Source organism: Podarcis bocagei (assembly GCF_964188305.1).
Source record: "Podarcis bocagei genome assembly, chromosome: 6".
Classification (NCBI taxonomy): Eukaryota; Metazoa; Chordata; class Lepidosauria; order Squamata; family Lacertidae; genus Podarcis; species Podarcis bocagei.
The window spans coordinates 28,913,799-28,985,887 of record NC_138130.1 but is presented as its reverse complement, the minus strand read 5'-3'; the positions used below and the strand labels follow the sequence as shown (position 1 = coordinate 28,985,887).

At 42.4% G+C, this 72,089-nt stretch overlaps 1 protein-coding gene across 9 annotated transcripts; it reads left to right on the top strand.

Moving 5' to 3' along the window:
* The first annotated feature begins 40,116 nt into the window (after positions 1-40,116).
* Positions 40,117-70,466, top strand: SLC5A7 (solute carrier family 5 member 7). Of its 9 annotated transcripts, XM_081198449.1 has the most exons (11): positions 40,117-40,234; positions 45,776-45,858; positions 47,590-47,825; positions 51,843-52,070; positions 57,300-57,413; positions 59,018-59,173; positions 62,271-62,419; positions 64,004-64,147; positions 66,269-66,422; positions 67,864-68,081; positions 69,001-69,832. In XM_081198449.1, the coding sequence occupies exons 4-11, from the start codon at positions 51,893-51,895 to the stop codon at positions 69,613-69,615; spliced, it is 1,728 nt and encodes a 575-aa protein (XP_081054575.1). In that variant the 5' UTR covers positions 40,117-40,234; positions 45,776-45,858; positions 47,590-47,825; positions 51,843-51,892; the 3' UTR covers positions 69,616-69,832. The 9 variants fall into 9 exon arrangements, 8 of the variants coding, with proteins under 8 accessions (XP_081054575.1, XP_081054572.1, XP_081054573.1 ...); XM_081198446.1 differs by lacking the exon at positions 47,590-47,825; XM_081198447.1 differs by lacking the exons at positions 45,776-45,858; positions 47,590-47,825 and adding an exon at positions 50,591-50,684 and having other exon boundaries at positions 40,127-40,234.
* Positions 70,467-72,089: the final 1,623 nt, after the last annotated feature.

Sequence of the window (72,089 nt, the reverse complement as noted above, 5' to 3'; positions counted from 1 at the left end):
AAAACCAGGCATCGAATTCGCTAGCCTGCTTCAAATCTGTTTTTCAAAATATTTCAAAAACTAAGATTGCAGTCATAACATCCTAAATGGTGTCATAGTAAAGTGATATGTAAAAAAAACCCCACCTCATCGTTTACTATTGCTCTGAATCCATAATGTCAGCATTTCAAAGAGGCCCTGTTTCAAACAGCTTTAAAAAATAATCACAGCACAAAATAATCACAACACACAAAAAGAGAAACCAAACATGCACACTGGGGAAAATGTATTGTAAAATTTTACTGACTTATTTTGCAGGCTGCATTAATAGTCTTCTCAGCTTTTAAATAGTTGCCCGTCAGGTATTGGAAGCAGGAGCAGTAAATTTTATAGGTTGTTCTTCACCTACACTCCTTTCCTCCATCCATTTAAATACTATTTAAAAGATTCCCAAGAAGGACTTTCTGAGGTCATCTGAACAAGCAGCCCATCCTGATACTGAGCACAATTGTTGCAGGAAGTTGCAGAAGGAAAGCTTTCAAATCAAGATGAGTCAGGAACATAATCAGGGCTATAATGAAGAGAGTAGCCCAAACCTTAAGGACTTCATCTTCTGCTGCATGCATGTCTAGGAGAAATGAAGTTGTTCTAGCCCATTGATTCCTTTCATTGAAAGACTACAAAAAGAGAAGTGCCTAAGGCAGCTACCCACAAAAGCTAAGTTCATAGCATTGTAGAGATGGAAGTAACCTTGGATATTGTTCAGTCCAGTCACCGATCCATGCAGGATATAGCAGTACAGTGGACGCTCGGGTTGCAAACGTGATCCGTGTGGGAGGCATGTTCGCAACCTGCAGCGCTGCGTCTGCGCACACGCGGGTCGTGATTCGGTGCTTCTGCGCATGCGCAAAGTGCGATTTAGTGCTTCTGCACATGCACAAGCGCCGAAACCCGGAAGTAACCTGAAAACGCGCAACCTGAAGTGTCTGTAACCCGGGGTATGACTGTACTATCTTTCTAGAAAAAGAGGTGCCAGAACTCACCATGAACACCTCCCTTGTTCTCTTAGAATGGCAATGGCACCCACCTGAGAGGTGCCGGAACTGAGTTCTGGTGAGTTCCAGCTGAATAAAAACCCTGGATATAAGTACAGCAGAAGTGGCTCACTGGGAGGGGTGGAACAGCTACACTAGCTTCCTGGTAAGGAAGGGTCGCTGTTGCTTACTAGGAGGGTTAAGGTGGCAAGCAGGTCAGCACAGTGCAAACACACCACCAGGAACACCAGAGTTGTTCCAGTAGTGTCTGCACTGTGCCAACCTCCCCATCACCTCCCCCTCTCCTTCCCAGTTAACAACCTACCTGTCAGGAAGCTAGAGCAGTGGTTCTGCTCCACCCTTCAAGGCACTTCTGAACTACAGCATCTCTGACTGATGTCCACCCAGCTGACTGATGTCCAGGACAGGCTACCGCTTCCCAAGGCAGTCTGTTTCACTGTCAATAATCTGTTTTCCTGCATTTTCCACCTAGTGATTCTAGCCTGGTGATTTTCAGATGCAATCTAGAACAGCCATCCCCAGCTTTTCCTGACTGGTCAGCAGTGCAGAGTCTGCAGAGACTTTCTCCTAGATAGAAGGAGAGGCTCTAGGGAAAGTTTTGTTGGTCTGCAACTCCCATCATTCCTAACCATCTGCAGTACTGGTTGGGCAGCTGGGAGTTGGAGTCCAACAAAATCTGGAGAACCAAAGCTTTCCACCCCTGCTCTTGGAGAAGGAAGCCACAGCAGAGACATTGTCCATTGTCCAGCTCCTGCACTATTCAGTAAGGCTGCTTATTTAAGTGGAATGGGCTAAAAAAAAAAAAAAGACTTCAAAAAAGTGGGAAGAGACAAAAGGACATTCTTAATGTTAGTGATGGAAGTGTTCTGTGACTCCAATCTTGCACAGCTAGGATGCTCAAATCCCATTGAAATTTAAGGAAATATATGCAGGATTGAAGCTTACGTTACTTGATAAATGCTATATTATAGGAGTTATATAGTAAATACTATACTATACTATACTATACTATACTATACTATACTATACTATACTATACTATACTATACTATACATAGTAGACCATTTTTCCAGGACACGCCATAGGTTGGAATGTGTTCACAGCTGCCCATTGCTCCATTTGAGCTCAAGCCAGAAGTCTGATACTTTCTTGCTTGCCACTAGCCGTTCTTCCTTTCTCAACTTTTAGATGAGCAGAACCTCTATGGTGCTTCTGAGACTGCTCAGTAAATTATTGCCCTTGACATTTACTGCATGCATTAACAATAATTTACCCACCATTAATCAGGAGCATCAGATCCATACTTCTCAATCATTCTAAACCTTTGCTTTACTAGTTGGCTGGAATATTTTATACCGCCATTAGTCTCAAAATCTCAACAAACAGCCAGTAAATTTAGAAAGAGCCTGGGATCTTGAAATGCACAGTGCCCTATTTGTTTCTAATTTATAGTCTGTGTTTATGTTTGTGCCAGATCTTGGGCTTTGCCCATGCTCAGGCTCTGAAATATGGTGTCATAAAGTCTGCTCTTGTGTTGGGCCATTAGATTAGCAGGAGGGGGGTAGAATCTAGTTCTTTTTACTGAAATCATTAGATGCAGGGTAAGCTGAATATCTAAAAGCTCATATATAAAAGCTGTCCGGGATGAATTACTGTATCACATGACTTTCCTGCTCAAGCAGCTTATTGCACAACAAAGTGAACTTGTTTGTCCATTGTTGTATGCAATCTGTACATCTTTTCTTGGGATTGCACACCTGCATCTCACGCTTCTGAACAAAGTCGCTGCATTCAGACATCACAGTAAACAATGGTTTACCATTATGGGGATGAGTCTAGCCTCTCACCTGGCTTGCATGTTCCCTCCACCCCTCTCCTCTGATATGGCAAATTCAGAAACTTTCATTGTGATTTTTCATTAGCTACAGTTTCTCATGTTTTCTGAACCCAGACAGTTATGGTTTGTCTGAAACTTGCCTGCTTCAAACCATTAGTTATGATGAAGTTGGCTTATTTAACTTTAGTTAGGATTAGCAACAGTTTATGGCTTAGGTGGCATGCTAAACTATGGTTAACCTGAAATGAAAGCAGAAGTTTCTGATTTCCTCCTTGCAGTGTAGGAGGATAGAGAAGGGGAAGCATGAGAGCCTGAAAGGAAGCTGGGTTTGTACATGTCATGCTAAACCATGGTTTACTGTGATATATGTACGCAGTCAACATCATCAGCTATTTCACCTATCTGCATCAGTGAGTGCTGAGATGCCAAGGCCTGTTCCACTGGCTCACTTGGGATCATTTCCTTTCTCCTTTCTCCTTGCTTTAAAGAACCTTTGTACTTCCAACCATCAAAAACACATAGTCAACAAAGTCCTTTTCACAGCAGACCCAATGAAATTAATGAACCCAAGTTAGTCATCTCCATTTATTTCAGTGGGTCTACTTTGTGTGGGAATAGTGTTAAATACCACCCAAGAGGTATTCAACTGAGTCCAACTCATAGCAGAACTATTGAAAATAATAATGATGACTAAGTTATTAAATTCAAAGTGTCTGCTCTGAGTAAAAACTGAGTTGCTTGCTACCCATTTTCTTTATCACTACTTGGTCTTATTCAGCTCAGACCCTAAAGAAAAGGTGCACAAATTATCCCTTTGCATTAGTTGCTATCATACCAAAAAATAATAATAATAATCACCCAACATTTTTTTCCTGCCCATTAAAAGGTAATGGTGCATACTAAGCTATAGTTCACATAATGTCTTCCATAAATTTGGCAGTCCGGTTGTTCCCACAGTAATAAACACATGCCATTGTCCTTTGCTTGCAGGGGAACGAATAAAATAATGAGGGATGGTGGAAAAAAGCTAGCATCAACCTAGCCAGCTACTTAACAAAGCACAGATCCCTAATTGCAGGAACATCACAATAATCACCCTAAGGGTGCCAAAAGGGGGTGGTCTTGGCCACAGGCCCTACCGCTGCTGTAGAAAATGAAAGGAAATTAAAATTGCACCTGACACAGATGCCTTACCACCTTTAAAGCAGCGGAGTCTGAAATGGTCAACAACTGGCAATTCTGCTATTCTCATGTCTGTTTACTCTTGTACGTTGAGACTGTCTGGTAAATAGAAGGTGGCAATTGCTGGCAAATGATGACATATTTGGCACTGGTTATGATGACACGGCTGTGGTGATCACACAGGGTCCCTGGATGTTTGACGGTCTATTGATCCCTGTGCCACCACTGTGCTTGCTTCTCCGCTGCCACGGTACACACTGAGTCCAGACAGTTGTTAAAATTGAACCAAATAAAGAAGTTTATTTTATAAGCGTTAACAAGTATGGTTTCTTAGATAATATTCTTGTCAGTTTCTTAACTTTAGTTTCTTTACCGGCCTATATCTTCCTAATCTTCCTAATACCTTCTGACTGATTATATCAACTGTTTGACTGATTCCACTTAACAGATTCTCTCACTCTCCCACATCAGACTAGCCCAACATCAGACTTATCCTCTCCGTCTCTTCTCTAATTCCAGACTGACTTCTTAACAACTCTAACACCTCCCCTTGGGTTCCTATTGGTTAGTCATTTTATGATTAGTTAACCCTTTCCTTATGAACCCAGTATGATGTCACATACCTAGGAGGGCAAACGCCACAACCGCTAATATAATTCAGGTGGAATCTACGCACATATAAAAAAAGGTTCTGAAAATGCTTTTTTAAAGTGTTTTTTAAAATTAATTTTCCATAAGACTCACCATCACCATCTGGTGTATATTGCACTTAAAACACACTTAAAACGTTTTATCAGCAGCTGCATATCTGAGTCCTCTGTCTGATAATGAAGTAAAATGAGTTACACTTGTTGAAGGCATGTCTGGATTCCAATATGTCAAATGGCTTCTGTGGCTTGGAGTGTTTATGTCTAGCTTATGCCTCTTCTTGGACCAGGAGAGCCTGGCCTCAGTTGCCCATGCTATGGTGACCTCTTGCCTGGACTACTGTAATGAGCTACATTGCAAGGCTTCTCTTGAAGATGAACTGTGGGCAGCTAAGTTGATACATGGGTCACCCTGATGAGACCCTGTAAGTTACCACACCCAAGTCCAGGTATAGTAGGATACAAAGCCCTAAACAGCTTGGGAACCAACACCTAAAGAATACCAATAATAAGCACCTCAGGCCCTACCATTGGCAGAAGAGGACTTTTTGGTGGTGCCACTGCTGGGAACTGTCCAGTCAGCACTGACTCCTGACTGGACCTTCTTGGTTTAGGGCCCTCCCTGCCGAAGTCCATCCACCTTCTTCATTATTAACTTTCAGAAATAGCTTTTAAACATTCATTTTCACTCAAGCATTTAATGATCAAAAGAAGCTGATCCTGACCACCTTGAAATTATTAACTTTGAGGGAATGTGACATGACAGCTTTAAATGTTTCTTCATGTGGTTTTAAATGTTGTCAGTGGTTAATAATATTTTTAATTTGTTTGTCCTTTATTTGCAATAGTACCGCTTGACCACTTTGGTGTTTGCCACGCTGGGCTCCTTTGGGACGGACAGAAATCTAATAAATAAATATAAAGCACTTGAAATACTACAGTTGTTGTTTGCGTGGCAATTCTCCCCCCCCCCCCATTGTGAAATGACGACACTGGACACGATATTTTAGGTTAATGGGCATAAAAAGGCCACAAATTTATTGATTACAGAATTGAAAGGTATTGGCTTTAGGCATTGGCTCCTATCGACTACCCGGCATGGTGACCGGGGGGGGTTGTCCACAAACCGTGGGGGGTCCTGTTGAAGTACCCAACTAGGATCCCACGGGTGTCACCGCTCGGGGGCGTGCCGGAGGCCCTAACCTCCCTAGGCTTCGGACAAGGCAACGCCCCCCGGAGTCCTCTACCGGACTACCCCTTTCTTTGAGGGAAGGTGATGGCGCTTCCTTCCCCCCCTTCTCATTTGCATAACAATTCCCCCTGCCAATGCCTAACTGCCAAAACCGCCTAAGTTGTGACGTTTGCTACGAGGTAGGCGAAAAAACCAAAAGGCATGAAGTGAGCCAACTTGGAAAAATTCCTACCAGGCCCCTTGCGGCGACCAACCGGAGTGTATAGCAAGGTCAATACTAGCTAAACCTGAGGGTGGGTGGGATGGGAAAACCTCTCTGCTGTCCGGGTGAAAAGAGGGCGGTCCCCGGGCGTGCCTGGCCTTAAATAGGCCAGGCCCCTCCTCCCCGGCCAGCTGATTGGCTGGCCAGCTCGGAGACATGCCCGGGGATTCCCTGCTCTCGCGCGGGGGCCCAGGACCGCCCCCGCGCGTGTGTGGGTGGAGCTAGCCCGCAACACCATCTCCTCCGAGGCGGAAATGGCTTTGTTGCACAAATATTGAAGGGTCGAGATCCCTCCCTTCGATTGCACTTGGCCACTCTTAAGCTGTTGACAGGGCTAACGTCACCACCGAAAACCAATCGAAATAAGGAGGTCTCTACATTGCTCGCAAAATTGCTTTAGCTGTGGTGGCAGCACAAAACTCTAATTGTGCAGCAGCCACAGAGAGGGCATCTCTGAGTGAATGGTAGAGACATGAGGGTGTGGGCCTGCTTGGCTGATCTGTGAGATTGTGATGGGATATGCATGCCTCAGTGATCTCACTATCGCCATCAAATAGTTATCAGATATAAGTGTTGTCCAAATCTGTCGCATAGCTCGAATGATAAATCGTTAGTGATAACGTAAAGCTTCTCTGTAAGATTTCGGCATTTTTCAAATGCGCAAGCAGACACAGGAAGCTGCCACTAGATAATGTGTCCCTGCAACAAGCCAATATGTGGGTCACCTTTGCAAAAAGGCGACGAGCAATTTAGCAGCATTAAAATGAGCACATCATAGATCTGTGTCTAAAATGATGCACCCAAAATAACTCCTAACAGTAGGAATGTAAATGTCTCTCTAAAAATAAGGTAAAACGTGACCATCTTCTTTTTCAATAACTTCCATCGACAGCCAAAGCATTCTGCTATTTTGCGGCAGCTAATACACATCTACACTTCAAAGAAACGAATAAACCTTATGAAAAAATTATGGCATAGGGCTCATTTAAAAGCCATTCATTTGCTTTCTCTGTCTTTTTAATTGAATTTCCGGGTAAAATTGTGCAAAATGACTTATAAAACCAATAAGCCACTGCAACAATGCAGGTTATTTGGGGAAAATATTGTGTATTCAGATAATCATGTTAGAGTCCTATTAGCTCTTTATGTGGCATTGGCAACACATTGGACAAGGCAGCATTAAGTAAGTTGTATACTGAAATTTAAATTCTGTGATTCTACTTTCTAAGTAGAGTTTTTAAATGGCAGCACTTGGTTTCCGTGGGTGCAGTTGTTTGGGTGTTAGACTAGGACTGGGGAGACCCATGTTCAGCCCTGGAGCTCACTGTGTGATCTTGGGCCAGTTACTAAGCCTAGCCTGCCCCATAGAGTTAATGTGGCGATGAGAGAGGGCATGTATGCTGCCTCCAACTTCATTGGAAGATGTAGGGCTCAGTGGCATAGTGTGGAGGACACAGGGGCAGTGGCCCTGGGTGCTAAATTGTTAGAGGGTGCAAAATTTTGACACCCAGTGCTGCCTCAATACAGCTGCATGCTTCCATCGTTGGGCTCCATTGAAAACGGTTTCTCCGTGTGAACCAGGAAATGACCTCTCCAGGCAATGGAGCGACTCTTCTTTTCTTATCTCTGCAGCTGGGATCTCCTGGGTGAAGCGTATGCTGTTGGGCAGTTGAATGCGCTTGCATACTCTGTGTTCCACCTTCGCATGCCCGCCTCGGTGCAACCCCGGGTGCAGGTAACCCACGCTATGCTACTGATTGGGCCAAAGAAGTAATGAATCATTTTGTAGATGGGGAAGGATAGATCCCAGTGTTAACAAAGTGCTCTTAGAGTCCTGCCCCAAAGCAGCCAGCATGATGCAAATGTAGAGTATTGAGTATATTAAGTCCAGAGTCTAGAATTGCTTAAGTGCACAACTGCTCTGTTTGGGGCTGGGCCAAAATCTTTCTCTGCATCCATCTAGAACAGGGATGGGGAACATGTGACCCACCAGATATTGCTAGACTACAGCAGGCATAGGCAAACTCGGCCCTCCAGGTGTTTTGGGACGACAACTCCCATCATCCCTAGCTAACAGGACCAGTGGTCAGGGATGATGGGAATTGTAGTCTCAAAACATCTGGAGGACCGAGTTTGCCTATGCCTGGACTACAGCTTCCAGCACTCCTGATCGCTAGTAGAGTTCAACAACATCTGGAAGGCTGCAGGTTCCCCATCCCTGCTCCAGGGGGAGTAAGGTGTTGCTCTTCCTGTGGAATTTGTTTTAGCTTACATATATTTTGTTGCTGGGTAGCAGAGGTCAGGGTGGGGGGCAGCCAAGTCTGGATTGTATAGGATGATCAGTGGGAGGGATGGTAGATAACAAGTCCTGCCTCATGGGATGAAGAAGTGAGACCATATGACCTTCTGAACCTCCCATTATTCTACACACTTGATTTATAGTCAGATAGGTCACCCTAGTTTTTCCACTATTTTGCACGAATTGCTTTACAGGTAAAAGGTAAAGGTAAAGGGACCCCTGACCGTTACAGCTTCCGGGTCATGTGGCCAGCATGATTAAGCCGCTTCTGGTGAACCAGAGCAGCGCACGGAAACGCCATTTACCTTCCCACCAGAGTGAAACCTATTTATCTACTTGCACTTTGATGTGCTTTCGAACTGCTAGGTTGGCAGGAGCTGGGTTCAAGCAACAGGAGCTCACCCCGTTGTGGGGATTCGAACTGCCAACCTTCTGATCGGAAAGCCTTAGGCTCTGTGGTTTAGACCACAGCGCCACCGCCGTCCCGTCCTTTAGTTTACAGGTACATACATTTAAACTGAAAACTGGCAATGTGGCATTCTTAGCAGTGAATTTTAAACTCATTTCAAGGTGCCAATGAAGGGTCAGCATCCTCTAATGAAGTAACAATGAGTTAGCTAAGTCGGTAGAAAATGAGGGTCTTACTCTCAGGGTTGTGGGTTTGTGCCCCATGTTGGGCAAAAAGATTCCTGCATTGCAGGGGGGTTGGACTAGATTGCTCTCATGGTCCGTTCCAACTCTGCAGTTCTATATTTCAAAGGGATAGTGTCTCTCCATATAAGACTAGAAGTGTTAACTTTGCAGATAATATTGGATGAATTCTGGTTGTCTCCCAGATCCTAAATGTAGCGTGTCTTGTTCAAACTGCCTATGTGGCTGTTGAATGGCTGTAGGCTAACAGGACTGCAGAAACATAATTTTGAAACTGTGACCTGCCACCATTCATTTACATCACTACAATTTCTGCTGAATTTGTTAAATTTTCTTTATGGATGGAAGAGAGAGCGCTAGTATGATAAGTACATAAATCTCTACGCCCAAATGAAGTTACATTTTTTTCTGATTGGATTCTGAAAGAACTGTGATACTTGGGAATTAAATGACGAGGGAGGTATTATTTATTTCTCAAGCTGTGGAATTTTTCTGCAATCTAGCCATATAAATATGCATCATAAATGTTTCATAAGCAGACTTAAAAGTAATGGCTGCATTTTCACTAAAAGCACAGCACAGTATAACTTTGGATAAGAACTCTTATGAAATGTCTACTTATGAAGCCCATGTTTTATGAATTAATCATATCTATTCCTTTGAAATATCACAGATACAGTAACTGCAATATAGGAGCAACACTGAATATTTTTGCTGAGATCTGCTAAGGTGTCTATAAGTTTCTGCAAAGGCAGTGAACCTTTACCCCTTTCCTTACAGCAGCTGCTTTCTGAAACTTAGGGTTTTGCTAGTGATGTTTATTTTTGTAGGGGGAGCAATGTATAAAACAGCCAGCTGGAGGGAGGGAAAAGGTTCCTTCTCAAACAAAAAAAAATCACCATGCACAGAAGTCTATTTCTTTGGGTACAATTCAACAATCATGACTGTTTTGAACTCAGATTAAAACACACACAGACGACAAATTTGGTTAAATATCCCTTTAAAATCACATTTTAAATTCTTAAATTGTGAAATTCCAAAACGGTTATCCACGTTTACCCATCCTGCTTTATAGAAATCAATAGACTTGTTGTTAGTCATGAGGACATGAGGGACTTAAGTTCCACTGATTTTAATGAGTGTATTTTAAGCTTGAGTAGGTCTGGATCTGCCCAAAAGTAGAGTGAGAAGTTCCAGAAGTTCACATGGACCAATCTAAGTAAAATACAAACGATACAAGCGATTAGAGCTAGCCTAAAACTAGTGAACCGACAAATGGCAAAACTTGTATCGCATAAATCACAAAGAGACAAGTGCAACGTTTTCACGAGGATCATGCCTGTGTCACGTGTGCAAATGCAATTTGTAATACAAGAGCTGTGGTGGTGAGTACTTCTTTGGATTTGAACAGTTACTCTTCACAATCTCTAACAAGAGATCACAGTAAAATATGGTGCCTCCTTCAGATTAATAAAAACTGGCCCTCACCTCAGACTTCCAAACTTCTTGCATCATGTTCCGCCACAGACAGACAGAACGGGGGGATCTTCACATTTTCCACTAAACACATACTGATCTAAGGCTAGGCCCCAACTTACTAAAGCAAGACATATAAGAAGAAGAAGAAGAAGAGTTTGGATTTGATATCCTGCTTTATCACTACCCTAAGTACCGTATTTTTCGCCCTATAGGACGCACTTTTCCCCCTTCAAAAATGAAGAGCGCTCCTGGGCTTCGAGCAGCTCTCCGCAAGCCTGGGGAGACCGGCGCGGCTCCCTAGGCTTGCGGATAGCAGGCTGTTCTGGGGCTGGGGTCGGGGGAAGCTCGGGCTTCCCCCACGCTAGCCCCGTGCCTGGGGGGGGGGAATAATTTTTTTTCTTTATTCCCCCCCCCCCAAAAAAAATCCTAGGTGCTTCCTATGGGGCGGTGCGTCCTATGGGGCGAAAAATACAGTAGTCTCAAAGCGGCTAACATTCTCCTTTCCCTTCCTCCCCCACAACAAACACTCTGTGAGGTGAGTGGGGCTGAGAGACTTCAAAGAAGTGTGACTGGCCCAAGGTCACCCAGCAGCTGCATGTGGAGGAGCCAGGACGTGAACCCAGTTCCCCAGATTACGAGTCCACCGCTCTTAACCACTACACCATGCTGGCTCCCAGTGCTTTTAATGTAGTATTGTTTGTTCTAAAGCAGTGTTCCCCAACCTTGGGCCTCCAGCTGTTTTTGGACTACAACTCCCATAATCCCTAGCTAGCAAGACCAGTGGTCAGGGATGATGGGAACTGTAGTCCAAAAACAGCTGGAGGCCCAAGGTTGGGGAACACTGTTCTAAAGGACTATTACCCCGCTGTATACTGATGCCATGCACTACCCAGATGCCCCATATTATTTGCATGCTCAATCTTGCAACCATGTTTGAGGGAATAATACAAGGTCGTCAGCAAGAAGGTTTAAACCTGGAGACTCCAATAATAAGAGAACAAGAAGAATATACATTTAAAGAAGAGTGGAAAATGTTCAATGAATATATGGAGGGAAATTGTGTACATTTGAAAACATTGGCAGCATTAAGATAAATTCAACAGTGTAAATAAGTTTTGATGGATGTAAAGATGGAATACTGAATGGCTTAGTTCATGTAAAATATGCAGGGATCTATGGCATGCAAATTGAACCATGGAAGGAGAAGAAGGGAAGTCATTGATATTTTATGGTTGCTCAAATGAATATTATAAAATGTAAAATAGAAAAACGTAATAAAAATTATATATTATACATTATATATTATACATTATATATTATACATGGAGCCTGGGAGCACCAGGCTGCTTCCAGACGGACACAAACCATTAATATCCTTTCCCAGTTGCTTAGTTATTTTGGCACTTTTTTGTTTTGTTTTGTTATGCTGGTTGTTGCCTGTTTGGGGGGGGGGCGGCGTTCCTGCTTTGTCTCTGTTTTATTTGCTTTGCGGGGGTGTATCTTTTGTCTATTTTTTAGTTGTAGCCTGAATATCTGCAGTTTTTCTCCTGTACAATGGGTATTTTGTGGTGACACTGACAGTTCCTTAAATTTTCAGATATGCCATTGAGCCAGCAGAGGGCAAGTTGTGTGTGGGCCGGAGTGGGGAGGCCGGGTGTCAGCCAGTTGTGCCATTCATATACAGTGGTACCTCGGGTTAAGTACTTAATTCGTTCCAGAGGTCTGTTCTTATCCTGAAACTGTTCTTAACCTGAAGCACCACTTTAGCTAATGGGGCCTCCTGCTGCCGCTGCGCTGCCAGAGCACGATTTCTGCTCTCATCCTGAAGCAAAGTTCTTAACCCGAGGTACTATTTCTGGGTTAGTGGAGTCTGTAATCTGAAGCATATGTAACCTGAAGCGTATGTAACCCGAGGTACCACTGTAATGAGTTGGTAGGCCAGGGAAGGGGAATATATGTTAAACTAGATGCTGGAAATTATGCTGGTCAATTTTAAATTTGGGGGAAATGCAGCTCTAAGCAGTTTTGCTGATCATGTGAAGAGAGGCATGCAAAGGGCTTGGGTGCCTGGCACAGATTTTGAAACCTGCTTGAGATTATCAGAAATAATTCAGCAATACCTAAAGTTTAACTTAAAATTATGTGTGCCTTTTAATTTAATCGTGTTAGAATGAGAAACCAGCACCCAGAGAGGCTGTTGAATAACCGAGCTTTTCATTAACTTGGACTTAAATAGGCTAAGCATATCCATTAGCTGTTTAAAGAGTTGGGCAGCAATGAACGGCTAATTGGTCCGGATGACAAAGAGTAAAAGCCATAGAATGTCAGGAAATTAAGGCATGAATATTGCAACATGAAATATCATTCAAAGAGGTTATGGCCACAATCCAAATCAGAGTTAGAGGTGTACTTGAGCCCATTTGTTTTCAAAGGGCTGTGGCACACCTGGTTCTGTGGTGGATTCTTGCCACTCAATTTCTGGAAAGAGTCTTAGAAATACTACTAAGAAGTTAGAGAGGGAGAGAGGGAGGGAGGGAGAGAGAGAGAGAGAGAGAGAGAGAGAGAGAGAGAGAGAGAGAGAAGCACGCTGAAAAAGGACACCTTCATTTTTAAAACAAAGCCAGTTGTCATTATGACATACTATCAAATATGAAACAAATTCAACAAAATAATAGAATTTAAAAGATAATAGCCATAAGGACAAGCACTCTGTTTCCAGCCCAGCATTCTGTTTCCAACAGTGGACAGCCAGATCCCTTTCGGAATCTCACAAACAGGGAGATCTGGTGAATCTGTCAAGTTGGGTTTCTCATCCTTCCAATTTCAAGTACATTTCTCCACAGTGGTTTGCATTTTTTTTAAAGTGAAAATTCACCACCATTTGACCTTGAGCTTTTCCTAATACACATGCTTGTGTGTGCAATTTTTGCCTAATATACACATTTTTACAAAGCAAGTTTCCCTTTTCATATCTCATTTTCTCTAATATATGCATTTTGTATACGTTAATCGGCTAGAAAAAAAATCAGAGAACTGCGAATTTTGACTTAGCTCAGTTGGTTAGAGCATAGTGCTGAAAATGCCAATGTTGTAGGTTCAATTTCCATATGGGATAGCTTAGGCTAGATGATTCTTAGGGTCTCTTCCAACTCTATGATTCTATGATAATACTTAGTGTAGACAGCGCTAGGCTAGATGGACTAATGTTCTGACTTATATCTAAGGCAGCTTCCTGTGTTCCTGTCAGTCAATAGCACACTCTCATATAAAACTGTAGGATAAGAGAAATTAAATCTAACAACACGGCTTAGCAGTTGACCGTGGTTAATGGCCATAGATGGGCTGATCCTCTGTACTTGCAAACTGCTTGGAAGCCATTTTGGAATATTAGTGGTATATAAATTAAATAACAACAAGAAGAAGAAGCAACATCTAATAGAACTGGTTCCATCATAATCCCAGGAGAGCTTCAAGACTGTCTGCTTTTTGCCAAACCCACCTCCTACCCTGCCACCCTTTCTGTGTTGCATAGAAAACTACTTCAGGAACTGATGCTCAAAGGTAGTTTCTGATCTAAGCTGGGAACCAGCAGTTCCAAGAGGAAGAAAGGGGATCCTAAGGGCCTGTGCAAGCTCCATGCATGAGCTTAAGAAGTTTCTTGGGTCCCAGCCAAGATTTCCACTATAACCTACTTGCCAAGCAAGGCAGGAAAAGTTAACAAGGTGCCGTTATATTAAATACATGCTGTAAATATTAAAAGCCACATAAAGCAGCTCTAGGTGACCTTCTCAGGTATGGCAATCCTGACTTACATGTCTGTTCCTTGCCCAAAGAGTTGTGATATAATTATGTTTTTTATAACGGTTACAAACACTTCATCTACAGCCCTTTAGGCCGCTATGAGAGAAGCATTTTGTTTGGGGCCCCGATATAGCAAGACATGTGTTCTTATGGAATAGCAGCTGCTCAAGTGATCCTGTCAACCTGACAAAGGAACGATTGTTCAGCCATTTCGCGCCAGCCAGCTGCAGCTAAGATAGTTCATTCAGGAAGCGTGTTGTAGTTATCAAGTGATGGTCATTAGGATGAAGGCCACAAACGGAGAACAACTGAAATTTGTGATCTCTGTTGTGTTGTCAACTGATTGGTGCGATGACCCAGAATGTGATGACTGGTGAGAACGCTTAGCTTCTTGGGAGGGCGCGGGAGACGCTTTTCAGTCCAGCTTCTGTGAGGGAAAGAAAGTTGTCAGTTTGGTTGGGAACAACACCCCACAGATGGGATGGCCAAAGGCTGAGAAAAGGTAAAAATGTAAGAAGAGCCTTATCTAGTCCAGCATCCTCTTTCCCACAGACACCAGCCAAATGCCTATGGTGGAGCCACATACTTATGGAAAACCCAGAGGCACCTATGGGATTCTCTTTCTCGCTATTGTTCCCCTGCAACTGGTATTCAGGAGTCCCAAGGGCCTATCAGTGGCTTCGCAAAAAATTCCTAGAGAGACTAGCAAAAATTCCTTTCCCAAAGGGGAAATAGCGTTATTAGAGGAAAGTGTGTGTATATTAAATGCACAAGACATATACATTATTGAAGGTAGCATTAAAATTTGCATTACATTAGGGAAAGTTGCCTGGAAAAAAAGAACAAAATCATCACATAGTTTCTGAAAAAAATTCTCTGCAGTTCCCAAGAGGGTCAACAAAAGATTACCATTTTGTTTGTTTGTTTTATAAGTCTTTATATATACCATCCACTCACATAAACTGCAATATATGTAAATGCAATAAAACATAAATTCCTGTAAAACAATGCAAAGGAATCCCAAGAATGACTTGCTAATCTAGAAAAGGAAATTAAAAACACATGCATTTATGTGTGTATTTCTTTGAAATATATTTACGCCGATTGTCCATCAAAACAATCCACAAGGCAAAAAGTAAAAAGGTGCTAGGTGTGGCATTAAAAAAATCTGATAAAAACTGTTTCTATACTGTTACCTCTCTGGTTGCTCACAACATTTTTCAATCAAACTCTGGCCTTGAAAAGATAATTAGATTTGGTATCGTCTAAAGTTCCTGGTACAGAACAAAGCAAAGTAGTGCAGAAAAGGGGGGGAAGGAAAATGATCAATAACATACTATTATTTTTGACTCAGAAGTAATTCAAACAGTCCCAGCTTTGAACACATAATGATATTTTCCAGGTTGTTCTGTATTCATTAGTATATTTCATAATCCCATTAAATGTAAGTCTGAGCAGCTATCTTCACTCTCATCATATTAGTTTCATACGTCTGCCACTAGTATACCAGTGACTTTGATATCGTTATGTTACAATGAGTATTTTATGAATTTTGCATGAAGAAATGAAATGAAATAGTAGACTGGCTGATTTAATAAGCTTTTTGAAGCTGCGTTGTGCAGATTTACTACCATCACACACACACACCCCACCAAAAAAAGCTTACCCTAAGAGGTTCCTATTTATAGTCTTACACTCATCTTTTGGAAAAGAGTTTCAGTTCTTCTGTAATATTTCCTGCCTGATTCTGTGAAGATTTGTATGTACACTTAATGTCCCTAGGTTTGGGGGCGGAGGGAGGGGATGGAAGGAGAAAAAGAGGGAGAATCTTCAGATATGATGGCACAAAGAGCTACAGCAGGATATTCTTGCCATTACTGAAAAAGAATACCTTGTGAGCTATAAATGTGTGCAAAAACCCTCAAAGTCTCTGAAATAGACTTGAGCGTTACTTTGAAAAGTGTAAGAGGGGGAGGGACATTATGGGTCATACAGCCCCATTCCTCAATCTGACTTAATGGAGAACGCAGTACAGTGGTACCTCGAGTTAAGAACTTAATTCGTTCTGGAGGTCCGTTCTTAACCCGAAACTGTTCTTAACCTAAAGTACCACTTTCGCTAATGGGGCCTCCCGCTACCACTGCACAGCCGGAGCACAATTTCTGTTCTCATCCTGAAGCAAAGTTCTTAACCCGAGGTACTATTTTTGGGTTAGCGGAGTCTGTAACCTGAAGCGTATGTAACCCGAGGTACCACTGTATTCCAAAATGTTAATACTAAGAAAGAATTAGATCACATTTTTCAAGAGGCCGCAACATTTCATATACGTACACACACACACACTGTCTTAAGTAACACATTGCTTTCATTACCGGCAAAAATGGCACTAAGGGAAATGTCTGTATGTGAGGGACTTGTTCCTTAGATATATTACCTTGAAGAAAAAGTTGAACACCATAAAGAGAGCTAATCATACAATGAGCCACACTGCATGAAGCCCATTACCCGACCCACTGATTTTCACAAGATATTGACTTATTTATAGCTCGGTGCCAAATATCATCTGCCAGCGACTTTCACCCTTCCCACATTGTATGGGAAAGGAAGGATACACTGATGGCCCATTTAGAGACCTTCCATTTATGTGTACACTTCAGAAATGCCCCCCTGCAGTAGTCTCAGCATTTGCTTGCCAGACAAGGCCCATTTGCCACTTCATTTATTCATATGCAATGGAAGTTCTTGAATAAGTATCATCCCGGTGAATTTCAAGAAGCACTTCACAAAGTCCGTTAGACCCAGACCTGTGACAATTAAAATCAAGTAAAGTTCGAAGTGATGTTCCACTGGGAAAACCCCCAGAAAGGACATTATGAGTTAAAATGCTGAGGATGTTTGGATTTAAATGCAGCCAAATAACATAGCACATTGAATGTGGAGAAATTATCAAGTATCTCAGCAAATAGCATTAAAAAAAAAAATCCTGCCATTATGTTGTTATAATTATCCGATATTAGGCCAGATGGCAAGTAATTTCTGAAGTCACACCAGGTGTTCCAAGATGCAAAGCTAATCACAAAGCTGATGGCTGTGGTGGAACTAATTAAAAATGTGTAGCAATAGCAGCGTAATTCTGTGCGGGAGAGACTGACCAAATAATAACAAGACGGCTGAGAGAATATGACAGACACACTGACTGCGCAGATTGAGAAATAGGAAGCAAAAACAGATACAATTGAATTAATTTAACTCATCAAAAAAACCAAGAGCACCTCACTCAGTTTCTCCAGATCTTAATCTGAAGTGGACTTGTTTGTAAGGTGAGCTATTGAGAACAATTTGGAGGAAGATAATTAATAAATAGGTTGGGGTATAATGTGCCAATAAATGGGCTCTTGATTCAGATTCAGACTAGACATTGAAACTGGCCGAGTTCTGGCTGGAACAGTTGCTTTGCTGAGCTCCTGTGGAGTAAAATGGAAGAACAATGAATCTGTAAGATAATTTTACCTACAGTCCTGTAGGGAAAAATGGTCCCAAGTACCAGCAGCTGCTGTATAGCACCAGAATGGGTAAGACATGGTATACTGCATTTATTAAAATTTATTAAAATTAAAACAGCTGTTAATTACTCCACATGAGAGTATTTAGACATATAGCTTGTCCAGTCCTCATTATTATGCTCTGAAATTTCCCATCAACTGATATCAACAGCAGTTGCTGTTTCATGAGACCAGTTAATAGTGTTAATTGTAGAACCTATTACACAAACCTTTCAGCACTCTTTGAGCATGCAGTAAGTATAATGATAGGTGTGATCTGGTAGACAGTGTGCACATAGACTTTCAAAAAGCTTTGGACAAAGACCATCACCAAAGACTCCTTGGGAAATGCAGCAGTCCATAAGCAGTCTGTGAGGTGGGGTGGTACCACATTGCTACTTACTGAGATGGGGCAGGAGTCAGGTATTAAGGTTGGGGCTGTGACTAGCATCATATATACTACCAAGATGATATCTCAGTGGTTTCAAAGGATCAATCTGACCCTGCCATCTTGTTTCACTCAATGGCTTAACAATTATACCTACGTTTGATACAGTTTGCCCACACTAAGTCAATACAGAGTCAATACAGAAGACTCCCTGGAAAAGACCCTGATGTTGGGAAAGATGGAGGGCACAAGGAGAAGGGGACGACAGAGGATGACATGGTTGGATAGTGTTCTCGAAGCTACCAGCATGAGTTTGACCAAACTGCGGGAGGCAGTGGAAGACAGGCGTGCCTGGCGTGCTCTGGTCCATGGGGTCACGAAGAGTCGGACACGACTAAACAACTAAAGAACAACAACAATCAATACAGAGAAATAGATAGGTAGCCGTGTTGGTCTGCCATAGTCAAAATAAAAAAATTCCTTCCAGTAGCACCTTAAAGACCAACTAAGTTAGTTCTTGGTATGAGCTTTCGTGTGCATGCACACTTCTTCAGATACACACTGAATATCAGATACACTGTGTATCTGAAGAAGTGTTCATGCACACGAAAGCTCATACCAAGAACTAACTTAGTTGGTCTTTAAGGTGCTACTGGAAGGAATTTTTTTATTTTGACTACAGAGAAATAGTTACAGATCTGTTGAACCAAACTGAAGAAACTAGTTGCTTCTAGAAAACACTTAGTGGCATTATTGACTACCAAATTTAAAGAGTGTGCATTGCAGAGCACAGAAAAGGCACGTGGGTTTACGTCCAGGACTCTGTTATACGCCACTTTCTTTACCTTTCATGCTACTCCCATTATCACAACCTTGACCACATAGATTCTCAACTGGTAATCCCATTTGCTCAAGCTGTCCAAGAAGAGCTTGTGTCATAAAGGCACCTGTAAGTCTCCTTTACTGGAACAAATCCCAAGGAATGTTGTCTTATAATAACCTAAGGCTCAGACCATCTCATTATCTGTTGGTTTCATTACATCAGCATAACGTACAATCACTGTCATTTGTTCAATACGACTAACATCAGGAGTGCAGTCCAGAATAACTGAGTAGTATTTAGCTGAGTTTGCTAAAATTTTCTGCTTTATAACATATATATATATATATATATATATATATATATATATATATATATATATACCACCAATCAACTCTATGGTCTATCTGTTTCATATATGCCTAAAAAGCCATTCTAATGTATGAATTACTTCACTGCTCTGTGCCCTAATAGGCTGCCTAGTTGGCCTAATGATATCACCAGCCATTTTTATAATCAGAGGGGAAATTGTTTATTTTCACTATAATCATGTACTTCTGAACCAGATGTTGTTTGCTTATTGTCTCCTGAATAAATAATCAATTTGTGTTTATTCCAGTAAGCTAAGCTTTCCTTTCCTTTCCTTTCCTTTCCTTTCCTTTCCTTTCCTTTCCTTTCCTACCTTTAAAACATATGAATAAACGTGGGACTGACAGTCATTTAAAACAAGCGTGCCACGTGTAATCATAGCAATGCCTGAAACTTAAATGTAACAAGACCAAGGGCTCGCTGTAATCGTTTCAGAAATTGTCGCAAGTTATTAACTGAAGCCAACCTAAAGTAATCTTTTCTTTGTTTACAGATGTTACAAAATTCAAAATGATTTAGCTAAAAAGAGATACTATTAATTAGTTGGAGTAGCAGAATGCCCTTTCCATAACACTGTGTAAATGTGTTAAAAAATAAACATTTGCAGAATGCTTAATTTATGCAATTCATGTGTCCAGCAGCAAGGAAGTGATTGGGACTACAACATTAATACATTCTAAGGGATGCCTCTCTCTGCTTTAGCACTACATTTCTAAAATTTCTGGGTTTTGCTATTTCATGTATGACTAGCACATTATGATGGGTGAGAGAACGTGCACAGCTTGTCAATTGCACAGAAGTTGCAGCTGTTTACTTTTCCCTGTTGGAAAGAATGGGAGCCTTGCATGTGTATAAGAGAAAAAAGAAGAATTCACTAAGGAACACCACCTGGCGGACCCCTGCTGACCCCAACCATTAAAAATGAATTTTGAGCTTATTTGCATAGCCTCACCCCTCAATGTACACAGCACCATTCTGGCTTCAGTTCTCTGTCACTCAGAGTGACAGAATATTGGAAGAGTGGGATGGAGTGTTAAGAGTGAGTGTCTCCACCCCTATCATTCAGCCCAGACGGTGAGGTCCACCTCCGAGGGTCTTCTGCTGGTTCCCTCCTCACTCGCTAGATCATCACCTTGTTGTGGCGAGTGGGCTTGCATGTTCCTATGACCCTTGTGAGCAAAGCCGTCAGGAGTCTCGTACTCCCAGCAGGGTCACCCAAGGCGGTAAGGTCAAAGGGGAGGAGCTAGACAAAGATCGATTCAAAAAGTCCTCAACGGCAGAACAGGCGGAATATAACAAGCAGTATGTTACAACGGCTGTGAAGGCGGACGAAGGCTGCAGCAGATGAGCAACTACCAGTCTTCACGATTACTCATGCCATCAGTATAGAGCCTTACTGCGAAGACTGTGTGTTGGTCAGTGTGTACTGGTCTACACACATAAAACAAATTCACGCACAGGCATCTTCCAAAAACATGCTAAGAGGAAGGCACGCTTGGTAAACCCTCACCATGATCAACTCCCGCCCGGAAACCTGTGTCCCCGCTGTGGAAGAATGTGTGGATCCAGAATTGAACTCCACAGTTATTTACGGACTCATTTTTAAAACCGTGTTGACGGAAGACCATCTTACTCAGCTATGAGTGATCACGAAAGAAGAAGAAGAAGAAGAGGAGGAGGAGGAGGAGGAGGAGGAGGAGGAGGAGGAGAAGAAGGAGGAGGAGGAGGAGGAGGAGGCTGGTTCCCTCACTGCAAGAAGTGAAGTTACATGGAACCAGGCAGAGGGCCTTCTTGCCAGTGGCACCCTCCTTGTGGAACACTCTCCCATCAGATGTCAAAGAAAAAAGAACTACACAACTTAGGAGCTCTTCCAACTCTGCGAGTCACGTGAGACATGCTGGAGCACGGCCCCAAAAGACGCACCACCCTATTTTCCTCTGTGGCGTGTTTAGGGTATGATACTGCCCACTGCCAAAATCACCCATGGGATGAGGGAGGTCAGAATCCATCCCACTGACAGGTTCCTGTTCACCCCCACCCCCGCTGTAAAGAATCAAGGGGGGGGAAAGGGATGATTATAGGAAACTTCTAATGAAGAAAACTATTATATATAAGCACAGCCAACATATGAATCTAGGACAAATCATATAATACTGATCGGCAGGGTTCTTCATTTTATGTAGCAGTGACTATTTTTACACCAACATAATACTGTTGCAGAAATGACCCGTCAGCAAATAGCACATATAACAAAGTTGTTGCCAGGAAATTTAGTGCCCTATTATATCTATGAGCCTGAAACATTACTGTGGAATATAAAAGACAAGAACATATAGGACCCAAAGTGTCATTATTCTTCAGAAAATTACTCACAATAAAGCAGGGATATAGTATATTGGTGAATAGGAGACAATGGGGACAATATTTGATACAGCAGCTCCTTAGATGATAACACCTGATAGCAGAGGCCTAAGAAGTCTGCGGTGCGTGGAAGGAGTTTGTAGAACTGAATACATGTGAAAGCACTTGAAAGGCAACACAGCATTCTCAGTGGGTATACTTAAAGCTGTTTGCAAAATAGTGTCTTGAAATTCCCCACTAAATTTGTGAGCAGAGAATCTAGGGACAATTTCACCATATTTCTCCTGGGAAATGAAATATTCCCCGGGGAGGGGGGTGCACAACTTTTTCCTGTTCTTCCTGCGGTTTTTAGGTTTTTCTCCTGGTGCAAGCAGCAGCAGCAGCTGTGTTACTGTCCTGGCCATAATTTTGCATTCTCTGCAATGTCCCAAATCTAGTATCATTCTGGGTCAATGAACCAGATTGGGGGAGGGGGACATGGTGCAGAATATTTCAGAAATGTTCTCAGGAAATGTCTTCTGATAAATGTTGGCTCAGCTCGAGTTACACCTGAGCTATGTCCACAAATGATCTGGTGACCCATTGAAGGCCATCAGAGGCTGCCTTTCACTGAAAATTTAAGGTCAGTCCCCCACAACAATAATTTTTGTGGAAGTTTTGAGAAGTTTAATACCATTGCCATTTTGGGTGGAAATGAGAGATACAACTAGATAGAGGAAGGAGAAGAAACACCGTATGTCTGGTCATCATTTCCTGAGCAAGTGGTATGGGGCACTTGACGGCCACGTGGCCAAAGATTTGGCCACAACTGTATGTTTCAGTGAGGAAAGGCACTGCATCAAGGAGAAGAGGAGGAGGAGGAGGAGTTTGGATTTGATATCCCACTTTATCACTACCCTAAGGAGTCTCAAAGCGGCTAACATTCTCCTTTTCCCTTCCTCCCCCACAACAAACACTCTGTGAGGTGAGTGGGGCTGAGAGACTTCAGAGAAGTGTGACTAGCCCAAGGTCACCCAGCAGCTGCATGTGGAGAAGCGGGGAAGTGAACCTGGTTCACCAGATTACCAGTCTACCACACTACACCACACTGGCTCTACAGTGCCCCATGGACCTGCCAAGCAATGCTCTCCAGTACAGAAGAGAGAGCCCTACTCCCTAGAAAGCAATACCAGGTTGCCATCTTTATTTTAAATGATCCCTGTGCCTCTGGATTTGACACCCCCCCCCCGAATATTAGTTCTCGCTCATGCTCATGCCCACATCAAGCACACCTCCACCTGCAGATTTGTGCGTCTCAAACTGCTGTTAAAGGCGCATGAAGAGAACAAGGCCATTCCCACCAGTCTAAGGCAGTGGTGATGTCCGGGTTGCGCAGTCGGCCCTGTTCCTTTCCGCTGCCTTTCCCCTTTCCCCATAATAGCTGAGAAATAAAAGCATAATAAATGAATCGCTACCTATCAGGAAGATAAAAAGGTGGCTTAACTATATGTAACTAATTTTGAATTGATCTGCCGGAGTTGTTTGAAGAGGTAAGCGTTCCCGCGTGTCTGCAGGAGCCAAAAAGGGGTGATTTATCAAGCGCTAAGAATAACAAGCATGTTTACAAGCCTGCTATTATGTTTTAACTGCCAATTTCTCTTCCCCGAACTAAAGCAGTTTACTTTTACTATTATCTGAGCTAATTGGAACTTTCTTTCGGGGTAGGGAATGCAAAGCAGGTTGTCCCGGAAATAAAATCCACTTAACTCTCTGGAAACATTGGCCTTAAGACATCTTCACCTGAAATGGAATATGAGTCACTGGCCTCCCTCCCCCTGAACAAAAGTCTCTGCTTTTTAAAAGCCCTCCATCCACTTGCCTTTAATTGTCTCCAAGGGTATCTGTTCCCTGTGCCAACAAAGCCACTTCCGAGCTAGGGAGGAGGTGGGGTTGCAGGCTTCACGCCCCTCCCCACCCCCGCGGGGCTGGTTCCAGCCCTGCAATAACCCAGAGAATCCTTGGATGCATCATCCCTGACCCAGCCAATCGGCTGGGCTGGGGAGTGTGGCCTAGCTGCATTTAGGTCTGGTGCGGCCGAGGGTCTCCCTCTTTGCCGCGCAGCTTCCAGCCAGGTTTCTGTCACAACTCCTCGGTATTGGTGGTTAGGCATTGGTAGGGGTATTGTTCTATTGTTATGCAGATGATGGGGGGGAAGGAAGCGCCATCACCTTCCCCCAAAACAAAGGGTAGTCTGGTAAAGGGTAGTCCTTACCTGTCTTCAAGCAAGCGGGCTGAAACTGGTTAGTGTTAGGACCAATGCCTAAGCCAATACCGCTCAATTCCTGTAATCAATAAAGTTGTGGCCTAATTTGACCCATTAACTCGAATTCTTGTGTCTCATGTCTTTATTTCCAAGGGGGGAGGGGGGAACTCGCCACGCAAACAGGTCTCTCTCCCACAAGATTCAGTTTTAAAACTCTTTCCCTAATTGGAGCAGCTCTTCCCCACCTCCACCATCTTTTCCTTGCTAACAACTGCAGGTTGTTGTTTTTCTTGCGGCATCTACTCTTTACTTGTGCTAGCCCAGGAGTCTTCCATATTTTCAGACCTGAGACCCAAGTTTAATTCAAACATGCCTGGGGGGGCACATTTTTATTTTATTTTTTAAAAAAGTTACCATATATTTGTCATGGAAATTCTACTCAGTATAGATCCAGAACTCCGGGCGTATAGTTAGCAGAGTAAAAACTTAAACACGTTGCAGGATTCCCCAAAAATAAACCAGAGGCAATTAATATTTCATCCAGCAGAGCTTTACTGCGACTGAAGGCAAATGGGCATAAGGGTCACAATCCAATACATTCAGGATTGGCACTGTCCATAAGAAATCCAGTTGCAGTAGACTTAACTCAAACTTAAAATAACTTATAATAAGTCTAAACCTTAACACTATATACAGAGCACCACACCAAAAGGAAGAGAGATAGAAAGAGAACACAAAATCCAGGTACCTTCTGGTCACTTCTTATAGTCAGCATGACTTTGAACAGAAGAGATAACAGAACCAGTTTAAATCAGCTGTACTCGGCTTCTCTGAAGGAGTAACCCAAACACCATGAACCTTCTGCTTGTTTCTTTCACACAGAGAAGCTTCCAGAACCCTCTTAAATGAATTAGAATAGGGAAAGATCTTCACACATCAGATCAATACTTTCTGTACCAAGAAATGCAGACTGACAATATTGATAGACTAAATTATGATAACATGAGAGCCAAGGTTACAAGTGTTTGCACACAAAAATCCACACTTGGGGCCATTCCACCACACCACCCTGCCTTATTTTTCAGCATCCTATCATGGAGGGGAGGCAGAGTGTTAAGTTGTGGGTGAACATATCAGACGACACAGCGATTCTTCAAACTGCTCTTGTTTATTCAGAGGCCAGAACAGAACTGAACTGAAGGGTTCAGCCAGCCTGCTTATATAGAGCTCCACTAGAACGCAACAGTAACCATTTTCTGTAACTATCCAATCCGTGAACATCACTTTCGATCCCTTATTTGCATAACTATCTACAGTATCCCCCTGCTGGCCCAGGGTAAGAACTTCAGTACATAACACAGAGCTTTGTTGCTGCTGCCATCATTAGATAGTTGAAAGCCAGAAACATTTGCCAGTCTGCTGCAGATCACCCAGAGATTTCCTAGTAGATCCTAATAATGGAAGGGGAACCCTGCTGGATCAGGTGAAAGGCCCATCTGGTCCGGCATCCTGTTCTCACAGTGGCCAACCAGATGTCCTTTGGGAAGCCCTCAGGCAGGACATGAACGCAACAGCACTACTTGCTCCTGCTGTGTGCACAAAGAACTGGTATTTAGAGGAATGCTGCCTCTGATTCTAGAGACAGTACACAGCCATCATGGCTAGGAGCCATTGATAGTGTTATCCTCCACATTTGTTCCCCCTAATTGTCTTCTAAAGCCATCTAAGTTGGTGGCCATGGCTGTCTCTTGTGGGACTGAACATAATTTCGGTATGCATAGTATGAAGAACTTTATTTTTTCTGCCCTGCCAACATTCAGCTTCATTCGAGGTTCTAATATTATAAGATCTACCTTCTGCCCTATCCTACACACACACACAGCATTTTGCAACAACCTAGAACCTGGAAGTGTGATATTATTCCACTGGTGTTCGGTCCACCACAGAAGGCAGTACATTCACAGAAGTTTAATGTGTTTTAGTGATAATGTTCTTTTGAAAAATCTATAGAGAAGCTATTTCTCCTCCATAGAAAGACCTATATACATCAAATTTAGGGGATAATTACATTCATTAGATTAATGGAAGAAAGCTGAAGTGCTCCTCCTACTCAGTATTCCTATAAATTATAAATAACATTCAATTTGCTGTAACTCCATGGAGGAGACAGTGCCCTTAATCTTCAAATGGATTTCAAGCTTGAGTTTTCATTAATCAGAGGGTAGGGAGGGGGGCAAAGAGAGAGAGAGAATGGTTCTTTCCAATGTATTTCATATTTTAGCAAGAAATAGCAAAGGTGACAGCAAGTCTTAGGTGGGGAATAAAAATAAAATCTTGCTGAGGAGAAGCCCACAGAAAGAGATTGAAGATTACTCTAGAGAACTTTCAGTAATGTAATAATATTCTGTGTCAAGAACAGCCTTAAGCCAACGGTTCACATCTCATTATTTTAGAGGAGAGGCAGTCCGTGGTAGGTGACATTCCAAGATTCAAATCTGAGGGCACGATGGTGTTCTCATTCAGCTTTCTGATGTGGAGCTAAAGTCTCATGATGACCTGCCATATTTTGATTTAGCAAGCCATGGTGCATGGCTAGAGTCACAAAGGCACTGGCTTTTTCAGGCTAATTCCAACACCACATTGGGCTTCTCGCTGATCTCGCAGCAGATAAACGGAGATAAAACAACCGGTAGAATTAAAGCAGCTAAAACTGATGGGATTATCTAGGAGGTAAAGAACTCTAAGCAGAGAAGAGGGGCAGAGAAGGAGCACCTGGGAGTACATTTTCTGCAGCATGGCATTCTTAAATAGACCATGCCCTGAACTCCTGAAGCAATTGGTGTGCATAGCAGTTGGTTATACAGCCAAAGGCCAGAGTGGAAGGAAGCTGGAGATTAGAACTGATGGGGAAACAATATCAACAGAAATTGGAACCAGGGACGTGATGGAATTCATGAAGGCTACTGGGCATGGTTCAGAAGTTCTACTGAGTTCAGTGGGTCTTACGTCAATGGGAATTAAGTCCAGGGTTCTTGAACTATTATGCAGGTCACATAAATATGTGGATCTTTAGGGTGGCCAGAATCAAAAGAGGACAGGGCTCCTGCACTTTTAATAATTACGTGGAAATGAAACATACAGGGCAATGCTATACAGTAAGTCAGAAATGTACGTGAGGGTTACACTCTAGGGATCACCCCTAAAGCCCAAATTGTGTATGGTCAGAACACATTGGGTTCAACAATGGGTGGGACTGCCCAAGTTATTTTCCCCTGATGTCTTTCCCCTTTTAATTTTTGAAAATATTGGAAAGCCCATAAAGCTGAATGCACACAAGTTAAATGTGTGCAAATTGCGGATTTACTGTACAGGTCTACTCAGAAGTAAGGCTCCATCTGCACTATAGATTTAAAGCAACATCACACCACTTTAAACCATCATAGCTTCTACCAAAGAATCCTTAGTTTGTGAAGGGTGTTAAGAGTAGTTCTGAAAAGACCCTTTTCCCCTGACATATGTCCGGACAGAAATTGAAATATTCAACTTTGGGTTTTTCTAAAACAAAACACTCAACCATTTCTGTGGTTTCCATTTCCTACCTCACAGAGCTATAATAATTCCTGACTCTCAAAAAGTTCTTCCTGCTGTTTAGTTGGAACCTCACTGCTTGTAACTTGAATCCACTGGTTTCAGGTCCCAGCCTCCGAAGCAGAAGAAAAGAAGCTTGACCATCCTTCATGTGAAGATGGTTATCCTATCTCCTCTCAGACTCCTCTTTTCCTAGCCAAACTCCCTCAACCATTCCTCGTAAGACTTGCTTTCCAGACCCTTTATCATCTTGGTCTCTCTCAGTAAAGAGCTGGTGTTGGTTGTTTGGCTGGAGGGAGGGAAGACTTGATCTTCTCTGGCTCAGGTTAAAACTTGGTCATACAAGAATGCGGGATGGAGGGAAAGACTGTAATCCTTGTTTCTTAAGCAAGCATTGTGGATCACCAAGGTCATATCCCAAGCCAAGGAATTATGGCACTTGACATATCTACCGTATTTTTCGGCCCATAGGGCGCACCTAGTTTTTTTGGGGGGGGAATAAAGAAAAAAAATTATTTCCCCCCCAGGCACGGGGCTGGGACGGGGGAAGCCCAAGCTTCCCCTGACCCCAGCCCCCAGAACAGGCAGCTCTCCACAAGCCGTGGGAGAGCTGCACGAAGCCCGAAGCCTGCGACTTCGCGCAGCTCTCCCACGGTTTGCGGATAGCTTCCTGTAGCCTGGAGAGCGAGAGGGGTCGGTGCGCACGGACCCCTCTCGCTCTCCAGGCTTCAGCGAAAGCCTGCATTCGCCCCATAGGACACACACACATTTCCCCTTCATTTTTGGAGGGGGAAAAGTGCGTCCTATAGGGCGAAAAATACGGTAATTATTAAGCAGACTACAAATATTTATTTTTGTACCTCTGATTTCCTTTTTGCTGCCCTTTCCTGTCCTGCGGTGTATTCCTTTAAAATGTTGTTTACAGAGCTACCTGCTTTATTGAAGATTAAAAATGCAAAATGTAGCCTGAAGTGCTTGGGTTCCCAATCCCTTTCTGAGCTACAAGTTGGGACTATCCAGCATCTAGTCACCTTTTGCAACACTTTGGTATTTATAAACTATTCATACGGATATCCCACAGTTACATCTCCGCCCTATCGTGTTCTCTGAATATACTGCTCTGCCTTGAGCCTGAAATGCAGCAACTATGTCTTCTCTTCTCTTCTCTTTTGTCCTTTGTTTTAAAATGTTTAAAACTCCCAGAAAGACACTTCCGGACCTGCAGCTCCGTACTGCAGATCATAAAACCAACACAAATAATTTAGCTTGAATTTGTAAGTCTGTACCTGCTAGCGATCCATATTTCATGGCAATGTACATTTTTTATGAAATAAAGAACAGCATTCCATTCCAGAACAGAACGAAATGAAGAGAGGCTATAAATGAAGAGAGTACGTTTCTGAGCACAATTCAAAGCCCTAAATGGCCTCGGCCCAGTATATCTGAAGAAGCCACATTGTTCATCCAGACACTGAGGCCCAGCTCTGAGGGCCTTCTGGTGGTTCCCTCCCTGTGAGAAGTGAGGTTAGAGGGAACGAGGCAGAGGGCCTTCTCGGTGGTGGCACCTGCCCTGTGGAACGCCCTCCCATCAGATGTCAAGGAAATAAACAACTACCTGGCTTTTAGAAGACATCAGAAGGCAGCCCTGTTTAGGGAAGTTTTTAATGTTTGATGTTTTAGTTTGTTTTTAATATTCTGTTGGGAGCCGCCCAGAGTGGCTGGGGAATGGGCGGGGTATAAATAATAAATTATTCCTATTATTTTCTCTCTTTTTTAAGTGCAGCTCCTGACTTTTCCTATTCAAAGTTCTTTGACTTCTGTTATGAATGAACCTTTCCCATACAGACCAGGTGAAAGGTACCAGCATCCTACTTGTGTCCACTCTGTAGAAGCTCAGGTATGGCTTGTTCTGGCTTGATCTTTGGCTTGTCCTGCCAAAGGTGTTAAAAGCTTCCCATCTGGATTCTGCCTCCATAGGAAGGCTGTAGCTCCTTGGTGGAGCTTCTGTTTTGCGTGCAGAACTTCTCCAGTTCAATTCCTGGTATCTCCAAGTAGAGCTGCTGAGAGATACATGATGTTGGGTAGATCTAACACATATTCCAGTCTGAGGCCCACATCTGCTTCTGAGCAACCTACCAGAGACCGCATTCCAGCAACAGGCAGGACAAGAGACAAAAAAACAACAGACATGGTCAGAGGCAAGAGCTGGCAGAGAGCAATGAATGTGAATTTTACCCTTGTACAGTAGGAGAGTTTCTCTATCCTCCATCTAGGCAACCATAAGGCATTGTCCGATCTCAAGGATATAGTCCAGCCAGACAAAAACACTCAAAGAAAGTGCAAAGTGCATGACCCCTCCCATAGCTGTCAACTTACAGATTTGAAAATAAGGGACCAGCAGCCAAAATAAGGGATCAACAATTACTTTGATAAAATACATATTTTGTTGCGTGCAAATGGCTTTAGATACCTATTAGGTCCATAAATTACCATATAGCATATATTCAACACAAAAAAGCAACAATTTGTTGTTGACAAAGCACAGCTGAACATAGAAAGGGCCCCATTACCTTCAGTAGCTTATTTAAGGGACATCATCAATAAGGGACAGCAGCGGGACATGGAGCTGGGATAAGGGACTGTCCCGCCAAATAAGGGACTCTTGACAGCTATGACCCCTTCCCATGATTCCTCCCCTTCAAACTACTGGCAGCTTTGTACTGTAGTGTTTTTAAGGTACTGCTTGCATAATATGGCACTGAACTATATATTTGTGGGGGAAATTAAGAAATAAAGAGTATATGTTTTACGAAGAGAGAGTGCAAAGAAGCAGGATCAGTGAGGGATGTGACCTGCTTGGGGGAGAGTCAGGAGAGTCAGACAGAGAGATCTACAGAGGAACCCTTTGGTCTGAGATTCCTCCTCTATCAATGCAGTCTAGAGGCTTTCTTCTGCAAGCCAGCTCTGTATGCATTTATCTATATGCAGTGTATATTTCCAGAATGGCAATTAGAAAACCCCTTCTTCTGTGTGTGTGTGTGTGTGTGTGTGTGTGCGCGCGCACACACACCATATATATCATATGGTTACCGAATGACAATTGGAGGACTTGTTCCTCATTTGTAAGCCTCTTTCATCCAGATAATTGTATACATCGCCTAGGCAAGGATTTGCTATCTCCCTGCAGAAAGGCACACAAGCGAATCCCTTTCGCCTTCTTCTTCTCCTTTTTTTCCTGGATCACAGCCACTGCTTCTGATTCCTTTCGAGAACAGGCATACGATTCAAAAAGGAAGGACCCCAGTCTGTGAATATAAGTGGTGTTTTGTTTACTCCTCTCCACGTCCTCTCTCTCCCCCCCCCCAATTTTCATACTCATTTCAAAAGAGGATATTATCACTGTTAGAGAGTCTGCGCAAATGAGATTTGGAAGGGAATTAAATTGGCCACACGCAACAACAAAAGAAAAAGAAAAATGGAAAGTAGGCGCTTGCCTCTTACTTAAACTACCTTTTGCATTGGGACAGGGGGACTTTGGCAAGGCAATATAAGGTGGCGAGAAATTGAGCTGCAGATGTCATTGGCAGACCCCTCCAGGGGAGAAGGGGGAAACCTTCTCCTTTCATAAGAGTTGCACAAATGTGCAGTCAGCCATCTCCTAAAAGGAATAAGGGCAGAATTATCCAAGAAGTTGGCAGACTGCCATGTTGTTAGAAGGATTAATATACTGTATGCAAAGATACTGTATTCATGTTTTGATTCCAAAACAACTTCCTTTTTAAAAAAAATAAAAAAAAATATTATTATTTTTAATGGCAGCCGAAGACGGACCTCATTAGAAGGAAAAGGTTGGCGTTTCACCCTTCGGAAGAAAGACAAATTGTGGAAGCCGTCCCTAGAAGAAAGACAAATTGCGGGAGCTGTCCAAAGTGTCAGCTAATGGGGCCCCTTCTGTGAGGAGGAGATGGTTAGTGTAAACTTTTTAATTGGCTACACCAAGGCAAGATCAAACCCTCTAAATGTTTTTGCTCCTCGTGATCGATGAGCTCGTGGAACCGCCACCAGAAGGCTTATTCTCCAGGCGGGACAGGGGGCAGGGGAAACAAATAGCTTGATTTGCCTCCATGTTGATTTGACATTTGAGCGGCAAGAGTCGTTTTCTGCAGTCGCCTCACACAGCCCAGACTTCAGACACATCCCCCTTGATTTGCTGAGCTACCCGATCATTGTCAGGATTCTTTCTCCTACAGTGCCCTCTGCTGAAAGGAAAGTGGCATGGAAAGGCCATTAAAATGAAATAACCCCAGCCATTCTCCCTCAGAGCCTAATAAAGATATTGGATTTGAAATTGGGGCTTTAACTGTATTGATTAGGATTCATATTAGATCACTTCGGTCAAGTTCAGGCAGGCAATCCTGCTGCCAACTGGCCTTTCATGTCAAAATTCAGCCAAGGACTTTGACTATCACAGCCATGATGTGTTTTAATATTGCATTTTTTTATATTCTTGTTACCTGCCCTGGGATCTTAGAATGAAGGGTGGGTAAGAAATCAACTTTTTGTCATTATTATTAATTTAATGATCAGACTTAACTCCACCACACCTAGTTAGAAAAAAAGACACGTATTCACTACCATTATATTTTATTCTGTTTCAATACTTTTAACATATACAGTCAAAACACAATTTTGTCTTTTCTCTTGTTTTTGTCGACTTCCCGCCCCTTTCTCCATGGAGTTGTTGTTTCTCTCCTTCTGCTACATCCAATCTTCTATCAAATCATAACTACAATATTATTATCTAATTAATTCTGTTGCCCATAGCTCAAATCCTACTCATGAGTTCATCATACTATAATATTTCTTTAAGTAGTCCAGAAAAGGCACCCATTCTTCCATAATACACTCTTCGTTAGATTCTCTTAATTTTGCTGTTGATTTCGCCAATTCTGCATAGTCCATCATCTTGACTTATCCATTCTTCCTTCGTTGGAACATCTCCTTCCTCCCATTTCTGCACATATAGAATCCTAGCTGCTGTTGTTACATACATAAACAGCTTTAAAATTTGGGGTGGGGATTCCTACCCCTATAATCCCCTAACAAAATCATTTCGAGCTTTTTATATACAGTGGTACCAACTTAATTCGTTCCGGAGGTCTGTTCTTAACCTGAAACTGTTCTTAACCTGAAGCACCACTTTACATAGCTGTCAATGTTTCCCCTTTTTTAAGGGAAATTCCCTTATTCTGAATAGGATCCCTCGCAAGTAAAGGGAAAAGTTAACAGCTATGCGCTTTAGCTAATAGGGCCTCCTGCTGCCGCTGTGCCATCGCTGCACGATTTCTGTTCTCATCCTGAAGCAAAGTTCTTAACCTGAGGTAATATTTCTGGGTTAGCGGAGTCTGTAACCTGAAGCGTATGTAACCTGAAGCGTATGTAACCCAAGGTACCACTGTATATACAATCACTTTAAACATCTTTTTTTATCTCATTGTGTATCATTTCCCAAAATGCCCTTGCTTTTTTGCAAGTCCACCACATGTGAAAAAAGGAAAAGGAATTAGAGAACCTATTTGCACTTCCGACAATACTACAAATCATAAATAGCAAACTGATGAGAAAAATACCCCCAAAAGGTTGCTGGCAGAGCCATCTTTAGCATATGCGCCACAGGGGTGCGAAGATCCGCCCAGCGCCCCAAATTGCCCCACACTCCTTGGCCATCATCCTGAGCTCCTGCGGTGGGGAAGAGGCTGCCTCGCGGCTGGCCAGACATTGAGAGGAGCTGCAGGAGGACTGCAGAGAGGTGGAGGAGGACGAAGGGGGAAGGTGAGGGCAGCAAATCTCTAGGGCGCCACCACATCAGATACAAGATCTTTGCCGACTTCACAGAGAGTCGGTGCCCAGTGGAGGCAGAGACACTCCTGCCCCTTGCTGCTAATGCTACTGCTGCTGCCGCCGCCACTTTCCCTCACCTTCCCTGTCATCCTCCTCTGCCTCTCTGCAGTCTCCTGCAGCTCCTCTCAGTGCTTGGCTGGCAGCGAGGCAGCTGGCACCCCCAAGAATTTGGTGCCTGGGTGCCCCACACCCCTTACACCACCAGGTAAAGATGGCCCTGGTTGCTGGGTCAATGGCCATTGTCTGGTGGACCACGCAGTGTTTTCCTGGTTTCTTGTTGTTGTTTAGTCATATAGTCATGTCTGACTCTTCATGACCCCATGGACCAGACCACGCCAGGCACTCCTGTCTTCCACTGCCTCCCGCAGTTTGGTCAAACTCATGCTGGTAGCTTCGAGAACACTGTCCAACCATCTCATCCTCTGTCATCCCCTTCTCCTTGTGCCCTCCATCTTTCCCAACATTAGGGTCTTCTCCAGGGAGTCTTCTCTTCTCATGAGGTGGCCAATGTATTGGAGTCTCAGCTTCAGGATCTGTCCTTCCAGTGAGCACTCAGGGCTGATTTCCTTCAGAATGGATACGTTTGATCTTCTTGCAGTCCATGGGACTCTCAAGAGTCTCCTCCAGTACCATAATTCAAAAGCATCAATTCTTTGGCGATCAGCCTTCTTTATGGTCCAGCTCTCACTTCCATACATCACTACTGGGAAAACCATAGCTTTTCCTGGTTTCTAGGTTCTTGCAAAGGGTTAGTTGAACTAGCTGTACCTGGAACAACTCCAACAAGACTCCATGTTCTGCAGCAAGAATGCAGACACAAGATCTGCTAGCACCGATGAGTCGTGCCTTAACCATGAAAGTGTAGAGAATATGCACTTATTCTAACATTTGAAAGCACATCAGTGCATGGAAATCCTTGGCACAGGGGAGATTAAACAGATTGTGCCAGAAGACTGCAGTTAAGAAGACTTCTCTTCAGTGTGCCCATCCACCTATGGGTATAGTTTGGTAGCCCCATCACAAGCCACTTGAGGAAATGGAGTCTTCATAAATCAAATTATTTTTTTAGCAAAGAAGAATGCACAGAAGAACACAAGTAGAATGTAGGAAAGGGCTGTCAGTCGTGGAGCTAATTGGAATTGATGTCTAAATGGTGTGCTGTTAGTCAGTTTAAAAACTCTATTGGAGTAGCTCTTGTTTCAGGCTTCGGCATCAGTTGTGTCTCAATTAATTTGAGTCACAGGAAGTAACAATGGAGGCCGGCAGCCAAGCCAATTATTTACAGCAGGCAGACAAAGATCTTCTGTGCAAAGGCATGCAGGGAAACAGAAATTTACAGTAGGTGAGTCATGAGCCTTTTCCTGTGAAATGTAGATTTACTGTGCAGAACCTTTAAAAGGGCCATGCATGGCGGTGCATGCTGATCTAAGGCCAAAAATACATACTGGATGAGGTCATTTCAAGGCTGTTAGCTTACTATGGAGTATTGCACATGAAAGATATTCCATTTGCCTGCTAATGCAACACACATGTTAGTTAATGTCTCTCATCTTTATAGTTTTCAGGATTATGTAAGACACACAGCAAATATTCTTGGTGGGGGCTCAGTTCTACCACCAAATAGCTTGGTATGGATGCTGCTCATGACCAGGAAAGTTAGTGGTGGGTGAAACCAACCACAGATCTCTTGCCATTCAAATCTGTCTCTGGAAACTGTTGAAAGAAAGAAAGAAAGAAAGAAAGAAAGAAAGAAAGAAAGAAAGAAAGAAAGAAAGAAAGAGCGAGCGAGCCAACTGGTTATAGATGATATAGATATAGATATAGATATAGATATAGATATAGATATAGATATAGATATAGATATAGATGATATAGATATAGATATAGATATAGATGACATAGATATATAGATATCCCTCCTAGACCAGTGGCTTCCAAGTGTCAGGCTGCTGCCACCAACTCCTGGCTGCTTGCCCAGGAACGTACAAAGACAAGGGAATGTTTCTTACCATCCTATTTTTATTCAGTATTTACAGAGAGAGGCTATAGAACCCAGCCCCTTGGATAATGACATTGCCCCAAGTAAATCTCCACACACACCCCGTCTCACCTACTTCCTCATTCGTCATCCCTACGGGTGCTGCTACGTGCCCTTCTCCCATACCTTAAAACAGCCTTCTCCCATACCTTAAAGACCCATTCCAATGCAAGGCTACCTACAAGCACAGATAGCTGAATACTCAACTCGGTGTAATACAGTCATACCTCGGGTTACAGATGCTTCGGGTTGCGCGATTTCAGGTTGCACACCACGCCGAACCCGGAAGTACCAGAACGAGTTACTTCTGGGTTTCGGTGCTTTGTGCATGCGCAGAAGCGCTAAATCGCGCTTTGGGCATGCGCAGAAGAGCTGGATCATGACCCACGCGTGTGCAGACGCAGCGCTGCGGGTTGTGAATGCTGTGGGCTGCGAATGTGCTTCCTGCATGGATCACGTTCACAACCCGAGCGTCCACTGTAAATGCATTTTTCAAAATCACCTCCCTATCTTTTGGAGTATCTGCAGACTCAACCTATCACCAGCCATTTCCAAATCCTGAGGTCCTGAAGGGACGCCGTTGGGTCCCATGCCTCGGGCACTTTCTTCCCTCAGATTTCACCAGTAGTGCTTACGGCGCCGGGACTGTTGTGCGTGCCATGTTTGGCATGGGAAGAAGGTGGAATGGGAGTGGAACTGGACAGAATGGGGGCAGGGCCAGGGTGGAATGGGGCAGGTGGGCTTCCACGTGCTCTACCAATGCGCTATGGCCCAGAACAGAACCCGTGCATAAATGGGGGTGGAGTTGGTTGCCTGTACAATAGAACAATTTACATCAATTGCCCCACCCATTTCTGCCTGTAGCTTCACCCACTAATGGCGTGCAGTTCTCAAAAGGGTGCCCAGAAATGAATGTAGTCGCCAGGGTGCAAAAGGTTTCTCATCCCTGCTCAGGTCAATGCCACGTAAGCGGAGCACATGTGGCAAGAGAAAGGTAAGACTGACCCGCCAGCGTCAGAAGAACCAATGAGAGGAACCCAGTGACCACAATATGCTCCTCTCCAGCAACCCTCACCCTCATACTTCCACACTGAGCCGTGGTTTGGCTTAGAATTGCACAAGAGCTGTGTTGTGTTTAATAGGGCTTTTTGCTGTGTGTCTTACATACCATAACAGCCTCTGAGTGAAGCAGCTCTTGCTTGTTATATTCCATTCAAAGAAGGAAGTAGGATGCCACACAGTCACGAATCTTAACGATCTTTATTTTCTGCCTTCTCTTTAGATTCAAAATATGCTACTTTTGTCCAGCAGGGGGCACTATGCTACCTATTTTACTGCTGCTTGTATCGCACATAGCAACTTTTGTCATGACGTTTGGGGAAAGAACTACAGTATGTGTTTTTTAAGTTTCCTGATAGACAATATTGATAATCAGTATGACTCTTTTTTTTTTAACTACATACATGAAGCTATGTGCCAAATTTGTTCCCAGCTCAGAGGTAAGAGGCCATTTTGAAATTTAATAGCAACCTAGTGACCCAGTAAGGCATTTTAACAATTCCAAAGTCTGTTGTGTTCATTATTCCAAATGTCTATACCACGCCTGGTTGTTTTAAGAATGTGCCAGTGTGATTTAAATTGTATGTTGTATTTTTATGCAGTGAACTGACCTGAGATCTACAGATGGAGGGCTGTAAATATAATGAATAATAATAATAATAATAATAATAATAATAATAATAATAATAATAATAGCTTCACAACCTGGTCCGAAGTTTGGCCCTGCTGTTAGCCAAAGTGAAGCCACTACCTCTGGCAGAAATAGGGATGAGGCAGAAAATTGATTCCGTTCGCATTTAAATACAAACTTGCCTAACTTTCACTGTTCGAAACAAGATGAGGACTGAAGCAAAGCTGCACGTTGCACATCTCCAGGCAAGTACCATTTACAAAAATGCATACGCTGAAGTAAGGTGACACTAGTAAAAAAAAAAAAGGACATGCAGAAATGCATTGTATTGTGGGCATCTGCTTTGCATATTAAACAAAATTGCATTCAAATATGTATATTAGGAGAATTTTGCAGTAAAATGCTGGTGGGTTTTCATGAGGACTTCTTTTAAAAATGCAAACTGTGCCAGAATGTGTAGAAGACCTAAACTTAAGAGTAGAAAAATGAGAAACTGAGATGAACCAAAATGGACAGACTCCCCGCCAATTACTGTACCTCTGTTGTCCCTAATCTGGCCTGCTGCAGACAATGCTGTCCTGTCACCAAAGGTGAAGCAAGATTCAACTGCCAATTCACTTGACTTCTGCATGATGCCTTCCTTCACCTCAAGCATCAAAATATTATTGGCCTGCCCTAAAATCTCACATTAAGTATTCTGCAAGGCGAATGGATTTTATATGGAACTATACAAGTTCTATAGGTATAGATATTGGTTAAGGCATTTTGTTTTGGTCAGTACTCCCAAACCTCAGTGTAACTCCACCCCCTCCCACAAACAAACAAACACCCCTAATTCCACACATTCCAGTGCCCTTTCTTTCTTTCCTTTTGCTCCTCACTAACCAAACACCCAGACGTCTCCTCTCCCACTTATTTCCTTACCCCCCTGAGCTCTGTGCCTGATCAGGAGTCATCAGCTCTCATGGAACTGGCATCCAGTAAAGTGTGCAGATGTTCCCGTCGGGATGATTTGCATGAGAACAAAACTTCAAATGTCGCATGGAAAAACCACACAAAAGTCACAATTCAAAGCCTCACTGCCTCATCCGAGAAATGCATGAGGCAACGTCGTCCAGGAGTGCGGCTGTTTTTATCCCATTGGCATTTGTGTTTGGTAATGCTTTGTTTAATGATTTTATTCAATGTTCCTAACAAAATAAAATAAAAGCACATCATAAATCGGAGGGTGTTTTTTTGTTTTGTTTTTAAAGCTTTGGAATACTTTTTTTTAAGCCTCATGGTTCTGGTCTGAATTTCAAACAGAAAACATCGCTGAAGATCTTAACATAGGGTTACCAGACATCCCCAGTTCCCAGGGACAGTCCCCGGATTTGCAAATCTGACCCCAGATTTGCAAATCTGTCCCTGGGAAACGTGGCAGTAGCAGCCTCAGCAGCCCAGAGCCAGCCTGGTAGCGCAGTTTGCTCTGGCTGGCTTCAGGAGCTGCTTTCTGCCCCCGCCACTGCTGAAGGGGAACCAGGGACGTCCGGTGGTACAGATCTCCTGCCCCCTTCCCCCTTTGTTTTGACAGAGGCTCGGGAGTCACGGGCAGGCAGGCGCCGCCCAGGAGGGGCAGAAGGCGCATGGTTTCTCTGCCAGGCAAGGTGCAAAGCCCTTCTTTTGCACCCTGTGAAACATAAATGTGCAGAGGTTTTTTTAAAAAAAAAACTGGGCAACAGCCGCCCACCTGTGACTCCCAAGCCTCCCCTGATCAGTCAAAACAAAGGAGGAAGGGGGCAGGAGATCGGGGGAGCACCGTTGCCCAGTTTTTTTAAAAAACTGCGCATTTATGTTTCACAGGGTTCGAAAGAAGGGCTTTGCGCCTTTATACAATATGCATATGTACTTGGGCCCAGGGTCTTTTGCCTCACCATCTCCACTACTGATTCCCTGTTGCTAAGGTAAAGGTAAAGGGACCCCTGACCATTAGGTCCAGTCGTGGCCGACTCTGGGGTTGCGGCGCTCATCTCGCTTTATTGGCCGAGGGAGCCGGTGTACAGCTTCCAGGTCATGTGGCCAGCATGACTAAGCCGCTTCTGGCGAACCAGAGCAGCACATGGAAACGCCCTTTACCTTCCCGCCAGAGCGGTACCTATTTATCTACTTGCATTTTGACGTGCTTTCGAACTGCTAGGTTGGCAGGAGCAGGGACCGAGCAACGGGAGCTCACCCTGTCGCGGGGATTCGAACCACCGACCTTCTGATCGGCAAGTCCTAGGTTCTGTGGTTTAACCCACAGCGCCACCCATGTCCCACCCACGTCCCTGTTGCTACTCAGCTTCCAAAAAAAAGGGGGGGTCCCTGGATTTATTGAAAAAAATCTGGTAACCATATCTTAACAGTGATCTCAGTTCTCCAAGTGGCAGGACTTACCGCCGCCAAAATGGCACCCCCACACACCTGCATGGGGAAACGTCAAGGGTTGCCGAAATAAAACAACAATTAGAGAGAGAGAACACCTATGGGAGCAAAAACCAAAAAAGGAATAAAAATGTCTTACCATGCTCAGTAAGGCATGGAAAGCTGTGGTTCATTACAGGGAAAATAGAACGGAGTATCTTGAATGATGAACTGAGGAACTCCTCGCTGAACCATGAGGCAAGGTGAGGTGACTGCCTCAGGTGGCAGGATCCACAGAGGCAGAAGACTAGGCCTTCAAGGAATGCATCGCCTGCTTCAGTGGTGGTAGCGACAGTTGAAGTGCTTTCCTTGGAGGCCAGATTTAAAAATTAACCGCCACAGTGGCCTGTTGGCGAATAGGAAGCACTGCTGGTCTTCTTCCACACTTGCTCTCGATGTAGATTTTTATACTCCCCCCCCCCTTTGTTCCTGATACAGATCTTCACTCAATCCTTCTTCTCTGGCTTGGTGAGGCACCATTTTGTTGTTTACCTCAAGTGTCAAAAATGCCTGTTATCATAGTCATTTCTCTTGTAACTTCACATGGACTTGAAGGTTGTCCTCAGATAATAAACTGGGCTCAGAACTTGTAGGAAAGTTGTGACACTGTGTACAAAACTGCAATCTGAGTAACATCCTCAGAGTTAGCCGAAACAGCTAACTAATAACATTTATTGAGGCATAAGCTTTCCTGGACTAGAGTTTAGTTAATCAAATGCATGAAGTATTATCCGTGCTTGACAGGAGTTTTTCTCTCAGGATCCCAGAGTTCCATTCCTATCAAAACTGAGCAAACAGGAACAATAACAATTGATAGCTTATATGCAGAAGTTGGCAGACATCCTGAAGGAATTACTTTAAAGGTATTTCAAGAAAGCTAGGCATTGAAATATTTCAGCATACAATTTTTTTAAAAAAATAAATATTCCAGCTCAATGAATAAAATGTTTGCACAACTCTACTCTGCTTCATTTGGCTTGCTTGGCAGTAAACTGATGGGAATCACATCAATGCAAACATGAAAGAGAATATACCACTTCTTACTTTGCTGCAAATAAAGAAAATTGACAGTTTTAATATCAAGCAGGCAAATTATAATGTCTGCACCCATGGGGGGAAACTACTTTCCCCTCTGTCAGAAAAAAGCAGAGTCCAAGAGTACATGATTATAACTGTGCAAGAAAGTGGGGAAATTTTAGGGTATGATAACAGAATTGTAATTGGTCATTAGGTTTTTATGAATAGGTGGCAATCAAATGACATGCCCTAAAGTAATCATCCTGTAAAAGATAACAAAACTAACTTAGCTGCCCAAATTGAGGTTAGAAGAACACATGGATTTCCACAGACCTGGATTGGTATCTACTTATATGTGCTTTATGTATACACATCCTCTCTCTGTGTCTCTGTCTGCCTCTCTCATTCTGTGAGAGGTGCTCCCTTAACCAATTGGGATGAGGATGACTTTGAAGCTATCAAAAAAGAACTGTCAAGATAGCACTCATTACAGTATTGTTTGTGCTTCTATAATTCATACAGGTTCATAGCTTTGATTGGAATTTTGATGGAACAGGTGCCCTGATTATTGTCATCTGGACAAACAAATTTCAGGTGGCTAGCTGAGTTCTGGGCAAGCTTCCATCCATGTTTACCATTTTGTTTTTGTTGCTGTTTGCTCAATTGCCTTCATAGCATAGTTTTTCTGTCTTTTCATAGACCCAGTGAAATTATCCTGTTTTGCTCTCCATATTTCCTCAGGTCATTTAACATGCTTGGCTATATTTCCTTTTGTGTTGCTGCATGAAAGATTGATGTGAGGAAGGGCTGGGGGGAGCATGTAACAGACGAGTCGTTGCCAGATAAAAGATTTTGGCAGGGAAAAAGTCAACTGACATATCTTAGCCCTCTTTAAAACATTCTTGTGATTCTGGATCAAATTTGTTGTTTTTTTCTTTTTAGAGTGAGGGCTTGTTTCTTATTTTTGCATCCCAACATTTGATTTATTGATAATACATGGATGTACAATGGTTTAGTTGAGTCCGGTTGCAGCATTATGAAATCTTCTAAAACTACAGCAAAATAATTAAAAAGCAAAATATTCAGGGGGCTGAATTGAAAGAGCATAGGAATATATGAAAACATGAAGCTGCTTTATATTACACCAGGCAATTGCTCCACTATGTCTCTTAAGCCTTCCCAAATTAGTCTATTTTATTGTCGTGTTCTTAATTCTGGATAGGGTTTAGGCTTTAACACTGATTTATTATCTCTATAGGGTTTTATGTTCTGTTTCTGTACACCATGTATTCTCTGAATGTAAGGATGTTTATAAATTCTGAACCAAATAGACAAAATATTGTCTACACTGACTGGCAGTGACTTCCCAGGATTTCAGACACAGAGTTGTATCAATTGCTGCACCAGCAGGGTTCCACTAGTACAATGGGACTTCTGTTTCCTCTCCGCCCTTCATACACCTTCCAAGTCTGCACTGGTCCCCAGCCCTCTAGAGATGACTTTGTGCAAAGGTTCTGGAGGTGACAGAAGGCTGTTGAACCAGTGGAATTACAGCATCTTTCTTAGCCTGAAGATGCCAAGGTTGGAACCTGGGACTCTCCACATGCAAAGCAGAGGCTTTACCACTGAGCTATGGCTTTTCTTCATGTTCTCTAATTTTTCGAGACAGCAAAGGGAGATGGGGAAACAAGGATTTCAATGTGGGGCTCATCTTTTTCTCCACTTTCCTACCCTTTGTCACCAAGAATGACAGGCCCAGGGAGACAAAAGGAAAGCAATGGGGTGTGTTCTGTTACAGAAACAACAAAGTTAGTTTTCCTTCAGATTATTTTTAAAAAAAAACACACAAACCAAGGGCACAAACCCTTTTTTGACAAATGCTACCCTCTCACAACCCCTTTGAGAGTACTGGATAATGTCTTTCTGACCCCCAAAATTGGCAGTCTCACTCTCAGGCTTGTGTGTATAGGTTGCTGTTTTAATAATGCTTTACACAGACTTTCCAACCTGGTGTCCTCCAGATGTTTTAGGCTATGAGACCCATCACCCCTGATTATTGGCCATGATGGCTGAGGCTGATGGGAGTTGTAGTCCAAAAGGTCCTCACAGTATCAAGTTGAGGAAGGTTGCTTTAATAGAATCATTCTATAAAGAGGGTCTCTTAGTAAAGTGAGACTGATTTATAGCATGGGATGGCTAACCTGTAGCCCCCCAGATGTACTACAATGTGTATCACCCCTAACCACTGAACATGTTGTTTGGGAGTGATGGGAGTTGGAGTCCAGCAACACAGGTTTTGAAGCAAGATTCATTTTAACATTTTCTCTTGAAGACTCCCCCCCCCCCAAAAAGAGCAGATCTCACAAATCCAGTTTAAAAGCTTCAAAAGTAAATGCATGGGACACTTTGCTCTCTGTCCATGGTGCTGATTAGCTGTGTGCTTTGTATATCTCCAGCATATAAGAAGCAGAAAAGACGAATAGTGTTGTTTGCACCTACTGGAAAACAAATTAGGTATATTACATAAACATATTACATCCAATTGCACAGGCACTTCTGGGGAACCTCAGCTGCATATCTTTTATCTGAATTAAGCCATAATATGAATATGGTATTTTTAAAAATTACAAAAGGAATTGAAATGGTTGAGTAGCTTTGGGAAGATTAGTCCTTGGGTGTTTGTAGTAGTCACATTTCAGATATATTGTAGCTGCAATCCTATACCTATTTACCATTTAATTTAGTGGGACTACTTCTAAGTAGGCATGTAGAGGATTGTGCTGTAAATAGGCAGAATCCAGACTAAGTTAATTGCACCCAAGTCCTGCCAAAATCAATGCAAAATGTTAGTTATGGTTTAACTCATCTCACTGGTGTTAATGGGAACTAAGTGTGAACAAATTGGACTGGACCCAGCCCAATGTATCCAGTCTTCACTTGCATCTTGGTCATTGCACTTCTTTTCTCCTCTTTTGTGATTTCATTGTTGTGTGCCTATCGTATCCCTTTTTGTAACATAAACTTGTGGTATCCTGAAAGGCCAGATATTGTAATCTGATGTACAAGCTTTTGTTTTTAACAGAAAAGGCAAGAATAAAGCAAAAAAGGGAAATTCACAAAATCAGTACAGTTTTCCTCAAAGGTCTAGGGTAGGTCTAGACCCATGGGCTAGATCCCAAAGCAATGTTATCTACACCCTGTCAACACTACTAAATACTAATCAAGGTGTGGTTGAAAAAACTGCTGATGGAAAAGGACATTGTTTTCAAAGTTGTTCAAGACAGGCATAGTCCACGCATGCTCCAGACATCCAATATTTGCAAATAGCTTTTCCATCAACAGTGTTGATCTCAAACCATCTGACAGTAGCCCATCATCAAAATGTATAAATAAAATATCCATATCAACATAATATCAAGAAAACAAAAACAAGTCATGTGACTGCAATTTGTTTTAATATTGAATTTTAAGTTGTTGTACCCCACCATGACACCTGATGGTGAAAGGTGGGTTAAAAATGGAATTCATTCGTTCATAACAACAAGTTCAATAAATACATGAAAAATAATTGAACAATATAAAGATTCTAAATACAAAAAAGGTAGAGTGTTAATACATGTAAATGTAGAGGGGCAAGACTAACATTCACAGAATGAGGAGTGACTACCGTATTATAGATCTAGAGCACATGTGACCTAGATGCAGAAAACAAAATGGTAGTGCAATTGGCTACCTAAACGACCCTGGCCAATTACACTGAGTGCTTTCAGGAAAGGGCAAAAGAAAAAAAATTCATGGGGTATGAAACTAAAATAGATTATTGGGGGGGGGGCTAATCCTGCTTCTAAATGGATGAGCAGTGCAGAGACCAAGTTGAAGAAAGGGTTTCTTCTGGGACAGGAGTGGAGAAACTGTGGTCCTCCTGGTATGGCTGGATCTCAGCTCCCATCATCCATGACACTTGACCACACTGGCTGGAGCTGATGGGATCTGAAGGGCAACAACAACAGCTGGGTAACCAAAGGTTCCCTAACCCTATGGAGCATGAGTAACAGAAAGGAGAGGGCCCTTGTGAGACTCTGGTTGTGAGGGGTTTCTGTCAGTAAAAACTGATAGAATTAGCCCCCATGCTGAATATAGGCAGCCCTGGCATGAGTAAAGAATGGAAAAAGAAGCATGATTTGACTTTGACTTTGTGAGGCTTCCTTGAACATTAGCTGAAAGGATTTCAGGTTCTTGTAGGTTTTATGTCGTCTATTTGAATCGCACAAGGCCTCTCATGTTTTCTCATTAGGTCTAACAACTGTGTCGCTTGCCTAGCTCCAGTGTATACATAATAAATTATGAACCACTTTTGAAATATGGTTTTGTAAAAAGCTTTCCAGGCTGGGGGGTGGAAGAGGGGAAGCATAGAGTCTCTGTGTAATTTGTTTAAAGTTATAAAAGCAGAGGCTGCGACAACCTCCTAATAAATCTGTAGAAGCACCACTGTACTAAAAAGCAGCTTTGTGAAAATAGACTAATTTATGGCCTTTCTGTCTCACTTCTTTATGGGCACTTCCGTCTACAGCGTCAAAAATGAATACAAGTGGAGAAGACCTGGAAAAGCTGAGTGAACCAGGTCCAAATTAAATATTGAAGATCCATATTATGAATCCACATGTTTCTCCTCCCTGTACAAACTAAATAAGCAAATCTGTTCTCTCTATACAGTGGGGCCTTGGTTTACGAAACTTAATCCATTCTGGAAGTCCGTTCTTAAACCAAAGCGTTCTTAAACCAAGGGGTGCTTTCCCATAGCAGCGGGGGACTCAATTTATAAATGGAACACACTCAACAGGCAGCGAAACATGTTCTTATTCCAAGGCAAAGTTCACAAACCAAAACACCTACTTCCGGGTTTCCAGCGTTCTTAATCCAAGTTGTTCATAAACTAAGCTGTTCTTAAACCAAGGTACCACTGTATATGGTTCTCTATTCTCCTCTATCCAGCACACAGGTATATGTATGCAGGCCCTCTGAAGTATTATCCGGATATGCTTTGGGCATGGTCAGCGAACAGTACTGGATAACAGGTATGAAAAAAAGTATAAAGATGTGCCAAACAAAGTTTGGGCTGTTGGCCTTAGGCTTTCTGTGAGGCGAGGAGTGGCATGTCAGTGAGGTAACTGGGCTCCCATGATGAGGCCCTGTGCATCACAGCTGTCATGTAAAGAGATGAGGCCTTTGGGCAAGGCAAACATCATACGCTAAAATGGTAAAATGGCTGCACCATCCATTTGTCCCACAGTGATGATGATCAAATGATGAGGGGAGAGAGAAGGCCATCATAAAATCCTTCACAAGCCCTCCTTGCAATTTTAGCCCAAACATATCTTTCTGTTAGCATCAATTTAGGGCCAGTCACAAAAGGTGAAGGGAAGGGGCTGGTCCCCTTCTAATTCCAGTTCTGTCCTTCCTTCAGCTGGCTGGGTGGACTGTTTGCTTAACACTACAAGGAGCCTCTCATCTCGCCCTACTCCAATTGGACTGAATGTGGAAAGGATAACGTTTCCACTCCACAACCCAAGATGGCCAAGCACAACTCTTTTTAATCTCTCATTTAGGACAAAACAAAATGGCTATAGCTCCTCTCACCATTTGCAATGCTTTCTCCTGCTCCTTCCCTCATCCACTGCGTAGCACACCCTGAAATCTGTAGACCATAGCAGGTGAGGAAAGGATCCAATGACAGGACCACGGAGTGAATAGGGAAGAAGAGCTGCAGTAGAGCTCATCTACTACTTTAGTGAACGAGTAAACAGTGAAAGGGTGTGTCCAGGATCCAGATTGTGAGATGTCAACCCTAGAACAGGGGTTTCACCCTTCAGATAAGTGACAGGTGAAGCTGTAGCAGAGGTTAGGAGACTTGGCTAATTATTGTTAGTACCCTAGCTGCTTCTTAACTATGCTTTTGGGGAGTTTGTGGCTTAGTTCTAAAGTGTGCAGAGCATACTAACAAAGATCAGTCTCTCTGCACAGCCAATCACCATGGCTAAAGTAAGGCATCTCAGTCTTATTATTGTATTTGTTATCAAGTATAGCCTACTTTTCCTCCAGAAGGAGATCAGAGCAACATACGCTAAAAATACTAAAACAATATAAAACAAGGAATGGCAAACTATGTGTAATCAAATTGAAAACAGGGCTTTCGGTTAGCATGGACTTTCCCATTAAAGCCAGGTTTACGAACTTTTTGGGTGGCAGATGCTTAATTTAAGAAATGCTTTACAGCAGAATTATCAGAAAGCATACATACATACAGAACTAAGGCCACAGACTAAAATTGCGGCTTCCAGGATGTCATTCATCTTGAGTGTCCCAGTACAATTTCTTTAAGCAACTACAGAGTCCCCAAAGAAATTATCCGGCCATTGATTAGACAAACCACCTGCCTGGAATTGAGGGGGGAGGGGAAGAGGAAGGCATGGAAATGGAAAATCTTTCTGAAAGAAATCAGCAGTCACTGATTGCTTTGAGGGAAGATGTGGATGGGCTCGTGTGCTCTTGGAGTCCCAGGGAGTCTATATATCATAGTGATGAGGTTCTTGGTCATAAACTCACAGAGAGCAAATGAGACAGTTTAGTTGCTTCTTTCATTTGGGTAATAGTCTTCTACTCCATATGAAAGCACACTAGAGTACTTTGCTTAAGCCTGTTTTGTGTAGGATAACTTATCAGAATACTTGCAAGGGAGGGGGTGAACCCAAAACACCTGCCACATACCTTCATTGTGTATATTTTCACTCTTTTCCCATGTTACATAGCCTTATTTAAAAATGAAAAATGTTGGTCTACTCCCCTGGAAAGATATCTGTTCCATCACTTAAGGGTGCATAACAGCCTGCACCAGAAAGGAATTGAAGTTTGCAAGGGATGTTCTTCTAAGGGCACTTATTCAGATGTCAGTTCTGTTCAAAGAAGTCAATAAGCTGAATGTGCTGAATGTCTCACCTGAAAGATCCTATTTAAAAAGCCACATAGACTTTTGTTAATATGGCAGGTAAGGAACAGGGCGACATACAGGATTTTGCAGAATTTGTCATTTGAATTTTTAAGCTAGTTTTGTAAGCCGCTGTGAGAACGCCTGTGTGCAATACAAGTGCACAATTTTAATAAGGGAAAACAAATGTCTGTGAAATGTAAACCAAGAAGCTGTAATCAAGAAGCTATATATACTTTTGTCATTTCATATCTATACAGCCAGTCCTGTGCATGCAAACTTGAACAGGTTTCACTGATTTCAGTGGAAACTTATATCCACAAAAATGCCCTTAGGATTTCAGGCTAGTATGGCAATAAAGAAAACAAGTGCAATACAACTTCTTGCAGTATTATTCTTGTTTGTTCTGTTTATCTCGAGCCAAGTGCCTGGATAATGTGCCCTTGCACCTGAAAACTGCCATTGTCCAGGCAGCCTGGATCCGAGCCCTCTTAAGAGCTGACTAGGTACAATTCAACCGCGTGAGACATGGGCTTCCTCTGCCCATACTCCACACAATCTTCATGATTGCCCACCCCTCCCACTGTAGACCTTCCTCTTCCTGCCTATAGCCTGATCAGCAGTGTCCCTTGCACAAGCAAGGACTGCAAGCAGGAAAATGAAGGGTTAGAAATCAGAAGCCTGAGCCATGGACAGATATTCATATATAAGGATCTAACTTTTGGGAAATAACTGGTGGATGCCAGTTAATTCTGAAATCCCACTTGTGTGGGAAACTACAAAAGTAAAAAAAAGAAAAGCTGACTGCCTGAATTAAATAATGTGGGGATCGACTCACTCTTTAGCCAAAACAGACCCCAGTAGAGTTTAAAACAGAAATACATGCAACGTTTGCAAAGTGTGGGGAATATAGGTTGTTAGACCTGTAAATATCCCAGTGTTAAGCACTGATAATGTGCTTCCCCACCTCTACCCATCTCAAAGTGAATAGACTACAACCTTAAGTAAGTTTAAATGCTTTACTTACAGTAATCAGTGGTCTCACCCATGCATCATTGAATGCTACAGCAGAAACAACATTGGTAAGGTATTATTGGTTATGAAATACAGAAGTTTGGAGCCTCAGCCTCAGGCATCTGCTAAGTTACATAGTTCAAAGAGGGAGGGGGAGAGAGAGAGGGGGGAACAGGAAACAACTTTTGCTTCCTCCCTCCCCAAAGGTGAGAAGTCACGACCAATCTGAGTCTTCTCTACCAATACAGAACTTTATGATCCTTAACCCCTTTCTTACTGCTGAATATGTACTGTTATGTTTGGCTGTGTTAATCTCCCACACTAACAACCCAGAGAAAGATGCCCAAACAATCTGGGATAGTAGAAGCACTCATTTTATGATGGTGTCACTAATACTTAGCTCCATCTGGAGCTATTTACTATCTTAAAGCAGGGATGGGGAACCTGTGTCCCTCCAGATGTTGTTAGACTGCCAAATCTCATTTAACCAACTTTCATTTCAGAAGATGACCATGGGCAAATGGCACACAATGGTCCCCACATGGAAGCTGGTGAACAGTGCTCACCTGCATCACCAATAAGTACAAAATTTAAAAGGGCTCTTTAACCTCATACATATTTACTCAAAACTAAGTCCTGCTATGCTCAACGGGACTTGCTCCCAGGTTCTGCACCTACACTCCTGCACAGCTGCTATCTCGTACACTGGGAGTAAATATTCAAGCTTTGACTGGGTCTTCTTGGTAAATGATATAGATTCTTTGAGAATGAAAGGAAATTATAGGAGATGGTTTGCCACAGATTTTGCAATTTTATGGCAAAACACTGTGACAGCCAAGTTACTGGGACAATAAAGAATCCCCACAGTGATGTTAAAATTCCTGAATTCAGCAAAAGTAATATGAACACTCTTTCCTTTTTGTGGAGGCAAATCAGGATAAAAATCTAATAAACCTAATCATTTTACTTAAGCCGCTTGAATGTTTTCGAACAATGTTACAAACACACAAATACACACACACACACAGAGAGAGAGAGAGAGAGAGAGAGAGAGAGAGAGAGAGAGAGAGAGAGGAACTGCTGACAAAGTCTCCCTTTCCTGATTGCTCAGTCTTGGACCCTAAAACTCACCCCTTGGCATTTTGTCTCATGTTCCAGTCCCACACTCATTGTCTTTTTCCACTCTTCTCTTCATTCTCTCCCCCACGTAGCAGATCACGCTCTGTTGAGTCATCTCTGCCCCACAGCCCCCATTTGCCCTGTGACGTGTTTGTCCCAGCTCTGACGGATGCAGTCTCTGCACCCCACTCCTTTATAACGGAATCGCCTCTTTTAATCCAATAACCACACGCAGGCCCCCAAACGAGCATAGGTTCAATAAGAGCGGGAGAAGAAGGGAAACAGCATCTGTGGCAGTGGGCTGGGTAGTGGGTTAATCCAGGACAAGGGCCTTCTGTTTTGCTGTTCCTGATCACCTCCTGAAAGAATTGCTTCTCCCTTGAGAGTGGAGCCCTAGGTAATTCTCCCACTGAGAATGGCTGATGCTCTGGCTGCCTCCATAGCTGTAGTCTCACAGAACCATTGGGAACAGGGTGAAATAGAAGGGAAGGCACCAGTTCCCCAAAAGTGAGGAAATTCAGCCTCTTAGGGAAAGGAAGATGTCTGGCTTCCCTTCTGTGCTACACAGGACCCTGGATGTGTACAGACTAGCCTGAAATTCTCGTAGGACTGGAGCTCTTTGCAATTGTGCCTGTCCCTTTAAAGAAAGGGAAAGCTGTTTCTCACATTCTGCCTCTGTGGGTGAACACAAGGTGCTGGGACTGAGCTGCTTGATGCCAGATCAAGGGAAAGTAGAGGCAGAGCTCAGAGGAAGAAGGGAGAAGAGGATATCTGCTGGAAAAAGAGGTGAATTGGGGGTGAGGATAAGTGAAACAAAAGGGGGGGAGTTGGGAGGAGGTGATAGTTGTGCCGGGAACAATGCCTGTTTTTGCAAGGGTTGTGAGTAATCCAATAAATCTAACTTGTTACTGACGCTAGTCTGGGAGTTTAGAAATTGGCTGTGTAAACTCAAATGTCACCTCCGGCAACCTGCTTTTGCTCAAACTTTAGAAGCTGATCAACAATTTCTAAGGAAATAGTCACTAATGATGGGGTGGAGGGAAAGGAATTACCAAGCCCTGCTTGGATGCCCCTGCTTATGTCAGCTAATTGGATCATACTTTACTCTGATTCTTACGGAGACTTAAATATTTATGTCACACAGAAAACCTTTCATGGACATTCTTGTTTTGATCAAAAACACACTTTTCGATTCCATGTTAAATGTAGGTTAGCTGTGAAAGCAAAAGTAAATTCTGAAGGAATGGGGGGAGACAGACTAAGGTACATTAACTGTTGATAATAGTTCTACTCTTTTCTGTCATTCGTTCATGTGAGCTATTGATTTTGTTGGATTCTATTCACACTTTAAATCTTCTAGTGATGAGTTTCTTTTAACGGCAAACTTGAGGCAGACCTTTTCAAGGGACAGAAATGTCATTCTTATGAAAATGAGAGCTACGCTTGCAAAAGTGGCAGAAATGACTTCATTTCTGACCTTCATTCTTTGAGCAATATTTTAATTGTTTTGTGATACTGGTTTTTGGTTAAGGAAGCGTTGGCTCTTTTTTAACCAAAAAAGTAAATGTGCTCACCACTGTATACTATTTTAAGCTGCTTTTTTCATATTCTTGAGGTTTATGGAGAATTCTTTGATTTTGAACTGACATTTCGGTTTTATCATCTATAAGAAAGATTTAAATAAAGTGACTTTGTTTCAACCAAGTTTCTAGCCGACACTTTGATTTTTAGATTGAAATATTTGTTTGGAGATGTTACAATGTTTAGGAAATGTGTGTGGATTATCTGAAACATAAAACAGGTTACATCTGAAGTAGCATAATCATATCAGGATGAACTGTAGGATAAGACAATCATGTTATTTTCTGATATGGACTCAGGGTTGTTGGGGTTTTTTTGCCATGTACAACTGATATGCATAATATGTTATTACCTTTTGTCTAGCTCTCATGTTAATGAAATAGCAACCCAGAGAAGTGTCAAGAGGCTTCAACATGGCTTTTCATGTGGCGGGACTGATTGCTATCATTGTGTTCTACCTGGCTATCCTCTTTGTTGGAATATGGGCTGCATGGAAAACCAAAAACAGCGGTAATGATGTAGATCGTAGGGAAGCTATTATAGTTGGCGGAAGAGATATTGGCTTGCTGGTTGGTGCATTTACCATGACTGGTATGTTCCTCTCTTTCTACCTGTTATTCAAGTGTCTACATCCTTCCTCTGACATGAATTTAAATGTAAAGGCACAACTTCACAGTGCTGTTTAGCTGCCAGTAAAATTGCGTGCCACATAAATAGTTCTGACAGGAAGGCTTCAACCAGTTGCTTCTGAGTAGTCACACTGAGAACTGTACTCTTGTGTGTTTTCTTTTCACCTCTGGAAAATGCACCCCACTGGGCTTACTGAATAATGCAGTATGAACAGGTCGATATAACCATGATTTATAGAATATTCCCCCCTTGTTGTTTGTTATAAAAACTAGCTAATGAATGAGTCGCATCTCCTGTTACCTTCACAATATCCAACAGGAGCCAGAGCAGTTTATCAATGCAGCATGCATCATATGTATATAGCTTCTGAATATTGCAAGGAATAGGACAATCATGTTGCATATAGGGAAGGATCAAAATATCATGCGACAGATGCCATTGTAGGTGCACCAAGTTAAATCTAAACCAAACGTAGCCATCAACTACAGTAGCGCTTCACAAAGAATTTCACTGGGCCAGCCTTATTATAATTTAACCACATACTGTAATTTGGGATTTCACATGCTGATCTTCAAAGCAACTTAGGCAACATATTTTCAGTTAAGCCAACGTAGCTAAGTAGTTCTTGCAGTTCAATCTGGTACATGTTTCCTCAGAAGTAAGTCAGACTCTGTGTCATGGGACTTAGTCCCAAGTGAGTCACACCATAGGATTGCAGCCTTCATGTTGCATAGATATCAGAAGAAAAGGATGGGTCAATATACACGTCTACTTTCCTATACACAATGTCAGGCCACGTTGACTCCATGATGACATCATCAGAGAGGGCAAAGGAGCCGAACGGTGAGTCATCATGCACCAAAATGTTTAAAATGTTTGTGGCTGGGCCTTCAGTTACAAGAATTGCCAAGAATTGCCAAAGATTGGTGCAAAATGGCATGAGATCTGAAATGTCCCCACTCTACTTGTTATAAAGGGCTTTGCTTCAGAAACAAGATAATTCATTCAAAAGAAAAAACATTTCAGTTCCAAATTTGATTATTCTTTCGGTGTTTTCTTCCCTTCTTTGTTCAGTCAATTTCAGGTTTATGATTAAACTTGTCCAGCACTGATTTGCAAATAAGTGCATAACTTCGTTGAATGAATGAGTTCCTGTTGATTTCGTTGGAATTTTCATTCAAATACAGGCTAGGTTGGGGTTCAGATTGTAACTGGGGAGGGGAAATAGTATATCAGTTAAAGCAAGAAAAAGTCTGCCTTCTTCCACCATTTTGATTAAAGAATTGGAGCCTTTATTCTCCTTTTACTTCAGGGTGTAATTATTGCTCATGATTTGAAAGGCTGCCTATTGTGAACAAAAATTCCAGAGTAGCGGCCACATTAGTCTGTGGAAGCAAAAACAACAAGGAGTCTTGAAGGCTAATCAATTTATTGTGGCATTAGCATTGATGAAGTGGAGAGTCGCAAGACTCTTTGTCTAAAAGGTTAGATTCTGGAGTCATGCACCCGGGGTCCTCAGCCTTTTTAGGTCAAGGGACACATTTTAAAATCTAGAAAACAGTTGTGAACACCACAAAATACCCATTTCACAGAAGAAAAATTGGTGATACTTTGAACAACAACACCTCAAATAGGCAAAGCATACACACACATGCCTCACAAATGAAAGAAACACAGACCAGAAAAACAGACCATGCTTCCACAACTAAAAACCTCCCCTGGATAACTTAAATTTTTAAAAATTTGGGAGGGAATAGGACCTTGGTGTATGCCATGGGAATTTCTAAGGTTTCCAGGGTGTCTACAGCTGCCACATTAGAGAACCCACTCATACACCATGTAAAGAAAAGAGAACATTTGGTAGGGTTATAATTCCCAATTCTGCTAGCATTTATACTTTTGCAGTGTAAGTAATTATGCACTGATTTTTAGTGTGCAAATTGTAAAATACCGGCCAGGGGGATGTTTGCTGATCTGTGTTTTGTCAGCCAGGAATAAAAGGTTCTAACATTTCAAAGGAAACTAGATGCAGTTCTGTCAACAGAACTGATTGCCAGCCGTGAAAACGATGAGAATTTTGCAGGCAGTTTCGTCAGGAGAAACACCAGCTGTCTACTGTGATTAGTGATGTTAATAAATATTTAGAAAGTGGCAAAATGTGTTCAATGATACCTATAAGACAAATAAGACTGCAAAACATCTAAATTCTAGAAAAGAATTCAAAGCTAAATGTGTCTGTTCACAAAATGCAAACAAATCCTACTGGCAGGACTAAGAAGAAACAACACATTTAAACAGATTTAGATGCAAGGAATAACAAAACACATTTAACTAGCACTGCATATATAATCGTTTTTCCTAGTATTAAAAAATCTCATCTCCAAAATAAACGAACTTCCTGAGTTTGGAATTGATTGCATTCCAATAATATACAGATGCATACTTTTGTCTACACTTCAGCTACACATTCTGTCTACGCACCCAAGATAGTCATCAAGCTTGTTCTTAGATTGTTGTATTCTATTTGCCCCACAAGCCAGAAGCTGATCCACAATAGACCCCATGGACTCTAATCAATAACAATACAATCCTATGTGTTTACTCTGAAGTAAGTTTCACAGGGTTATATCCAACTAATATATTCAGAGTAGACTTTTGAGATGAATGCACCTAAATTAGTCATGTCCTTTAATGTCAATGGGTAGGGCTCTGCGGAGGAGACTGGCATTGGAGACAACTCTCTGTGTTAAACGGGACTTAAAGAGGCAAAAGATTGCAGTCTGTTTCCTTCTCTCCTTAATTACATACCCTTTTGCATAGTTACATGTATTCTTCCCTTTAGTTGACTGAATTTGTAACTTTATTTCAACATAAGATTCCCTAGTTTTAAAATATCCTGAATTAAGATTACCAGGGGTGGGGAAAGACCGCCTTGATATTAAAATCAAAACTCTGCCATTTGTCGCCCCAGGAAAAGCTCTTAAAACCAGATGAAAGACAGCTCCAGATTCAGATACCTTTTTCTATTTGCTACGTTTATATCCCAAATACCAACTGTGGGTGTAAGAAATGGGCTCTTAAAGAAGGCTGGGGGGGTTGGGGGGACATTAAAAAAAACTGTTTTGTTTTATATTTGCTGAACTGGGCTTCTTGTGAGGAAGAGTGAGGTAGAATTGTAAATAACTACTACAACAATATACAATGACTCTCTATATGGCATAATGATAACAGCTGCATGCCTCTGGCAATGTAACCGTGTTGCATAGGAGACAGACTGTGGCTTGTAGAAAACCTGGGCTCTATTCAGAGTCTCTGAGGCAAGCATGCAGTTCAGCACTGCTTAAGGGAGATGGAATAATCTTAGTGCATGGATTGTGGGAGGGATGAGTAAATTTGTCTGAAAGTGACTTGGGAGTCCTTCACACTGACAGGAATGTTTTGGCAAAGTATTGAAATTGGCTGTAAAGCGGGTCTGGTATTTGATAATCCTACTGTTGAATAGATAACAATAAAGTTGTGGGGTGAATTCTGAGGTTAGTCATACTCAGAGTGAAGACACTGAAATCAATCTACTCATGTAACAAATCCACTAATTTGAAGCGGTCTAATCTGAGTATTACTTAATAAGGCATCACCCTAAGTGATGGTGTTCTTTAGTGGATTTAAAAAAAAACAACCCCAAACACCTCAGATGTGAAGTGAATACTGATAAAATGAAATCAACCTGAAGAGTCAGCAGTTCTCAGCTTCGGTAATAGGCAAAATCACTCAGCAGATCATGTCTGTGCTTCACATAATAAAGAAGATTAAGAACCTCCCCATATATCTATCACACACACAAAAGATTTTTAGCGGCATTGACCATCTGTGCCATCCCATTGCATTTTCTTGACAGGCAACCATGCTAAGTACACAACAAGCTTCTCTGCCATGACCACAAGCAGAGCAGATAGCAACATGAGTTTTGCTATTATTTTCCCCTTGCAACTCTTCCATTGTGGGGAGATTGGTAGCATGTACGGAATTAGTATTGGGATACATGCTTCACACAACCTCTGCTTATGTCTGTTATCCATCACTAAACCACCAGAAACATGGTACTGGATGAATGCTTTATTGCAGTGTTTCCCAACCTTGGGCCTCCAGCTGTTTTTGGACTACAACTCCCATCATCCCTAGCTAGCAAGACCAGTGGTCAGGGATGATGGGAATTGTAGTTCAAAAACAGCTGGAGGCCCAAGGTTGGGAAACACTGCTTTATTGTATCCCTTTCAGTCTGTGGGGATTTTATCCTGCAGTGAGTCAGGAACTAGGTGGTGGTGTGCAGTCTGATGATAGACCAGCAATTGCCTTCAGCGAGATCACAGGAAGAATATCACATTATATTATGATGTTATACTACGTCAAGCTTTGCTTCTAGCTTACATCACTCTACACTCTGCTCTCAAATCTGGCTTTGTCTTTCTAACTACCCACATGTTGGGGGAGGGCACCCCACCCATTTGCCATCTCACACAGATCCACTTCCTTTGTTCCCCCTAATGGCCCATCACCAAGGCAATCACCTCATCAGGAAGCTAGCCTGGCTATTCCAAGAACTAGAAGGAGACCCAGGCAATGGATCTCAGCATACAGTCTACTCCTCCCCCACCAAACTCATAACAATAACATATCTGTTCTGTCTGTGAGCTGCCTAAGAGCACTCAACACACACACACCCCATTTGATGGAGACGCCACTGAGAATCAACTCATTAGCTGCTCAGGAGAGAGCTACATCACAGATGCTACCATTTCCTCTGTGTGTGCAAGCAAAACATATGAGTAAAGCCAAAGCTTAATTCAGTCATGCATCTGAAATAAAATAGCAAATGACGTCAGGATTAACACATGGGTGGGTGTACTAGATTATTACAGTTTACTTCTCTCTCTCTCTCTTAGTTATCTCTAGTTCTGTAGAGTAGCTACTGCTGCAGTCCCAAGCCACTTACCTACGAGTAAGCCTTGCTGAATTCAATAGAACTGATGTCTTAGTAGATGTGGCTGAGTCTGTGCTGTAAATCTACTATGCATTCTTTAGCCGAGATGCGATTTTTCTTCCTCTCTACGATTCTGTGTTTGATGCACAAATAAAGGGTGTTGTTTCTCTTTTTCCTATGACATGCTTTAACGCTTATCTCCATTTCTTCAGCCACCTGGGTTGGAGGTGGTTACATAAACGGGACAGCGGAGGCTGTGTATGTACCGGGCTATGGACTGGCCTGGGCCCAGGCACCCATCGGATATGCACTTAGCCTTGTCGTAGGTAAGCTGGAGTTATGACCCAAGCCAATGTCAAGTTTAATTGAAACAGTATAGTTAAAGCTTAAGCTAAGATGAATTGTTTCACTGAGCCCACCAGCGAGAAGACTGACTGTCTCCTTGTTCCTCTTTTCATTAAGACATATTTCTGGGAATTGGGCAGGAGGGACTCAGAACTTGAGACATGACATGGGACTTATGTTTAACTGGCCTGCAATAAGAGATGGGGCCTCTCCAGACATCAGTTTACTTGTGCATTCTTGATGATTTCCTGCTCGTGATGATATTGGGACAGTAAGACTCATTCCCACTTTTAACACTGTTTGGGGCAGCCACACTTCTTCAACCTGAATCAGTGCATAATCTCATAACTTCCTGTTGAAATCCTGTAACTTGTCATGCCACAAATGTTTCGGTTTATTTTTGACCGGTTTTTGTTGCACTATAAGACAGCAATAATGTGATAACAAGACCCTTGCAATGTGTTCTTAAACAAGACTGCTGTTATATTGCAGGTGTATTCTGCAACTTTGTTCTTGTCTTCTTTAAGAAGACATTGCAGGGGTCTTGGAGAGGAAGGGAGCTTTAATACAACTGTCATAGGTATTCTCTGCAATGTGTACTTTTTTTCACTACACCTTTGTGATGATGAGTAAGGCTGCCAGCAACAAAAGCCAATCCCATGACCAGATTGCCATTTCTTTGGCAGTCATTAGTAATGGTGCATTGGACAGTTTATGATGGGTAGAGGGGAAGCCCTAGTCTGTGCTTAGACACCAGTTATGTTACTCACAAGCTTAGTAATGTAACAGCATATTAACACTGCTAAGCACCATCATCATTATTTGGTTGCCTCCACCAAACTAAGGAATTCATGAGAATCCAAAATCTTTTCAGTGCTTTCAGCACTTCACAAAGTTAACATTTTTGCTTGCATCCTGAGACAGAATGCAATTGGGCATAATCTGAATTTGAATGGTGCAATGATTTACTTCATTCAGGTCTGTATCAATGGCCCTTAAGGAAGGAACTGTTCCAGAGTCTTGAATATGGGAGGGATTTTCCTTCTTCTCATCTAGATGAAAAGTAATTTGCCATCAATACATTCACTTCCCCCTGTGTGAACACGATGTTTTCTCTCAGAGACAAGAACAGGAATCATCTGCCTATGTATGGTTGTGAAACATGCCCATATGTTCAAGGTGGTACTTACAATCAAAAGCTCATGGTCCTCTTTGCTGAATCACCGCCACTTACCAGAATGGGGGTGGGGCAAGGCAGTGGGGAGATCAGTGTGGGGCAAATGCACTGGCTTGGCCCCACCAGTCCATTTGCACCCCACTGACCTTCCTTCCTGTTCACTCCTTTCTCTCTCCTCCCAGCAGTGACTCAGCTGTCAGGAGGTCAGGTGAGCACTGCAACCCCAAGGCACCACTACTGGTCCGCTGAATATCTGAGGTCTTCTATTAAATGGAAAAATATATTAAAATAGTGCAGAACCACAGATTTTGATTGATTACTGGAGATGGGGCTTACATGGAACCACGCAAGCATGAGATCACTTGCTATTATTCATGTCTATTGTCTTTCTCATGTTTGTTGCTTCAGGTGGTTTGTTTTTTGCAAAGCCCATGCGTTCCAAAGGCTATGTGACAATGCTGGACCCCTTTCAGCAAATTTATGGAAAACGAATGGGAGGGCTTATCTTCATACCTGCCGTAATGGGAGAAATGTTCTGGGCTGCAGCCATCTTTTCTGCATTAGGTAAGGAATACTATGTCATAGCATGGAGCCGAGAAATCCAACCACTGGCTCAAGGACAACTATTGAAAAGCCATCAATACAAATGCTAACAATCCATGTGATATAGAGCAGTGGTCTTCAGCTTTGAGCCTCTAGATGTTGGAATACAACTCCCTCATCCCTGATGTTTGGCTAAGCTGGCTGGGCAGAATGGGAGCTGAAGTATAGTAATATCTGGAACTCAAGCCTGAAGTACACTGGCATAGAGAAATGTATAGCTAAACCCAAATGCTCACCATAAAATCATGTGACCCTAGTCATGTGGTGATACTTACCGTATTCATCAGAAAACTGACTGCAAACAAGAACCATTATTATTTATAGTAACATTTGAGAAGATTCATCATGAAAGGCTTTAGCTACCCAACTTGTTTCAATATTAAAGAGATTACATTGCAATTGAAAATGCTCTTGTTGATTTTAAGCAATTCAGCCTTTGTAGTGAAGAGCTCAAAACACAGCAATGATATCTTTCATTACTAGTGTTTGGCTATTGTACTTTGATTACCATAGAAGATTTCATGGGAATTTATTTTTTTTCATAATTCTGCTGCATGCAATGAACTGGGACTGATCAAATAATGTAGAATACATACAGTGGTACCTCGGGTTACAGACACTTTGGGTTACAGACTCCACTAACCCGGAAATAGTACCTCAGGTTAAGAACTTTACCTCAGGATGAGAACAGAAATCGTGTGGCAGCAGGTTAAGAACGGTTTCAGGTTAAGAACGGACCTCCGGAACGAATTAAGTTCATAACCAGAGGTACCACTGTATATCTTTTAATCTGAAGTAATGATGTGCAATGCAATCCTATACAGATCTACTCCAAAATAAGACCCAATGTGTTAAGTAGAACTTACTACCAGGTAAGTATGTGTAGGATTGCAGCCTTAAAAATCTAGGATCCAGTTTGGTTGGTAGAGCAGCTAGTGGCATGTCCCACATATGAAAGAGTTAACATGGGATATGACTACTACATACCTAAAGCATTGTCTGTGCACACATAAACCTGTGTATGTGCTATGTCTGCCTTTCATATTTTGTATAAAGAGTGTGGGAGAGTGTGTTTTTATCATGTGTGTTTGCACTTCTCTAACATGTGAAAAAGATCTTTTTTCAACCGGTAGTAATGAAACTGCATGATGCTTTCCATTGAAACTTCATGTACAAAATTATTGTCTAGAGTTTTTAGTATGAAATCACTGAATTTCAGTCCCTGGTGGAATTTTGTATCTGAATGTTTTTCATTCTGTTGCAAGAACCAAGTTTGATAGCTCTTCTAGCATGGGGGGGGGGGAACCCTTCAGATGGATTACTGTAAGTGACCTTTGCAACTTTTGCTACTTTAAAAAGCACACACACACAAACCCCCATCAACTGCACATATAAAGTTGTTTGGTGTTGCACTCTTTTAAAAATAAAATAATCAGCCTTCTTTCCAACTGTGCTCTGATTAGCTGGAAATCAATGGGGAACTTTTTAACCATAATTTTATTGCAAGTGCTTAAGAGTCTGAGAATAACTGCATGCTGAGGTGATGGAAGCTGAGTGGCTTAAACAACTTTCAGGGAATTTAAAACGTGTTCTTTTTATTAAAAAAAAACACAGCTCAAACTTAATAAAGGTTTTCTGTGGCTTCACAATGAGAAAGCGAGCACTGTGAATGCCTTTCAACCTGGTAGGCTCATAAAAGGGCAGCTTGCAGACTAGGAGCTAGGTGGAATTTATCAGTTATGAGCGCTAAGGCAACACAATGCATGGCTGAAATCAACTCTGAGATAGGACCTTGGAGAGCAACATACTCAAGTATAAGCTTGTTGGTCCTTCCAATCCACTTAGTGCATGAATGCTCAGAAAGACTATTGCAGATTTAAAACCACAGATAAAACTGACAGATCACCTCAAATGCAACATTTTAAGCGGAGTCAGGTAACCCCACTATTCAGCGGCAAGCCATCAAATGCATAACAATGAAGTGCAGTGAAATTGAGCCATAGTATGCATGACTGTATAGTGCCAAAGAAAGTGAACAGCAAGTTGTCATGTGAAGCCTCTCCATCAAAGAGAGGCTATAGGAAGTGTAGCTGCCATATAACATTATTGAATGTCATAGGAAAAGATCTCTTCTGGGTGGCTAGATTTTTTTTAAAATTCTAAATCTAGTTATCAGATCACAACTCAAGAGATCCTGTGGGTGGGTGGGTAGGTTCTATTTCTGATGGAATGATCTCCCCTCTTCCCCCACCCCAAATGCACTGCTCTGAGAGCTGACCACACACACACACACACACACACACACACACACCTGATGGAGGCGAGGAAAAGGGGGGGGAAGCAGAGGGACTAACTCCCTCTAGCACAACTATTTAGTTTAATCTGGCCCAGACTTTTGACTTACAACCCCAAATCAGATCAGAGCCTACCCCTCTAGGTGTGCCTTTAGCGTTTTATCTCAGAGACTGGCGCTGCCTTTAAAGTTTGAGTAAAATATGTCAGCATACGTTGAACACTTTTGCCTCATAGTGACTTTGTGCAAGTTTGGAGAGTTTTGTTGTCACAGAGCTCAGGGTTCGCCAGATCTTCCTTCTTCCTTTTTACCTGTGTTTTCTTCTCACAACTCTACAGGCAGGTGTCCCTTTTTCAAACAAGATAGTTTGTGGTGATAGTGCCTCGTGCAGTTCTCCTGCTTGGCCTAGAGAATTTTCACACCAGCGCTGAATGCTTCTAATCATGGCCAGTGGAGACTTTGACAGTGGTAGTTTTGAGAAAATACCACGTGGATATATTTTCAAGAAGCAACCACTTTTTTTTATTAAGAAATCATGTACCCCAGACTTCTGAAAAGACATAGTTGCAGAATGAACAAAATTGCAGAATGCACAAAAAGTATACATTTCCTACAAAAGATTAGACTATTTCTGAATCTGTCTTAAAAGATTCCAGCAAGCAATAGTGTTGTTTTAGAAACCGGGGGAAACTGAAACACATTGAAAAGGGCGTGCATTTCTAAAATAGGTTTGTTTCCCTCCCTTAACCCCAACCTCTGCTGCAGGTGCCACCATAAGTGTGATCATTGATGTCAATATCAATATATCAGTTGCTATTTCTGCCCTAATTGCAACTCTGTACACACTAGTGGGTGGACTTTACTCAGTAGCCTATACTGATGTGGTTCAGCTGTTCTGCATTTTCTTTGGACTGGTAAGTTTCTGTATAATATTTATGTGTCTGAAACGATGGTTGTCTTGCAAGTGCTTTATTTAAGCCTGAATTGTGAGAGATGTGCTGCACAACTCTGTGGGTGGGTGGAAGGAGGGAATAATGTTCTCATCCGTCAAACTGTACAGGTGTAATCATGATTATAGTATCTGTAGTATGTGCAGAAGGAACATGCCTTGTTCCTATGCAACATTTACAGTTTTAACTGACTCCTATTGGTTAAGAAAGAACCAGAACCAAAGATGCTTTGTGCCCACCTCTTTACAACAACAGGATAACCTTACCCCAATAGCAAAGCTTCCAGTTTGAATACTAGTACTGTTCCCACAATGTTTCTTAAACTTGGGCCCTCAGCTGTTATTGAACTACAACTCCCACCATCCCTGACCACTGGTCTTCCAAGCTAAGAATGATGGGAGTTGTAGTCCAACAACAGCTGGAGTCTCAAGTTTGAGAAACACCGGACTCTTTGTGATTCCCCTGTGAGCCTTAAGGCTGGACTTGTGTGTGGTGCAGCCCATGAAAAGTAGTGGTAGACACAGTTGTCCTTTGACAAGAGTGATTACTAGACCACTGCTCTGTTCCTACACAGAGCCAGTGTGGTGTAGTGGTTAAGAGCGGTAGTCTCGTAATCTGGGGAACCGGGTTCGCTTCCCCGCTCCTCCACATGCAGCTGCTGGGTGACCTTGGGCTAGTCACACTTCTTTGAAGTCTCTCAGCACCACTCACCTCACAGAGTGTTTGTTGTGGGGGAGGAAGGGAAAGGAGAATGTTAGCAGCTTTGAGACTCCTGAAGGGGAGTGAAAGGCGGGATATCAAATCCAAACTCTTCTTCTTCTTCTTCTACACTGGATCCCTATTATGTTTCAGGCTCAAATCAAGAGGCTGGCTTTGACCTTATATATTTTTGACCATTTATATTTTACAGACATTATATCCAAAATTAACCAGAGCAACATCTTAACTTTGTGTTTAATGCATGTGGGAAGGGTGCACAGAGAAATGTCCACATTCTTTCCCGCTGGAAACTTAGCAGAATCAGAACCCAAGTATCTTCCAGAGATATTGCATTGCCATTTGATTTTGGCTTGATGTTTTTTCGAAGGGGAAAATTATTGTTTTTATTTTGTTGGGTCTATCATTTTTAAAGTTTGTTTAGTTCATTTATAACTTGTGTATGTGTTTTGGTTGTAAAATACTGCATAGTATGTCTTCACTTCAGAAAAGAATATCCTACACAATACATTCACAGGTCTTTATCAATCTCATTCAACGTAGGACAGGTATTATACCTGCCCTATAAGCTCAGCTTAGAAAATATCCTGTCTGCAATATACTCATTTTATGTTTCCGTTTGAATCTGTTGTTACCTATGTTCTGTGCCAAATTTTATTTCTGGTTGAAAGAAATCCTGGTACTCAGAAAAAGTAATGCCTGTATTTTCTTAGTTAACTGTTAAAAAGGAAAAGGAAAAAGAGGGAGAGATTAATTAGTCAAATATTGCTGCTATTTCTTCATTATTTCTTTAGTTCCCAATTTTGAATGATAGCTTCTCTTTTATTTTAGTGGATCAGTGTTCCATTTGCCATGTCCCATCCTGCAGTGACAGATATTGGATACACAGCTGTACACACTGTCTTTCAAGAGCCTTGGCTTGGAAGCATTAAAAAACCTGACATCTACAAGTGGATTGACAATTTCCTCTTATTGGTGAGCACTCCTGTGACAAACCATGGCCTGCCACTCACAGTCTTACTCTACAAACTCTACAGTTGCAAACCAACTAAGCAAGAGATGCTCAATAACTGCTTTTTAATTATCTAACCATATGTTGAAGCAAACCACACCCCACTTAACAATAATCATGCATTAATGTAGCAGCTTTGAAAAAGTAGACAGACACCTCTGTTGCAGGTGACTTAGGAAACTCTTATTATGATTGGACTGGCTGGATACTGAGGTACATTAGATGACTGAATCTGTAATTAAAGGGAGTTGGAAGGTGGGATACCAATAGTAAGGAGGAGGAAAATGGTGGCACTTGATAGATATTTGAAGAAGAAGAAGAAGAAGAAGAAGAAGAAGAAGAAGAAGAAGAAGAAGAAGAAGAAGAAGAAGACTGGGTTAGAGAATAAGTTAAAGAAGCTTAACAGTGATTAATGCAAAATGATTTCCAGTTCCAGTTTCCATAGCATCTTGTATGAAGGAGGCACGCAGGATAATAATAATAATAATAATAATAATAATAATAATAATAATAATAATAATAATAATATAATAATAATAATAATAATAATAATAATAATAATAATAATAATAATAATAATAATAATTTTATTTATACCCCGCCCTCCCCAGCCAAGACCGGGCTCAGGGCAGCTAACAACCAATAATAAAAACAAATTGATTAAAATACAATTTAAAAAACAAGATTAAAATACAACATTAAAATATTAGGATGCAGCCTCTTCACAGGAGGAGAAAGGAAAAAGAAAGATGGGAAGGGAATCAAACTGATTCTAAGCCAAAGGCCAGGCAGAACAACTCTGTCTTACAGGCCCTGTGGAAAGAAATCAGATCCTGCAGGGCCCTGGTCTCATGAGGCAGAGCGTTCCACCAAGCTGGAGCCAGAGTTGGAAAAGCCCTGGCTCTGGTTGAAGCTAATCAAACTTCCTCTGAAAAATATATGCGATGAACAAACAACGTTCGTGGGATTTCAAGAAGCTCTGTGAAAGGTTGAGGAGTATTGTAAAAAAGAAAATAAGATTGGGAAGGTATATAAAAAGGCAGTATTAAATTTAGGAAATGTGTAACTAAAATTTAATTACGGGTGATTGGCAGATAAGCTGAAGGAAGCCCATAATATATAATTTGTGATAAACTTTTGGTATGGTATCATATGTATAATGTAGAAAACTAATAAAAACTTTTATTTAAAAAAAGAAGCTAATCTAACTTCCTTAGGGCCCGGGACCTCTAGGGTGTTGCTATTTATGGACCTTAAGGTCCTCCTTGGGACATACTGAGAGAGGCGGTCCCGTAGGTACGAGAGTCCTAGGCCGTGAAGGGCTTTAAAGGTCAAAACCAGCACCTTAAATCTGACCCTGTACTCCACCGGGAGCCAGTGCAGCTAGAAAAGCACTGGGTGAATATGCTCCCATGGCAGAGACCCTGTGAGGAGCCTCGCTGCAGCATTCAGCACCCGCTGGAGGATAGAATGGAAAAAGAATGAGGGAGCAAGGAAAGTAGACTGGTAGATAATTTGAACAAGACTGGAAATGAGCAGGGTTTGGGGGGGGGGGGAATGCTGTGTTCGAGAAGAGAGTTTGTACACACCATAACAGGGTACACTATGTTTCTTGAGGCTTGCCACATCTCCCTTTTACAAGGGATCTCCTCTCTGGGATTACGCTTTGTTCAGAAAGAAGAGAGCACAAGTCTTCCTGATGTTAAAAGACTGAGGAGGTGACCTTTCCTGCTGTGTTTTTAGCAAGTGTGGGGTGCTGAAAATTTGCATCAATGTTCTCCTCTGATATTGCTCTCTAGACACTTGGGCCAAGGAGCAATGGAACCTGAGCAAATCTAGCTTCATGGGAGCAAACACCTTCTTGCCTCAATCCCACATGTTGCCATCAGAAGAAAACCCTTCCAATATTTGTTTTTAAATACATTTTCAAGCTGAAGGTGCAGCTATTTCATGATTACAGGTTTAAATACTGGGTGAAATCGTTCTGAAATAGTAAAATAGCAGCTTGGCATGTATTCAAATAAACTCAAATGATCTTCTGTTAGTCCAGAAATGATGGAGGGTTTCCTTATTTTTCCTTGCAGACGTTAGGAGGAATCCCATGGCAAGCATATTTCCAGCGAGTTCTCTCTTCCTCTTCTGCTACATACGCACAAGTGTTATCCTTTCTGGCAGCTTTTGGATGTCTTGTGATGGCAGTGCCTGCCGTACTCATTGGTGCCATTGGCGCATCAACAGGTACACTGAGTGTCCAGATTGCCGTTACTTAAAGCAGTGGGTACGAAGGGAATGACCTTACTGCAGGGATGGCGAAGAAATCCAATTCAGTTCTCATTGAAAAGGAAATCCGTAGAGTTTGAACTTTCTGAAGCAATATGCAAAATCAAACATAACTATCCATAGAAATTTGCACGTATCCCAATTTTGCAATGCAGTATTCGGACAATGATCAGGACCACAGTGAGTGGTGAAAGGGATTAGCACTCTCCCTTCTGTTGAAGATGTTTTTTGACCCACCAGGGAAGCTGGTACTGACATCAATAGCAGCTTCCTTTCTGGCACAAACAGCAGCTTTGTAGGTGAGGGGGGAATTTCCATCAGGACCATGACATGGAGGGAAAGGTCCTCTGCGCTGCAGCCTGGATTTGATTCCCCTTGAAGTTCCTTTTTTAAAGCACAGAGAGATGCATAGAACATTTATATTATCACACGTTAAATGTGTGGATGTCCCCAAGCTGAGCCACCTACCAAGCAAAGGCTGAATCGAGGTTTTCTAAGGGACAAATTGTTTATTAAATGTGACCATACATGTAGCAACTAGTTTGAGCCTTAGAAAATCTGTATTCAGCACTTGCCCACACTTGGGGTGGGGATATGGGGATTGTTTGTTATATGTATTTTTAGAAACTGGAAAATAAAGTAGTAATATATATATATATATATATATATATAGAGAGAGAGAGAGAGAGAGAGAGAGAGAGAGAGAGAGAGAGAGGTGGGTGATCTTGGGAAGTTTTTCTTCTCCCCATCCCATCCCAAAATCAGATACATGATAGATAGATAGATAGATAGATAGATAGATAGATAGATAGATAGATAGATAGAGATAGATAGATGATAGATAGATAGATAGATAGATGATAGATTATAAATATAGATAGATATGGACACACACACACACACACACCCCATACTTGGAAATACTACTCTTATAAAAGAAGGGTTAATGCAGAGGTAGATAACATCAGACTCAGGGCCAAGATGTAGTCCTCCAGGCCGATTTATCTGGTCCTCAGTTGTTTCACTGCCTCATTGCTCCTGCCAAAGCAACACCTCTCCTTGCTTTTGCCTCACACCCTCCTTGAGAGTTTTTGCCTAGCTGGAAGGTGTCCTTGAACAGTGACAATGTGTTCTGCTTGTCTGGAAGGAGAGGTGAATTGGTGTAAAAACCTGAATTTTAGGTGAGTGCGATGTAGCCTGTTGTCAAAGGTAAGAATCACATCCATCGATCCACCCAACTTTTGTCTCTGGCCACAACCACCGCTGGCAGTGGACACCCCTGAAAAAGTTTCTCCAAAGTGAAATGCTCCAAATGGGGCTCCAAACGCTTCCCTCAGTGCAGAAGTCAAAGCTTCATTCGTGCTGATCTGGTCATAATACTCGTGTGCTTGCATTACAGATTGGAACCAGACAGAGTATGGTGATTCAGACCCCAAAGACAACTATGAAGCTGACATGATTTTACCCATCGTCCTCCAGTACCTTTGCCCAGTGTATATCTCCTTCTTTGGCCTCGGGGCAGTGTCTGCTGCTGTCATGTCATCTGCCGACTCTTCCATCTTATCAGCGAGTTCCATGTTTGCCCGGAACATCTATCAGCTTTCTTTTCGGCAAAGTGTAAGATTCACTATTGCAACCACAGTTTCGTTCTGCGATAGGATTAGCCATGCTGCCAATAGTGACTGGTGGCACAATGAACACAGAAAGAAAAATGAGCACTTAATTGTTTCTGAGCTGCACAAAATATATGAGCAGGGCTTTTTCCCCCCAGCTTGAAGTCACTGGAACTTAGTTCCAGCACCTCTCAGGTGGGTGCCATTGCCATTCCAAGAGAATGTGGGAGGTGCTGATTGCGACCTCTTTTTTCTAGAAAAATAGCTCTGGATATAAGGAACCTACAACGGTAGCTTCTGATGCCCTGAAACTCTGGGCTGTGTGCAAATGCCTTCCTGGTTCTACCCACAAGGAACAAGGGAAGGCAATTCAATACCTTGAGCACACATTAAATTGGTACACAAAGAAGCCCAGATTTTCTTGGTATACTCAGTGGTTGTATATTCTGAGCAATGATCCTCTGCCTCGGTTCAAGCTACTTGTTGAAGATGATTCACAATCCTCCCTTGTCATTTTGCTGTGGCGCTGCACTGAGCTAAGTCATAGTTTGGCTTAGTGCGTCTTCCAAATCTGGGATCACTGTTTAGGTCTCTCCAGATTAACCTCAAACTGCAACCAATGTTTGTTCTATTGTATACAGCTCATGGTCTGTGATATTTCAAGACCTGTTCTTGACTTCAGTAATATTAAGTACCATGTCCTACAACGGGATTTCCTCTCCAAAGCTCTGTAGTCATTGGAGATTTGAAGAGTGAACTTGATAAATATCAGAATCCTTTCAGGTCAGTTTGGTTATGGATGTCTCAGATTCAAGAGTTTTTTCCCGCTAATCACGTTAAATCTATATAATTCTGTCCTTTATGGATATTCCTGTAAGAAAACTCACTGGTAGAAAACAATGTTTTGTTCCTTTCTTTTACAGGCGTCAGACACAGAAATAGTCTGGGTCATGCGAATTACCATTTTTGTGTTTGGAGCAGCAGCAACAGCAATGGCCCTACTAGCTCAGTCGGTTTATGGGCTCTGGTACCTCAGCTCTGACCTGGTTTACATCATCATCTTCCCCCAGCTCTTGTGTGTCCTCTTCATCAAAGGAACCAACACTTACGGCGCCGTTGCAGGATATCTGTTTGGTGTCATACTACGAATTACTGGAGGAGAACCGTATTTGCACTTGCAACCCTTGATTTTCTATCCTGGTTGGGATCAAGAACAGCAAATTCAGAGATTCCCTTTTAAAACATTAGCCATGCTTACCTCTTTCTTCACTAACATTGGAGTATCCTATCTGGCAAAATACTTGTTTGAAAGCAGCACTTTGCCACCCAAATTTGACTTCTTGGATGCCATTGTTGCGAAGCATAGTAAGGAGAACATGGACAAGGCCACTCTTGTGAAAAGTGACAATATTGTTTTAAATGAGTTGGCCCCTGTGAACCCTCGGCACAGTTTGACTCTAAGCAGCACCTTCACAAACAAAGAGGCCTTCAGTGATATCGATTCAAGTCCCGATGTATCCGCAGCAGAAGATAATTGACAACGGCCCAACGGAGGAGAGAGATCGCTTTCACATCCCCCACAATGCAACAGGGTATGCAACAAAGGGAGATCAGAGGCGTTTTAGTTGAGGGAGAAAGAATGGACAGGGAACAAGCAAACAAAAACCACTGCACAACCCTCTTCAGCTCATTTCTAGGAATAGTCTGTGGAATAAATTGTTGTGTTTTACGATAAAATGCGCTGGAATAGAATAAGTTGCTCTACTAGCATTCGAATGAAGCCAAGTAACTTAGTATTTGGGAGGGGAATGTTTGAAAATAAAAAGATTAAGTAACTTTTTTATTTTAAAATTACTTTTATTCAGGTACCTGAAAGAATCAACTATAGCCATAATGAATGTTCAGCATCTGGTTCGGAGGAAGTGTAATAAGCAATCCCTACTACAGATGAGCAGAACCTCCCATGCAATTCATTTGTTGCTTGGTTGTACCATTTCAGTGTGTAGGACAGTACTGAATGTTTCAATTAAACTTGGAAATGAACTGTGAATTGGAAGGGCAATTGGAGAGGCATCACTCCATTGAGTTTGGGTCCATCTGGTTTAATAATAATAATACTAATAATTTTATTATTTGTACCCCACCCATCTGATTGGTTTATTCAGCACCTCAACTGCTAGGCAGTCCTCCCCTGCCAATCCTCCATCCCAAGCAATGAAAACCTTAATTTTGCAAAGGGAACATGAGCAACCAACATCAGGGACGGTTCACTACATAAGGAAGGAAGCTTGTGGTGCCTCCTTCTAACTGAAACTGGTGTTAAGGAGTGTTGTTTCCCGCTGGGAATTAGGGAGTTTATCATTTTCTCCCTTCAAATTGAATTGGGAGGTGGGGGGACAACCAGTGGCGTAGCGTGGGGGTGCAGGGGGGGCCGGCCGCAACAGGCGCAACATCTGGGGGTTAGGGTTAGGGGGCGCAAATCCATGGGTTAGGGGGCGCAAATCCACAGGTTAGGGGGCACAAATTACTTGCCTTGCCCCGGGTGCTGACAACCCACGCTACGCCACTGGGGACAACGACTAAAATGCTATGCATCTCAGCCAGTATTTGCTGATGAAGATCATGGGTTTCAATTCGTGAAGCAGAGAAAACTACAAATCCCATGATCCCCTGAGGAAAACTATATTTCCTGTCTGCTACTTCTAGCTAAAAGCACCCCTGACCATGGGCCGTGATGGCTGAGGAATGGGAATACAGTGCAAGGCTTAGATCTCCCCTTTCCCTAGCCCACTGATATTCCATTTAGGAGAACAAAACTACATGGAGAGATCCATTCACAGATCTCTTACATAGCACATGATTTGATCCTAAGTCAATCCGATAATGGGATAATGAACTGTGATAATAGTTTCGTTTCAAAATTAAATGATGCAAATTTCCATCCAAAAGTATTTCATTTTTTAAAAACATTTATTAATATCTCGGGAGTTCCAGAAGTTCACTCTGAGAACTACTTCACCCTGTCCTTTATGAAATGGGGGACGGGGACAAATAATGAATTGCTGTAAATGTGCTTTCCCGAGTGTCAAAGCAAAACTATGGATAAGTTGCGGCATTTTTAAGTAATCAGATTTTTTGCAGCTTGGTACATTTCTAGTGTAGCAGGTTCCCACATTTCTACCCAGGTTTATCATGGCTCAGCAATCAGGACTCATCTTCCTGTATCGTATCAGGGAGTATCTTAAGAAGAAGAAGAAAGTAGGGATGTTTTGAGCCTATCACACACTATTTCAAGTCAGGACAGCTGGCACAAGGTAGACGAGAAGGAAGCAATATTTTGCAGTGGTTTCCATATGTTTTCTGTGAAGGCACCCTCACAACATCGATGGCCGAAGGTTCAGAGGGCCTCCCTAGTTGCATAGCCTTTCCTATGGCCATCTCTTAAAATGATTGTACGAGCATACAGTGTTGCACAACAGGACGGCCTATAGCTTTTCACAAATGAAAACCTCGCCATAGCACTGTTCAGAACACCACAAAAACCTGGCAAATGATCTGTAATAATTCTGCTGTATATGCCAGATGGGAAATCTTTGAGCCGATTGGCTGGGTGCACATTTTTGTCACCTGTATCCAGAGATATATAGAAAGAAATGTACAACCAAAGACTGAATGGTAATTCTTGTGCTGAGTTTTTCAGGTGCTGGGAATTTCCAGAGCTGGGAACTGGCTGCTCTTTATGACCTTTTCATATCTTCATGCAAAACATTGAATGCATACACTTAAAAATGTTGGGCCCATCTGGGTCCCACTGCCGAACAAGCTGGGGCTAGAAGTTTCCAAGAAACACTGGCCTGACAGCAGAATCCACATCTGAAGTCAAATCCATTCTGAGGGTTGGGCAGGCAGCAATCTGCATAGTGAGACAGTTCAGAGGATAGAGAATCCACAGGACCAACGGTCCAGATGGAAAGCAGGAAGCAGCTAGGTAGGGCTAGGAACCCCAGGCTGC

Coding starts and splice junctions, on each gene's coding strand:
- SLC5A7 (XM_081198446.1), top strand. CDS start 51,893: ATGGCTTTTCATGTGGCGGGACTGATTGCTATCATTGTGTTCTACCTG. Junction 59,174..62,270: donor AGCCATCTTTTCTGCATTAG/GTAAGGAATACT, acceptor CCTCTGCTGCAG/GTGCCACCATAAGTGTGATC. Junction 66,423..67,863: donor TGCCATTGGCGCATCAACAG/GTACACTGAGTG, acceptor CTTGCATTACAG/ATTGGAACCAGACAGAGTAT.